This window comes from Haemaphysalis longicornis, unplaced genomic scaffold (genome assembly GCF_048455015.1).
Source record: "Haemaphysalis longicornis isolate Haplotype H1 unplaced genomic scaffold, Haemaphysalis longicornis Haplotype H1 scaffold_4, whole genome shotgun sequence".
Lineage (NCBI taxonomy): Eukaryota > Metazoa > Arthropoda > Arachnida > Ixodida > Ixodidae > Haemaphysalis > Haemaphysalis longicornis.
The window spans coordinates 15,323,997-15,396,085 of record NW_027526361.1 but is presented as its reverse complement, the minus strand read 5'-3'; positions in this window follow the sequence as shown (position 1 = coordinate 15,396,085).

The following is a 72,089-nucleotide window of genomic DNA, read 5'->3' as shown; positions in this document are numbered from 1 at the left end:
CATTTGTGTTTAGAATTGACTTCAGGACTTGAGTTTTTTAACATTGCATTTGGTGCCGAAGCAAGTACACCCGTTCTTTCTGGTAGTGATTTTCTTGCGCCATTCCGTCGCACCGTCCCGTCACTTTGTGCAACATATTCGAACGTGCGTTTAACGGAGTGATAACACCTTACGTAACTCTCAAAGAATGTATCTCAAAACAGTGTCCGTGTGGGTGCCGATTTTGGACGCGGTGGCAAAGCTATGCTCACTGCAGCACATAGCTCTCACTGCCGACATGATTCTACAAGTGCAAGCGTACCTGGTTAAAAGGCATCGGCATCCCCCGTTATGTCGTCGTGGGTGTAGACACCGGCGAGAATCCGAACTGCATTCGTGACAACATCAAATGTGACACACATTAAGTGCTTCTTGTACGGTATATGGGATCCGGACGCACTTGCCTCGTTACGGTATACGGGGCCCGCTTGATCCCCCAAACCGCCTTTTCTACAATAGCTGCGAACTTCAACCTCGTCCATATAAAGCAGGGGTAGTGCATTGCTACAGTGGTTTTAGACGAGGTCACATGAGCAAGTCTTGCCCATTCCCAGCCCCGGATGCCCGTGAGGACGCAACGGCATCGCCTCAACAGCCAAAATTCAAGTGCCGTCTCTGCCGCTCTGATGATCATGAGATCGCCGATACAGGCTGCCCCAAAGTAAGGCAACGCGTGCTAAGCGTCGTGCATGGCGTGCTCGTTCTCAGCCAGACCCAACCTCGACATTCAACCGATTTGATTGCTTGGTGGAGGAGGATGAGGATGAAATGGAGGAGGAAGCCGCAGAGCGTCCCTCGCAGCCCACAGATCGAGACGTTGTTCGCCGTCCGCGTCATCATCGGCCACCTGTATCTGAGGTTCCTCCGTCCCCTACGGAAGACGAGCTTGTTGCCCTGGACCGAAAGCTGGCCTTGCTGCATGGTAAAATTACCAAACTCACCAAGCCCAAGGCTCAATTAACTCGCCGCCAGCAACGCTTACCTCAATCGTCCCAAGACCCTTCAAGTCCGCCTCGTTTTTTCTCCAAGCATCATCAATGCACCCCGTCCACGAATTCCATTCCCTCACCGCCAGCCTCCTCTGCATTAACCCACCAAGAACTTCTCCAGTTTGTGGTGCACCAGCTACAGTCATTGGTATCTGTACTTGCTGCACAACTTCGCTAAACAACCGGTCAATATGTCCGAACCGCATCAGTATATTGTACAGTGTAACTGTCGGGGTTTCTCTACGACAATTGGAGAGCTCCGTCAAAGTCTCCGTCTGGGCAAGCTCCATGCTTGGGCCTTCTTATTTCAGGAGACGAACTCTCTCCCACGCCTGCCGCAATTTACGGCGTACGCGGAGCCATCAATTCCTGATCGCCGGTGCAGCTCCAGTTCTACTACTCCGGGCAATGCGGCCATTTATGTCCAACCTCGGTTTCCTCAGAACCCCATCCCTCTGGACACATGGTGTACAGCCTGGCAGGAGGTGGTAGCGGTAAAGGTGCCACTTCCTCGTTGTGTGGTAATCCTGGTTTCTTGTTATGTGCGCCCTTACAGTGGTCGTGCGCCCCGCCTACGGCTGGGCTGGCTTACCGCACTTCGGCGAACCAACCCTGGGTGCCCCATACTTGTGGCGGGGGACTTTGATGCTCCGAACTGCGATTGGGAATATTCGTCCTCAAGTGAGCGTGGTCGTTTGGTACTGGAGCACTTCAGTGATGCCCGCTTCACGCTTCTGAACGACATCTCTTGCCAGACACGCAAGCATGGATGCCACCGTATCACCTAACTTGTCGTGGTGGCTGGGTGCACAACCCGTATCCTGGCAACGTGAAGCTGACTGCTGGGGCAGCGACCATCACCCCATTCGCCTGGCCCTCATTTCATAGTCGACGGGTCGCCTACGTCGCCGTTGCACGGTGGTGAACTGGGACACCTTCCGTTCCACACTGAATGCATCCTTCTCGGCGCCCATCCCGGACCCAACCTCTCTTTTTCGGCGTGTCCTCATGAAGACCTCTCAACATACGTGGGTAGAGGAGTCCCGCCCAAAGCCCGATCTTCGGCTCCTGCAGCTTTGGGCTCAGCGCAACCAAGCTGAAGTAGTTGCCGCACGGGATCCTTCATCCATACCGGTCAGGCTTCTGGATCAGCGCCCTACCGCTGCTGCCAGACGGCACGAAAAAAGACTGTCGAGGCAGCGCTGGCTTGACTGGTGCGCCTCTATAGGCCCATCTTCCTCAACGGCGTCTGTCTGGCGCACGTTTCGGGCCATGGAATCGGGCAGTCGCCCTCCGGATGCAGCTGCCAGCGCTTGTATTGCGTCAACAGGAACCGGCACAATTCGCCCCCGACGTCGCTCGGGCCTTGCTTCCTGATGATGATGATTGTAGGGTTTAACGCGCCGACGCAACGCAGGCGATGAGGCGCACCGTAGTGGAGGGCTCCGGATTAATTTCGACCACCTGGGGATCTTTAACGTGCGCCTAAATCTCGTACACACGGGCATTTTTGCTTTTCGCCTCCATCAGAAAAGCGGCCGCCGCGACCGGGAGTCGAACCCGCGACCTCGTGCTCAGCAGCGCAACGCCTTAGCCACTGTACCGTCGCGACGGGTGGCCTTGCTTCCTGCATTTGATGTTGTGCCAGTGGCCATGCCGTATCCGTTCCCCCTACCGAACAATGTTGGATTACGGCCTACTCATGAAGCAGTTTTGGGAATTAGGGCTCCGTTCACAGTGGGTGAATTCCTGGACGCGATCGATCACGCTAAACAGCGGACTGCTCCGGGTCCCGACGGCATAACGTACGAGGTGTACAAGAACATCGACGACCCAGCCGCCGTGACTCGGTTAATCAGGTGTGGCTCTCCGGTCGACTACCTGACTCTTGGCTTCGGGCGGATATTGTTCCCATTCTAAAGCCGGAAAACCACCACATGAACTTCAGAACTTGCGCCCCATCGTCCTGACATCGACGTTGTACAAGTTGTTAGAGCGAATGCTTGCAACACGGTTTCAGTGGTGGCTCGATACCTTCCAGTGGTATCACCCGGCGCAAATTTGATTCAGGCCCTATCTCGGTACTGAGGATGGGTTGGAATACCTCTCATCTATGGTTTTAGTTGGAGGCCGATCCCGCCGTATGAGATCTGTGCTCGCCATGGACATATGCAAGGCGTATGACAACGTTAGTCACGCTGCCATCTTACAAGTTCTAGATGGCCTCCACCTTCCAGACAAAGTCTGCGATTTCCTCCGATACTTCCTCCAACACCGTTCTTTTTCCATCCGCATCAACGGAGCAAGTTTCGGTCACTTTACACCAGCCCGAGGCGTACCCCAAAGGTCTGTTCTGTCTCCACTTCTTTTCTACATCGTCTTGTTGCCGCTAGCTTGACACCTTGCTTCAATCCGAGATCTATACTTCCTCATGTACGCGGATGACATTACGGTGTGGTCAGTGCATCCAGACCTGTCACGACAAGCCGAGTGCCACCAGCAAGCACTAACAGACTGACAGAGATGGTGCGAGTATGCGCTCCTCACCCTCTCGCAAGAGAAGACTGCTTTACTTCCCGTGGCCAACGCTTGGGGCCGCCGCCTCCTTTCAGTGTCTCCCATTTCACTGCAACTGAATGAGAATGACATACCCACTGTTGACCGTCTTCGGGTCCTTTGGCCTGCCCGCTATGACGCACCGTTTGCGGACACCTGTCCCTTTTGTACGGTCCCTGAGTCCGAAGCCGACACGAGCCACCTTCTATGGACCTGCCCTGCCCTTCAAACCTCTCGCCTGCAACACCTCCGGGGCACAGGGCTCCATCCTGGGAGACCCCCTGATCTACACCGGTGGATATGGGGCCCTCAGTACCGGTTTCTACTGATGTTTCTGCGTGAAACAAATGTGACGTTGTACATATAACTGTTATGCCGTAAGGCAAACTCTCGCAAAAAAATTCCAATTTCGGTCAATTGCTCAGATCGCCCTTTGGTCAGTTTCAGAAGCTATTCGCCCCCGCCTTCCTCAACGCTACCCATGGTAAACAGACAAACAGCATATGACAGTGAGCAGAAAAAAAAGAAGTTATAGGTATAGGCATAAGCGTTGAGTATCCCAAACGCTTTTGCTCAACCTAAGTAACACGCCGCCGAGATGTTTGCATTTGCGCCGCAAAGCGTCATCTGTGAGTAGAGTCCCACCATTCTAATGCGTTCTTCATCAAATTCGCCCCTCTGCGGCTTGCTGTGCAACAACGGAGCTGTTCAACTAGGCCGTAAGTTGTCCAACGCAAACAGAAAACCTTTAATTGGAAAGAATAAAACGGTTCCCGTCGTGGGAATCGAACCTGGGTTCCTCGTGTTATGAAACCATGCATCTATCCCATCGAGCTATTATCGCATTCCGGTCGCCCAACATTATTTACTTTGGGTTATTTGTAGCGTTGGCTTTGAACATCTCAGTCTCCAACAAAGAGAGAGGGGTCGCCAGCTCTGCCGTTTCTCCAGCCTTACACCACTAGTGCAAGCCGCGCCATGCTGCATAAGACTACTCGGAACATCTGGTTTATATGATTGGAGTTGTCGAAGAATAGGCTTCGATCTCTTACCCATTTGTACCTTGTTGATTAGAAAGGCTAATAAACTCAAGCATCTTTGAGCGCACAAGGCAGATTGCAAATTGGAAATTAAGAATGGTGGTGGGAACGGGTTCGTTACCAAGCTCTTATGAGGTCCCTTTTTTTCGTTGGTGGCTGCTAACTCAAGTGTGGTGCCCAAATAAATAGGCAGATGTGCTCTAACTTTGGGCCGCTGTACTGAAATGCAGCCCCAGGTTTTCGAGGAGATGTTGCCGAAGGTATACAGAGAATTCACTGGAAAGTTTACCTGTATATTTGCTCGTGTGGTAACGCTCTAAACGGCCATGTCCGTGCCTCTTCGGCACTGTCATGGCGCGGCTTGGGCAACTGCGCCCGCACCTCGCAGAAAAAAAAACACTGGAGTGCGTCGTCTGCCCCGTTTAAACATGATTCTCAGCGGTGGTGTCAAAAGATGTGTTATTAATCGCGCTCACATTGGAGTCGAGGAATTACTTTGCATTCGGTGGGGGACAGTTTGGAACATCAAAGACACGTCGTGTGCTTATCACCTACATGTACCGCCATCTCGCGGAGCCCGACGTAACCAGTAACGGCACGCACACAAATGGTCGCCGGCATGCGTGCCACGCCGGTGAGTAGAACTGGTAGAACCTATAAGGACTTAGACTAGTTTCCAACCCTGTTACTTACATAAGCTGCGACATTAGAGTAGTGTCTGTTACAGTTAAAGGCCCATTGAACCCTGCTGCTACTTCGGGGAAGTTATTGGGTAATAATTCTTTTATCACTGCATATAAAACAATTTTGTCATTTCTTAAGTCTCCATCGCGTCTGTCGGTGGATTGTGATTCTATGGGCATGGATGAATGTGAGCATTGCTTGCACGAGTCGCTACTCGTTGTTCTCAAGGTAGATTAAAAAAAGACGAAAAGTAAAGGTTGCAAAGGTTGCAACTTCGTTGCAATATGTAGGAAAGTTTGACATCCACCTAAATGCAGCCATACGGCTACAAAGGAAAGCTATACAGCTTTCTCAGAAACTTCGCAGTTGAAGAAAAAAAATTTCCGCGCCTTCCCGCGAGGGGAACACGAGTAAATGCAGAGCATTGGGGGTCGTTAACGCCGCGTAAAGTCGCGTTAGGGTGGATAGTTGGGTCGTATTTGCGTTGGTGTTGATTTGGGCTTGAGAGAGGGGAATCAAGTCGTGTTAGGATGGAGCGAGCGTCAACCAAGGAAGGAAGGAGCAAGGCAGTGACTGAAGCACGAGCGACCGCTAGCCGCTTTATATTTGCAGCGCGCGCAGTAGAGGGAGAGCAGTACGGCGGGGAGAGCGCGCATGCGCAAGCAACGCGCGCCCTTCCACGCCCCACCGCGCTGCTATCACGCACCTGTTACGCCGAGACCGCGACGGAGCGAACGGGCTGACTACGACGCATGCGCGCGCCAGCTGCTGTTGAGAGAGAGGAGAGAAGCAGGAGAGGCGCACCTGCTGCGGACGCGGAGCTGTGGACGCCGTCCGACGCAGGAAGAGGCGAGGCTAAGAAATGCTCTGCATTTAAAATTTGTCCTGGTCCAGGATACTCAGAAACTTACACAGAAACTTACTCCACCTTGGGGATTTCCCCTAAATCTGGTCGATTAACTTGGTTGCAAATGGCGACGAAAGACGATAGCCGTCTGGCGCCCTTGAATTAAATGCCTCCCTTGTGTTTCCCGCTCACCTCTCATGCTGGTCCTCTCCCGTCTCGCTCCTCCCAATTTAAACACGCTAGAGGTTTTCTCAAGTCACTTTAAATTTACCGTGTTCCACTGCTCCACGCTGGGTGCCTAGATGCCAGCGCTGCCGTACGGCGGAGGCAGCCCGTGAATCGAGGCACCTTACTCCACGTGCGTTCTAAGGCGGACCGTTGAACCTATCTAGTGAAACCTTTCTTTATGTTGTCATTTCATTTTTTTAAAATGCCCCTAGGGAAACCACGTGCGACCACTTTTTTTATTTTTCTGAACGTGGTTTTCATTAAATCCACAATCGGTGTGTTTTTAATAATGAGAGAGAGAGAGAGAGAGAGAGAGATAGAGAGAGAGAGAGAGAGAGAGAGAGAGAGAGAGAGAGAGAGAGAGCTCTTTATTAGATGAAAGCAGAGAGGTTTGCCGGCATGTTCCCGCCTGCATGCTACTCTGCGGGGATGGGGAGAAGGGAGTAAAGGCCCTAAAAGAAGTAGGGCAGAAGAAAGAGGGGAAAAGAAGAGATTAAAAGAAAAAGTGAACACGAGGCTTTGCGTGGTGACTTAAAAGTCCACACGATCTCACACGTAAAGTTCTAAATTGTCTCTGCGAGGCCGATTGCGTGTAAATAGTCAAATAAAGCAACCAACACTTTTCTCTGGGACGATGGAGAGGGCCAGGGTCCAAGGCGACCTTTCAAAAATATAGATGCGTTGTTGAGGCACTCAATCTTTTCTGCGAGGTGATTTCTTTCTTGGATGTATGCCGGACACTCTAGAAGGACGTGCTCTACTGTTTCGGGCAATCCACAATTATCACAATAGGGGTTTGCAGTTAGTCCGAGGCGATGGCGGTAAGAGTTCGTGAGCGCTGCGTTGAGACGCAAACGGTGGTAAAGGGTTTCAAGCTTACGCGGAATCCGCTCTGGTAGCCTCATTCTGAGTCCAGGGTCTATATGGTGCAGGAAAGGGTGCCGAGTTTCAGGACCAGACCAGAGGCGGTTGCGCTCCTTCAAGACAAGCTCCTTCGCTAGCGCCGCGGCCTCGTGTTTTGTGAAAAAAATCTTTCTTACATTTCGCAGCTGTAGGCCTCTGCGAGCTGCCTTATCTGCTTTCTCGTTGCCGAGAATGCCGCAATGTGCAGGTATCCATTGTAGGGTCACTCGGTGACCGGCAACGTAGACGAGATGGTGCAGGTACGTGACGTCACGGGATACATGCTCGTGAAGGCAAAAGCAGCTGGCACGCCGTAAGGTTTGCAACGCCGCCTTCGAGTCCGTGAATATAGCCCATTCGGCTGGTGGCTGACGAAGAATGTAGCGCAGGGCTTGTTTAAGTGCATGGAGCTCGGCAGACGTGGATGAGGTTGTTCGTTCCAGGCGGTAGGACAAGGCTTTGCCGGTCGACGAAATGAAGACGCCGGAAGAACTACCGTGAGGCGTAGTTGAGCCGTCAGTAAAAATGTGGGACATATGTGAATATCGGGCATTGATGTGGGCAAGCGGGAGTTGTAGGAGGCAAAATTGTGGCAGAGTTTTCTTGGAGTTGAGACCAGGTATGCTAATGTTTATGCAAAGGGGTGAGAGAGTCCAGGGAGGGAAATCAGACGGCATGGTTTGTCGTGTTTGAGGGGGTACAGAAATGTTTATAGAGTTTATCGCTGCTTCTGCGAAGCTGGAATTTCCGTTGCGCTGTACAGTACGGGCCAGCCTCAAATATATTCGAACTGTTTCCTGCAGCCGGAGAACATCCAAGGGCAAGCAGCCAGCCTCCGCAACTGTACCAGTGCACGAAGTGCCCTTAGGCAGACCAAGACAGGCGCGCAGACAATTATTTCTTGCTCCGTCAAGCTGCTTTTTACTTGAAGTCGAGAGCCGCTGTAAAACTGGTAGGCTGTAACATAGCAAGCCATCGAAATAAGCCTTGCAGAGCTGCACCATCGATCGACAGGCACTGCCCCAGCGACTGCCGGCAAGGTACCCAATATGTTGCGACACTGCAGAAACTCGAGTACGTAGTCTGTGGACCTCAGGGGCCCACGAGAGGTTCCTGTCCAGAGTTATCCCGAGGTATCTTTGGGTGCGCACATAATGCAGTCGATGACCCCCAAGGATTAACGGGAATTGAGTCATCCGCTTGCGGGTGAATGACCCTTGGGCGCAAGGTAGTCAGATATATTTTTAGAGCTTTCTGGAGCCTCTTTTGTGTATGGCGACGAGACCTTGCTGCACTCCAAATGCAAATGTCATCGGCGTAAATTGTTAATTTCACGCCAGGAGGCAGGGCACGCTTAAAGTTGATTATCACAATATTGAACAGCAAAGGGCTCAAAACTGCTCCTTGCGGTACTCCTTTCTCGATAATGTGACACGAAGTAGGGCCTTCCGGTGTACTCATAAAAAGTTGTTGTCGTTCCAGGTGGCTTGATACCCATGCATACAGCCTCCCACCAATACCAATACCAGCAAGGGACTCAAGAATGGCTGTATGAAAAACCGAATCAAATGCCGCCTTTATGTCTAAAAAGACCACAGTTGGTATGTGCCCGCGGTGTAATTCTTGTTCTAGTGACGCCACAAGAGAAAGGATGCTATCGATGGCAGACCGGTTTTGACGGAAGCCATTCATCTCAGGCGGATAAAGCTTCCTGCTTTCGATGTACCAGTTCATTCTTTTAAAGATCATTTTATGGAACACTGCGGATATCACTTATGTAGTGACGTCTTGCCTCAGATATGCGTAATATTTTGTTTTGGCTAAGCAACGTTGAGAAGTATGAACATTTCTACCAGACTTAGACGTTTAGATTTGGATGCGGGTATATAAACCTATTGTTCAGCATCTGCCCTAACGTCGGCCGGGCGGCTGAATCGAGGGTCAGACAGACAGACAGACAGACAGACAGACAGACAGACAGACAGACAGACAGACAGACAGACAGATAGACAGACAGACAGACAGATCACAACTTCTGCGTTCAAGTAAGCCCAAGAAAGACCATCGTCTTTAGAAAGTGCCACTATGACATGAGGAAGGAGTGGTTTCTTGGGCGAGTTGGTCATTCATCGTGTAAGTAAGCGCGAAAGGAACAAAAAAGAACGAAGTGGACGGGACACGACGTGTCCCACCCACTTTGTTCTTCCTTGTTTCTTTCGCGCTTACTTACACGATGAGGAAAGAGCCATGGCAGTTTGGGAAAGAAAACGAAAAAAAAAAAAAAGAAAATGCACGATCTTGAAGGGAAATATATGCGTACATTGAATTGGACAGTTGAAACGAAAAAGAGCGGAGGAGTAAGCTGAGACGTGATGTGACGCCCCTGCCCAATGGGGGAGAGCTTCATAGTATAGTATAGTCCGGGAAGCCCTGGTCCGCGCTGGCTGCTCTGCAGCCCTCTCCACCGGGCTACGCTGGACTGAGAGGTCGGTGCTGGCCAGCTTGGCCGCCCACTGCTCGTACGTTGGGTGAGGACTGGGGGCGAAGGATGGGGTTTTCTGCCCCTCCCATACAATGCGGTACAGGGTGCCGGGTTGGGGACTGAAATTACAGGTAGAGTAGTAGAGGGTGGGGCATGGAGGAGAGTGGCGTGAGGATAAGAACTTGTTTGAAGTCGGCGAAAGGTAGACCCCTCGGCTCAGGATAAACGGGGATGTGCTGGCGGGAACTGTCGTCGTTCGTGGTGGTAATGGGCCAAGATGTCTGTGTATGAAGTGAGAGTAGCGGGCTTGGGAGAGCGAAGAGGCTGCGTGTCTTGGCCTTCTTGAGAAACAGCCCGGTGTCTATTAACGCGGGCAGCGGCGTGTGCCGCCTCATTTCCCTCGAAGGACTCCTGTCCGGGGGTCCAGATAATGTGTATTTCCGGGAGCTGGCGCACACTTCGTAGAATTTTTAAGGCCGTGGGTGTTATGCGACCTTGCGGGAAGTTGTGGTAGGCGGCTTGCGAGTCGGTCATTACAGTGATGTAATCGTCGACCTCCAGTGGTGGAGGCCAAAGCGATGGCAAGTTCGTCTTCTGCCTCAATAGATGTCGTGGGAACCTTTTCACATGGGCAGGTGTTGGGTGTAGGGAGCATAAAATATGAAGTCGGTGTGGCGGAACCATCTCTTTGTGTGAAGCCCCTTATCCGCTCGTTTTTTATTTTAAACAGACACAATTGACAGCCGCAACAGTGTCTGTTTAAAATTTAAAAATAATGTGAGTATAGGGGGCTTCACACAAAGCGATGGTCCTGCCACACTGACTTCATGTTTAATGCTCCTTACGCCCAACCCCTTTCCATGTGAAAAGAAAAACAAAACACATCGCCAACAAGTTGTTCGAGTTGACAAAGCAGAATGTGCGACGCACCTGCCAGTTCTGCCTTCGTATCAGCCAACGAGCATAAATACGCGCGGGCAGGGCTTACGATGCGGGAACCACAGGCTTCCAGAACCCGAACATAAACAAATTCCACTGGGGATACATAAAGCGAAGGGCAGCAAAAGAAGAAAACTTCTCACGGCAAAAGTTTGTCAGCAACCGCAGAGAGAAGCATACATCGTGCCTCCGCGCCGTACCTTCTTATATGGTCTTATATGTCCCAATTGAACTGCTGTTGCTTGATTTCCCGACCACGGGAACAATAAAGGGACATGACCACTCTTGGCCAAGAGGCAGAAGAAAACGCACATAGAGAAGTAGCAGCCGAAAAAAAAAAAAACGAGGCCAACACTGAACGACGTAAAACGTTTGAAGGGGACAACAATCCGACAGGTCGCTCGTTGGCACACCAGCAAGCTTGTTCAATACTACGCGGCTCGGCCCTCGTATAATAGCTTTGCTAGTGTGATACTTTGCCCGGATCAGCATCCTCGGTAAGCGCATAAGCAACCACGGAAAGCAGACGCGGAAAATAACAGAGGCCAACGCACAGCGATGGCTTGCGACAACGGCACATTATGTCCTCCTTTATCCCTTGATGTCTCCGCTAATTGAGTTATGGCATTTGCTGCTATACACAAGCTCTGCGAGCAGAACTACATGACAGATGCTAGCTTGATTTGTGGGTGGTTCTCCGAATCTGTAAATGCAGAGCATGTTAGAGTCCCGCCTTGTCGTAGCTGGTTCGGTGTCACGCTGTCTAGCCACTGCCGCAATCAGTCGGTGTAGCCGACCCAAGCAGAGGCTTCGAAAAACAAGCTGTTTATATAGCCATAACCGCTCAAAACTCCTGGACCGCTGGCGCTTGTCATTCATCTCCCCGTTGTTTAGCGCAAAGAAAACTGCAGGTACATTTGAGGCAAAATCTGTGTAAATACCGGGAAGGCCCCGCGTCCATTTAGTTAGGAACGCCTGTTGGGTTGGTTTTTACGATAGCAAGCGAAAAAAGTGGCCGCCAAAAACGACACGTTCCAAACTGCCAAGTAAGGCTCCAGTACGGGCGAGATGAAAGAAAGCACAAAAAGAACAGACCTCCCGCTTCCGCTGACCCAGGAAGGGGGCGCGCGAGCACTGCGAAGGCGGGAAATTTGAAAGTAAAACAGTAAAACGTGAAAGCAAAACGGCTTTAATTTTTTTTTGGCTAGCTAGCGCTATGCGTATCCTGTGAGCATGTCTTCGTTCTTGTGGGGGCAGAGTGTGTTTGTGTGTTATTTCCAGCAACCTCGCAAGCTTTGTGCACTGCAGACGTAATCGACGTGGCCGCGTTTGTGCCAGCGTGTCCCAATGTGCGCGGCCCAGCGAGTCGGCTCGGTTTTCCCGGCAGTCGCTAGTGGCAGGGCCGCCCGAAGCAGCCGTTGCCGACTGACTGGGCGAGGTCCGATCGTATGGCCGGTGAGTTGGCACAGGGCAGATACGCACACCGGTCGATCCTAGTTGTTGCAAAACAGTGAACGATTCTGTACCAGTGTGGAGTGCGAACCGGGGCCGGCCGAAACAGTAGCTATGACAAGAGAAAAACGAGCAAAAAAGGCCAAGAGAGACGTAAGCACATGCAGCGTTCTAGAACAAGCAGAAGCAGGAGACGTGGCAAGGGCGCGCAATTCTCTTTTTGTCGATAGCACGGTGTTCTCCGTATACATGACGCTCGCTGAGGCAGAAATCAGCCAACGGTGCGGTAAGAAGCCACGCGGATCGCTGTTGGTGGTTTAGGGCCGGCTGGGCGCAACGACTTCGTTTCTTGCGCTCCGGTATCGGGCTGGACTGAATGCGGGGGATATAAGCGGTTGCCTTCCTGGTTGCTTGAGATGCGGCTCGGCTACGTCTGGCAGCCTCAATGGTTATGTGGGCCTTAGCGCTCACATTTTGCTTAGCAGCCGAAGCTTTGCGCCGCTCGGAAGTAAGCCGAACCTGCTATCGTGTTTGGGGCACTAAGTGCGTCACTGCTGCTGGAATGGCCCCGGTTTCTGGGCACCGTAATGTTGGTGAATTGTTGGGCTGAACGATACCATAGCGCGAATATTGTTTCAGCAGTTAAAATTGTTGCACATACGCAAGGATTGTGTTAATACACCAAGCAGTAATACTGAAAAAAGAGGAAGTATGAAGCAGGCTGGTAAGATTTCACTGCCAAGTAATCCTGCAAACAAAAAAAAGCTCGAATATTTTACTAGGTACCTAAACATAGACAGTGTTAAACTTATAAGTACGTAATTGCTATATTTACTAATAAAAATAAAGTCAAGGCAGCCACAAACCCATTGTTGAGACAAGAAAAATAGATCACTGCCATGTTGTACGCACGAATGACGTTCGTTTTGTTTTCTTCCACTCTATAGCTACCTACTCAAGTCTTGCTTGTTGTAGGAGTAGCACAAGACGACCTTCTTTCTTCCCTGTAAAAAAATTAACCCGTCATTGAGCACATTTTTATGAAATGCACATATCTTGTTTTATTTCAAATGTGTGTGCAACTAGATCAACAATGGGCTGTCTCTAGTGTTAAGGTAACTTTCAAGTTAAGTTTTACGACATGTCAAGCAACGTCATATTGATTGGAGGCGAGCTTCGGGCAACAGTTCTCGAAGTTAAACCGCAAAGCGTGACGTTGGACCTAACATCGGGCCGTCGCATACCCCCGTCGCCTCCTCTCCCTACTGTGCATCAACCTTTGCGGATGATAAACAGTAAAATACGGCAGGCTTCATAAGTTTTGTCATGTTTTTCATCCATGGAATCGGCCGAGATAGGCTAAATGGGCTTTCTTACTGACGAAATTTCTAATACTACTCACTATATGACCATTTTCCTCACCGCCAGGCAACTTGCATTCCAGCCTGAAAAAGTTGTGCCGCGAACTACACTTAGAGGCCTGTACAAATAGCAGGTTCTAATTCTTTAGATCCAAACATAATAAAAACATGTCAGAGACGACACCAGCGACGAATTCACGTGAAACTTTGGAAGCCGGGAGACTAAGGATATAATTCCTGCGTGCGAGTCTGTATGCAGCTGCGCAGTCGGCTGGGAACCGAAATCTGCCCCCCGAGGTTGGAGTCACGTTCCAAAGAACTTCCAAGGCAGCCATTTTTTGTTTCTGTTTATCTTCTTGCCACTCTGCGCGGAGAAATATTCGCTGAAATTTTACTGCAACTATAAAGCACCTGAGACTCTCGTGTCGGCGGAGGAACTAATTTTACGCTTCTTGAGCCATTGCAGCGAGTTCACATTGTCCCAGTCTCTCTTAAAACTCCTTTTGTTTCTTGCATGAGGCAAATACTACAAGTACAGCCGGTAAAACGCTTGTCTATAACAGCGATTTCAACTTCAACCAGCTACATCCAGAAACTGCCGAAACATACTCGTTCCAAACATGCCGGAGGCAAAAGCGAAGGGCTAAGACTTCAGAATTCCGCAGTAGTTTTATTGAAATCCTGCTCCGGCGGGGCAGGATAGGGCTGCGAGTACGAACGCTGTGTTATAGACAAGCCTTTTACCGGCTGTACATTCTTGGAGAGGAAAAGAATATCACACCCTTGCTTTAAGATCTGTGTGGAGTTTATTCCAATAAGAAAAAAAAATGCCGGAGAAAAAAAAGTGGCTGAAAAAGGGAGCCAATGAAAAGGGATAGACTGAGAACGAATAAAAAGCCTCCCCCGAGGGTGATGTTCCTGTTTTAATGTTGAACTAAGCACCCGTTTTTCAAATTCGAAGTTGGCTTCCTTCTTAAAGAGCCCAAAGACAGCAGGAACGGGTTATCAACATGCCAGTATATATATAGATGTGTTCACTTAGCAGGAGCCATCGAGTGAAGGTTGCGTGACAGTTTCGAAAAGCCTAGTCACGCTTGTGTTTGTTGCGCCATCTGTCTTGGGCACGCTGTTTTGTGGAGGCCAGTTGTTTGGAAAATGCTGCCAATTCCCTATCAAAATTACCAGCGAATAGTGGGCGTACGTATATTGTCATGCTATGGCTTAAGTTACTATTTATGCAGCACTCGGAGTAATAAGGTTACTCCTATAGACAACACTGGCCCCTAAGTCCTTGATTAGAAATTTCGCCTAGGCAGCCCGGGAGAAGCGCAGTAGCTATAAAAACCGTCAGAAGCAATTACAGTGGGCAGACCACGACCACAATACGACAACTGGGACTAGGACCGCTTGAGAACAAAACCCGATTCTTGTCACAGTGATGATATTCTTGACATAATGCTTACACACAACCTTGTCCAAGTAGTTAAGCAACCAACACGAGTTTGTGGAAATTCATCCTCTATACATGACCTCGTTTTTCTGCCCAGATCTTTCGAAAAGTACGACGTCTCTGTCGAACACGGTTTCTCAGATCACAAAATTGTCTTTGTGTCAATTTTTCTTTTTTATAAAAATGTAACAAGTTCCCCAGTTCTCAGAAATGTGAAAAACTTCGCGAAAGCTAATGACACAGCAGTTATTGAGTATTTCGAAAATAAGTGGTGTAATTTCGCTGATTAAGATGTTGAGGTCCTCTGAAATAAATTTAAACATATGTGTTTATTCTGCTGCCGAAATTTTGTACCCGATAAAGTTAAGGAGACCGCCAAATATACGCCTGGGTATCTAGATCCTTAAACGCAAAGCCAAGCGCTTGCGAAAAAAACGTACAGCACCTCAACAGCTCTCCGAGATTCGTACTGCCCTCTCCAATGCTATTACTCGTGCCAAGAGTTTCTACTTTAACGCTACTTTACCGAACTTCATAAGAGAGGAACCACAAAAATTCTAGAACTTTATAAGACAGCGCAAAGAAAACGTCACTGAAATTTCATTCAACGGCTCTAAATTGACCAATCCTCGAGTCATCGCGAATCACTTTAATTTGTATTTTCATAGCGTATTTTCGCAGTCTCAGTTAAAAGAGAGTAATACGGTAGCTTCCTATCCTGATGTTAATATAGTTTCGCATAATGGTGTCTTAAATATGTTACGCCGATTAAAAAACAAATCGACGCCAGGGCCCGATTGCATACCAAACGCATTTCTGCGGCGTTATGCGGAAACTGTGACGAAATTCTTTGTCCTTATTTTTGAATCTTCTCTTCATTCGGCCACGCTACCTTCTGATTTTAAATTAGCCCGTATCGTACCTATTCCCAAAAAAGGAGACCCACTCCTAATTCCTAGCCCCATATCTATGTTATCATCTGCCTGTAAGCTACTTGAGCACGTCATTGCTACGTTCATAACGGAATTTTTAGATGCCCATCAAATCCTCTCGCCATTTCAACACGGGTTTCGCAAGGGATTCTCGACCATCACTCAATTACTTACAGTTGTTCACCATGCTTCTTCAATTCTAGAAAGAGAGGACAGGTTTACCTCATTCTCTTAGACTTCAGTAAGGCATTTGATCGCGTTCCACACGACAAATTAATCTACAAATTACTTCAAATCGGGCTTCCACCGTTTATAGTTTCTTGGGTAACTGCCTATTTAACTAACCGCAGCCAGTACGTCGACATAAATGGAAGCACCTCTGACGCTCTCCTTGTTGCATCTGGCGTACCGCAAGGAAGTGTGCTAGGGCCTTTACTTTTTCTTATTTTTTGTAACGACATTGTTAATGTTATAAATAATCCGGTCCAAATACGTCTTTTTGCAGACGATTGCATCCTTTTTAACGAAATTAATAGCATCGAGAATCAACTTGCGTTAAACTCAGCGTTAGAAAATGTTGCTTCTTGGAGCAAAACTTCTAACATGCAATTAAACCATGACAAAACAGTATACCTCCGAATGACTAGAAAGAAACACCCGTTGGAATTTACTTATTGTACTTGTGACCACCCGCTAAAGCAAGTATATGAACACAAAATCTCGGCGTAACATTAACCAGTACCTTAAGTTGGAACTCTCACATTACTAACATATGCGCTGCAGCTTTCCGTAAACTTTGTTTATTACGACACAAACTCAAGGATGCTCCATCTCAAGTTAAATACTTAGCGTATACTTCAATAATTAGACCGAAACTCGAATATGCTTGCGTTATTTGGGATCCTCACACGAAAACCAATATTGATTGCCTCGAGAGAATTAAAAAAAGAGCCATCCGCTTTATTTATGGTATGTACGGCCCGTACATACCATAAATAAAGTCATGTAATCGCGCTTAATTGGTTGTTGTATGTATGTGATGTTAGGCTTGATGCCTTTTCATATTCTTTTTTTTTCCTGTTTATTGCCTGTACCACTCCTGCTTGGGCTTCATGCCTGCAGTATCTTGTAAATAAAAATAAAAAAATAAAAAATAGGGAAACATGACAATGGCCTCAACTGTAGTTTCTGGGAGTGAATAATATGCGCATCCATCGGGGACAAGCGGCAGGCGACATCGCTCTTCTCGACACTGTCCGAGTAACATTGTATGTCCACATTAAAAAAATAAAGGAAGCTCACACTAACGTGCAAGACATGAAGGTAGTGAAGCTATACGCAACATTCCCGACCATAACTACGGTTTAAGTCCACGATCGCTGCCGTTCTGGTTCTTGTTGGCGGCCACAACGACCTTTACTCCATCATTGTTGGTATAAGTGTTGGCTTCCTTCATTTTTTTTTTGAAGTGATTATCATTGGACATCACCTTGGAGTGGCGTACGCTATGACGTGTCTCCCTCGTTCCGAGCAAGTGTTGCCACGATTACGGCTCACGCTAGTTTTTTTTTTTTGCCAATGTTGGCCAATATCCCTAAATTGATATCCTTGGCTTGACAAACGTGCGCCGGGGACGCTGGGCGGTTTCTGCGAGACACGCACACACTGCGCGCCCAATTTAAAAAAAAAAATTAACTGCTGGGTGGTCACAAGACGGGCGCTGACTCTAAACTAGTATTTTATTGGAAAGAAGCACAAATATATAGCCGACACGTACAGTCTGCTGTGGTGAAAACAAACAAAAATTTGAAACATCAGATAAAATTGGGCAAAGGCATGTGAACCGTTATCACAGCTAGGTGGCATCCAAAAACGCCTTTCGCTCCTCGTACAGCGTTAGGGAAGGCTGGCTTGCCCAACTAGCCCGACTCTTGTTGATATGATAGGCTTCTACAACGTCTCGTATCAGCTGATACGTGTGGATGAACAAATCATCGCAATCATCAAAACACGGCGTGCAGCCGTGTTGTGATGATTGAAGTGCACTGATAAGTGGGAAAAGGTGTGTTTTGTTATATTATTCCAATGTTCCCGCAGGTCCGCGAAGACACGTCTACCTGATTTTCCAATGTAAACTTTCTCGCATTTGAGGGGCAAGCAGTAGACAATGCCCGCACGACAGGGTACAAATCGGCCTTAACAAAGTCACGTGTGCATTAATTAGGGGTTTGGACGCACGTTAAAAAATCCCGGAGGACATGATTATGTCGCAGCGAATCATTGCGGCGGGTCTAATAGCACACGTGCACCCAGTGGGCGTGTACAGAACCACCATTTGCATTTAAAAAAAGTTATCAATAGTCATCAGTTTGTTATTCATACAACTGTAGTTGCAGGCGGGTTTTTCTGGAATTGTGCTTTTACGCTTTAAACGAATATCACTAGCGAACTTTTCACCGATATCGACACACGCGCGTTACGGGGAGAGGTTCTGAACATTGTCGAGCCGTTTCTAGACTGGTCGAGTAGCATTCTTGGTTTCTTATTTACTCTCGAGGCAAATTCGTTCTCCGATGTAGGCATAAAGAGCTCTGACGTACGGGCACGGTCCCCTGGGAACCGGCCGACGCGCGTCGCACGTCATCGGCATCCTCGGGGAATGCGGCTCTGGGCTCGAGAAACGGGGTCGTCTTCGATCGCGAGGCACAGCGCAAAGAGGCCAATAGCTGCCAGACGGCACTGGCATCCGGGTTACTCGAATCGGCCTATTTTTTTGGCTTCATGCTAGGCGATAAAGGGGTTATCGCTTACTTCTTTAAAAGAATACCCTCGGGGCAGATGCGATATAGATATTAAATTGTAAGAGAATGCAGATCGGCAAGAATGCGTCTTCTCGTTTGCATTATGTTTTCTAAGCACGGGGATCAGAATCTAGAGCCCAAATTTACTAAAAAAAACCAAAGCCTTTCCATTAAGTTAAAACGGTTAAAACGCGCGCGAGAGAGAAAACTTTATTATTTGCAGTAGGTTTAAGGGGTCGGGGTGGCCGCAGGCTCCAGCCTGGCGGCGACTAGCGTAGCCCTGTCCACAAGGGAGAGTTGTGTCCCTAGGTCAGAGCTACCCAGTGCCCCCTCCCACTGCTCGTCGGAGGAAATTAGAGAAGCCTTCTCCCATGCAACCTGAGTCAAAGTCAAGGCCCAAAATCCAAACTGCTTCGGCCATGGGCGCGCGGAACCCCCTAGCCCAACGAAGTCCATTTTTCGGGAGCAAGCTGCGTTGGTGCGGAGCATTTATGCGGCGCAAAGTGACTAACCAGAATGGCTGCATCTGTTGGACGCGTGCGTCTGCTTGCCAGAGTTTTAACGGACAGCTTATTTTAGCTGCAGTGATGTGCATCTTCTTGGATGACTCATAACTTTTGTAGGCTGTATTAAGGGCAGTTTTTAATACAGTGAAGAAAAAAAAAAGTAGAAATGGCGCAATCGGATAGACGTTGGCTTCATAACTCGAGGGGCGCAGGTTCCATTCCGCCCATGGGTAGCATTTTGTTCCTTAAGGCGCTTCATTCTACTTCGCTTACCATCGTCGTCGTTTTGTGAAATCTATCTGTAGAGCTGGCTTTTCTGCGGTGCGCTTTACTCGGACGAACGGCGCCATCACTGAGGCGTAAGAAGCTTCGCTTAAAAAAGTCATCTCCTAAAGAAAACAAAATGCAGGAGGGACACAGATGCAAATAGGAGAAAAAAAAAAAGCACAGAAGATTTTTGCACTCTCTGGCCGCCGCCATTTCTTACTTGTAGATTTTAATTTTAGGCGCTATAGTATTGGAAACGTGATAAAGCAGGCGTTATCACGCCTGCTTTATCATGCCTGACACCTCCGCATTAAATTTAACGGATCGCAGGCATGCGGAACTTGTACGAATTATCCGTGAACAAAGAAAACAGCGATATTGGTCGTGAAATAGGTGAAGATGAAAACTTTGGAGGCCGGGGCAGCCATAAAAAAACACTGGAAGCCAGTAATACGCTATTAGGTAATTGTTGGTGAGGCGGGCGGATAGGCTTCATGGTGGTCTTTCTTGTGCTGCCAAGTACTGTTTGATCTAAGGGTGTAGGCTTAGGCTAAGCACTCAAATAATGAATTGTGCTCAAAAATCTGCACAAGGCAGCTGAAATAAAAAAAATTATAAATCAATTCAGTTTGATTTTGTTTATCATAAAAGCAAACCCTTTCTACTCCCTCAAGAGATGACTAAATTATGGAATGCTCAAAATTAAACAAGTTGCAGCTTCACTTCAGACAATGCACCAAACCGTAGTTTTCCTTATTCTTTATCATTGTCCGTTTTCAAGCTTAATGGTGATTTTGATTGAGTGGACGATCCGTAGTGTGCAGTTTTGTTTTCTGGTTCGTCGTATCTTTCTATCGTCGACAACAGATAACTAATTTTACTTGCTTGACTATTCTTCATTGTTCCGCAACTTGGACAACCTTGTCAAGGTTCTTCCTTTCTCTCCATCAAAGCTTCGGCTTTCCATCTCGGAACCCTCGAGATCTCGTGCCTTTTTATCGGCTTTGTTTTCTACCGGTTTACTCTCACCTGTTTCCGCGTGATAATTGAATTCGGTTTCCGTGCTACTTTGCTTATAACTTGTACAACAGACAAGCAGCTTGCAGTTCCTTCACCCGCTGCACCGGTAATCCCATGCAGTCACTTTTAACGTGGGGCATTCACGTCCGCACGAGTTTAACTGTCTTTTTTGTTTCTGAATGCTATAGCTAGTACGCTTTGAAGGTAGCAGTAAAGTCCCGAAAATTATGCTAGCGAGGTGTGGTGAGACGAACAATACGCACGTAGCATCGAAGGAGAGCGCAAGCAAGACAGTATCAGGGAAGAAAGTTTGAAGTTCAACAGCCGGGAATTAAAAGTGGAGGAAGGGGTAAAGCATCACGCAATAAAAGCTTTGAATTCGCGTCCGGCCAAGCTGTTGTTTAACGTCTGGCTGTGCACAATGGCGCCGTAGGCAAGGGCTCCTCGCTAGTCGCCATTCATCAGCTTGAATTAGGCATAGCCCACGGCCGAGGCTGTAAGTTACGTAAAAAAGTTGCCGCGTATCTGCTCCTTTCGTTGCAAATGTCGACAAAAGACGATAGTCTTTATCGACTTTTGCCAAGTAAATGCCCCCCTTCGCTTTCCCACTCATCTCTGATGTTGTTCCTCTTGCGTCGCGCTCCTCCCAAGGTAAAGACGCCAAAGGTTTGCTTAAATCATTTTAAATTTCCCGCGTTCCACTGCTCCAAACCGGGTGTCTCGATGCCATGCAACGCTGCCGTACGTCGAAGACGCGCGTGAATCGAGGCGCCCTACTTCAACGTTTATAGAACCGCGTTTTCCTACGTGCGTTGCAAGCAGAACGTGGAACCTATCTAGTGGAACATTTCGTAACTCTTGCTGTTGCTTTCTTAAAATGGCGCCAGAAGCTATAGTGGCGCGGGCGACAGCAGGCGATGGCGGAGAGAATTTTTTTTCTGCAGTTGATGAAGAATTTAATTTCGCAAAAGTCGAGCATGTTTGATTCTTTATAAAGGAACACTGCAAATCACTTCTGTATAAATTTGTTGTCTTGTATTTGTGTAATGTCTTGTTCTTCTTCAACAATGTTGACAAGTATGAACATTACACCAGACTTAGACGGGTAGATTTAGCTGTGACTATATAAGACTATTGCGCAGGCATTGTTTTACTTTGGCCGGGTGGCTGAATCGAGTCACAGACAGACAGACAGACAGACAGACAGACAGACAGACAGACAGACAGACCAAAATTTCTGGGTTTAAGTAGCCCAAGAAACACTATCGTCTTTAAAAATCATGCTGCTTCTGTTCACCGGTAGCAGTACGTCTTGTTCACGTCCACCTGCTCTCCCAAACCTCTCCACATCTCATCGTCTTCCATCTCTCGTTGAGCTTCTACTCTGCTTAATAGCTGCGCCGAAATCCCATCCCTAAAACCCAGAACAGCTGATGGGTGGCGATGCCTGGCTGCTCCCGCCACCATGTATCACGGCTAATGAATATGCGATTCCCGGCCGTCCCTCTTCAGGGCACGCCGGTCGGGACAGGCGGGTGACGCCAATGGGAATTCGTATGAGAACGGGAGCCAGGAAGGAGTGCCACTAATTCCAATCTCGGAAGGCGAGGAAAGCTGCTCGCGGTTTTCTCACTTGATGAGCGTCTCCCAATTTGGAACACTTTGTTGGAGAACAGCTAATTCCTGACTTTGTTTCACCCGGATTAACTTCAGGAAGAGGGCAAAACCCGTGAACAGTAAACAGGCAAGAAAAAGAAGTATTTAAAGCTCGGATGCTGGGAAGTTAGAGCTGGCTGCCGAGGAGCACTCGCTGTGCCGAGCTGTGGAAGTTGGTAGCTTGGTATAACGGTTTTTCCCCTAACGGGTATGGACGAGCAAGAAATTGTTCCGCTGCGTGGCTGAAGAACGTAGTTAGCAGAAGGCGCCGAAAGCAAAGGTGCAAGTGCTCCAGAAGGTGGGGAAGAGAGAACAAACGCATTAGACATTGGGCTGAGAAGGTGGTGTTGACAAGTCGCAAGACTCCCCTGCTAAATATATCCAATGGGAGGGCCTCCCAACTTTTCCATCGAAAAATCTATCATTCCCTTTCCTCCACCTTAATATTGTTCCTCCTTTTTGTGTTCAGTTGAAGACCATAGAGCTTGTGACAAACCCTATAAAAGAGGGGACATAAATTAGGCGGTATGGCTCAACTCCCCCAGAGTGTGATTTACAGCAGCGTCCGAGAAAGTATTTTAATGTTGAAATTCATGCCGGAGGTGGGGGGGGGGTTATATTGTCGCGTGGATATATATATTGTCGCGTGTGCTTGTGATGAGGTGTCGCTGCAACAAATCGAGAGGTCAATCCACCTAACTCCACGGGTGTAGCAGACAAAAAGACGCAAGGTACGAGGAAGAAGAAGAAGCTGTTCGTTCTCGGAGGCAGCAAGACGGCCACCCTCGCGGTGTAGGCCCGAGGACCGTCGCCGGCTCTTCCGTCCGAGCCACCACTCAGGCTGTCAACGAGACGACGGCCGACAACGGGGCTGCAAGACGCTGTTTTGCCCGTCGGAGTGAGCGGTGTTCCGGTGGCATGGACCGCGGGCAGCGAGGCCTCGCCGTGGCGCAGGCCTAAGCCCTTCCGTCCCGCCGCTATAGTCATCGGCCACCGTCACGTGGTTGTCCAACGAGTTTACTCCACAACTACTCCAGTAACCGCCCCGTGGCCAGCCAGGGAACTGCGTCTCGCGGGTCGTCACATCCAGACCATGTCGTCTCGGCGATCGCCGTCTGTGAGCATACGACTCCCTTCATGACTTTGTCCGCCGTCATCCGTACCTTCGTGTTTCCGCGTGTAGTCCGTCTGTGTACTGCAGTGTCTATTCCGGCTTTGTGCATTATTAAGTTAATATAGTTGGTGTGTGTGTGTGTGTGTGTGTGTGTGTGTGTGTGTGTGTGTGTGTGTGTGTGTGTGTGTGTGTGTGTGTGTGTGTGTGTGTGTGTGTGTGTGTGTGTGTGTGTGTGTGTGTGTGTGTGTGTGTGTGTGTGTGTGTGTGCGCGTGTGCATTTGCGAAAGCGTAGTCCAGGCTCGTGACTTTCTACGCGGTCCGGCCCAACATTCCTTACAGTGCTATCACCGTGCTGTGTACAATCCCAGAGAAGGATACGTGCCGTGCTGCTTGGCCAGCCAAGTACTTCGAAGACGACGGCGCAAATGTGCGTGCCCCACGCTCTCATGCCAGCGGGAGACAGCCCTCTTCGCTGATACCCGCCGTCCGAATACCCTTGCTGCCTGTAGTTTTTTGGTGAAGCGCTACGCCAAATAAATAGGTGTGTCGCCATTCTGCTGTCTGCACCTGCTGTCTACTAGGGCGCAAGACTATTTTGTGAAAATTGGAACCCACCATACTGTTTCCCAACACCCGTAGCTCAAATGGTAAAAGTACTGAGTCGAAAATAGTCCCCGGAATCCCCCCGAAACCTCTCTGGCTCCACCGGCTTTACTGGCCCCTTGCCTGCGGTATATTTCACAAAGATTTCACACTAACTATAGTGGGCAAGGAACTAATAACTCTAAAATGGATGGGCACTTCTTCTGCAATACGAAGAACACCACCATCTGTGAGCCATTAAACTTTTGCCATTTATTCTACTATTACGTTTACGTTAACAAGATTGATTGTAGGGTTTAACGCGCCGACGCAACGCAGGCGATGAGGCTTTTGAGGTTTTTGCTTTTCGCCTCCATCAGAAAAGCGGCCGCCGCGGCCGGAATCGAACTCGCGCCTTCGTGCTTATAATAGCAGCGCAACGCCTTAGCCACTGAGCCACCACGGCGGGTTTTACGTTAACAAGACGAAATCTTTCAGAGAATCTTTGCCCATCGCCCTCAAGAGCGCAGATTTCCATAATAATGGCACTAGAAAAGAAACTCATAGGGGAGTGTCGACGAAGTTCCCTGTAAGGCAAACATGTAAGACCGAGCAGCCCGACATCATCGCGCCTTGATAGCTCCTGCCGATTCTGTCGCAACAGTTATGAACTGAGACGTAAGGCCGAAAGCTTACACTATCCTTTTTCGGCGCGATAGGCCTATTTGGGCCACTCGCGAAAAACCCGCCCTGAGTGCGAAGATAACCTGGGCGAAATAATGCCAGAGGAAAGAATGCCGAGCCAGCAAGAAAGGAAGAGGTAGCGTCTCCGTTGCTAGGTAACGCGTAAGTACGTCAGCGCCTCTATCGGAATAAGTAAACATGATAGAAGAGTGACAAAAGCGCCGCGTAGATTTGATTGATTGTGGGGGTTTAACGCGCCGACGCAACGCAGGCGATGAGGCGCGCCGTAGTGGAGGGCTCCGGATTAATTTTGACCACCTGGGGATCTTTATCGTGCGCCGAAATCTCGTACACACGGGCGTTTTTGCTTTTCGCCTCCATCAGAAAAGCGGCCGCCGCGGCCGGGAATCGAACCCGCGACCTCGTGCTCAGCAGCGCAACGCCTTAGCCACTGAGCCACCGCGGCGGGTAAGCGCCGCGTAGAGATCGTAAACCTGATTCTTGTATTAGGTAGCTTACTCGAAAGAAGTGGAGTCCGGCTGGACATGACACGAGCAGGACTGACAACCGGCGGACTGCGTGGTAGCGTGAGGGGATTCCGAGAGGAATGACCTGAAGCGGAAGACCGATAACTCGATGGAGGGATTGGGATAAGGAAATGTGGTGGTATGGAAAGCGATCGGGCAGCTCAGCATAGGAACGTTTGGAAGTCAGGGACCTTCAGCCTGCAGTAAACCCAAGTGGTCTGCTGCTGCTGCTGCCGGTGATCGTGATATATTGGGGTCGAGATCTGAGCGCACCTATAGCTCCTGTGACCGGAAGTGCGTGGCTGTAGATGCGACTGCGGGAATTTTTCAGCAAATATTTTGGGCAGGGATGTAACTGACGGAGCGCGAGCAAGGCGATGCGCCCAGGAAAAGATATATGCTGCTACTAAAAGACGAAGAATTACGATCGCGCCAGATCCAACAAAGCCGATGCAGCGGGGGAACATAAGTTGTCGCCGACAAAACAGGCGAAGCGGCAGGCGGTGAAGAAAGGCCGGGATATCGCACACAGCCAGCGACGTTATGTCGAACGCTGAAAGGAAGGCCAGGGCCTCATATTTTGCCAGGCAGGTGAACGGACAACAGCCGATGCGGACGCTCGGTGTACTTAATCTCGTAAGTGCTGTGGACCAAAGTCGATAGTGCTTTCCCCGAGGCTTCTTTCTCAACTTTTCCGCTACATCGTAGGGCAATATTTGATGTTTCGGGGCCACTGATTTCATTCGAAGGGATTTTCGTTTCTTCTCCGATTTTTGTTTTCAAAGCGTTCATTTATCCTGGGCGGCTTAAAATGACGAATGCCATAAAGCCGCCAACCAGTCGTTGGCTTTCATGGATAATTGCTCGTACGTGTGGAGCTGGCCACCTATAACCTTTCCGCGCTGCCTCAGGGCAACGATCATTGAAGCACATAGACGGGTAGGGCATCGATTCTTTGCTTCATTTTGGTACGTCAGCGTTCTATACATTATCCAACTACTTGTGAAACCCAGATCGTCTATTTGTTTGGTGTCTTTTTTTTCGAAGGTACGCTTGTGAGTTTTCCGCAGTCTTTTTTTTTTTTGTTTTGAAAAGCCTAACGCGCTGTACGGTAGTATAAAAATGATGCGGCTTTACACACACTGCTCTTATTGCGTGAGTAATACATGGGGTATATTGGCAAAATTTCCGCGTTGACAGAACACTGTTATTTGGTGAAAAGGAAACCTTGGCCCGATAAGAGATAAAATATGCGTATATAGCATAAATTAACACTGTTCCCTTATGGGATATGAAAGCTGCTGCCTGCCGGTTTGAAGCTCGCTGCTCGAAACTGCTGGAACGGGGAGGCATGTTGACGTGGCCACGTTTAGCTGTAGATATTTTGTCGGCGCCAATTTTGAAACGTCACCTGCCGTCGTCTGGAAAGAGTAGAGGTTACGTAGCCGTTTATTCAGTAAAGACGCTACGATAGTCGGCGTTCTTGCTGCTATAAAATAAACATCCCACCAAAAGTGCAACTACCGTAGAAGATAAAAAACCTGAGACCCTAATCGCGCGTTGGAGCCCATAAACCCCTCGCTGACTCTAGTTCACCCTCGGCGTGTAAGAAAATGATTAATTCCGCACTTGTTGCACGCCTGGATGGACTTTGTGGACGATTTTTAGCAAATGACAACACTTTGGCTCCCTTACTATGGATTCCTCTCACAGCATCGAAAAAAAAAAAGGTTGTGAAACCCGGAGAAATTTGGCAAGGAAAAATATTCACAGTTTTGGTGTTAATGTGACAAAACAAATGGCCCACCTCATTTGTATTTAGCACTAATGATCATGCATCTTTAAACTGTGCATGAAGAGTGTCATGACTTCAGCTCATTCACTGCAAATGTGCATGATTTTCCCTTTATTTCTTGTTCGCGTTTTATTTTTAGCTCACTGTGCTGACCTATATCCTATGGAAAAAGGAAAAAAATCCTTCCGTCAATAAAGGAGCTTTGCGACAATGTTTTCATAAGTTAGCCAAAGTTTCAACCCGTCAACTCAGGACTGCCAAAGGTCGATGACGAACGAAAAAAAGCGTCACAAACTCGGCTGACGCCACCGCTATTCCGGCAGCGGTGAAGAAAGGAAGGATTTATTGCAGCGAGTAAAGGAACGCATTGGAGGAAAACCTGCCCTTGAATCCGCCGAGTAAACTGGAAAAAGAAGCGCTGGCAGCGGAGGAGTCTCGCTGAGACAAATGGCCGGAGAAGACAAGCGGCGAAGCCAACACACTGAGCTGTTGCCGTTTGTCGAAATCAATAGACGAAACATCCCCGGAGAAACGGCAGCAGTCTCAACAGCCCTGCCACTGTTCCGCTCTTTAAATGGCAACGGACAGGCTGAAAGGTGCACTGAGCTCCTAGGCTACGTGACAAGAGGAGCTCAGAAGTTGCTTCGAAGGTTAGAGGAGAAGATTGGGGTTTCATTTTTCCAGGTCTGCGTTTTCTGCAAAAGTGCTTTAAAAGCATAGATACGGGTTTCTTTTTTCAGTAGACATCACTTCCAAGGTATACGTTGTAAGCGCCTTGGGTCCTCCTCTCGTCCGTTGCTTTTAGGCAATCTGTGCGCTTTTTTGACTAAGGTACAGACACCATTAAACAATTTGCTGTAATTGCATTCGGGGTAAGTGTTGAAGATGAATTGCTTTTTATAGTTTTATTTTTGTATTATATTTTTGTGGGATGTGCTTTGAGGAATGCGGGATTTCGTTGAATTGCTTTAGTACATCCACATTTTGGCGGGGAGTACGCTGCGGAATACGCACGTACAGGGCCCTTACCGAGATTTCCCATTGTCAATAAAATGACGTAATGATGTGTTTACTGAAACTCTCTTATATATCAACATTAAGCTTAAAACACCGGGGGGAACTGCATAGAGTTGCATACTAATATAGACTAGAGGGAAATCTGGCGCTGCATTCGCGGGCCGCCACGGGAGGCGCCATTGCAGCTAGCGACGTTCTTCGCCTCCTTGGCTTGGTTAGCCACATGGCTTCTTTTTCGTCTCGAAGCCAAAAGGGGTAACATTGTTTTTTTGTTCATCTTCTATGAAGCTTCTAAATAATCCCTGACAAATAAATCTTTCTGGAGCTTTAATTTTATAATAATAGGACAAATTCGATTTATTTTCTGCAGTAATATTGTTGCATTTTTGCAGCCAAAGCCAACTTTTTAGACTGTTCGTGAGCCATGCCAAGGACAAGTGGATCGTGCCTGCCCGGTACATGAGGCACTCTCGCTGAAGCGCGGCTACCCTAGACAGTAGCGCCAGATTTCCCTCTAGTATAGTAGTATGAAACTCTATGGGCAACTGGTCCTCTCCGCCGGAATCACTACGATTGTGGATGCGCTGGAGTTGGAAGTTTCGTCAGTTGGATTATGGCGTGAGGTGAAATTTTTGTTTTTAGGTTTATTGTTAGGTTGCCTTTGTTTTTCTCTTTTGACTTCGGTTACGACTCGTGCTTGTCATTTGTGAGCATTTTTGTTTCTAGAACAGTGCGTACAGTGGAACAGTGGAGTTTGGCCTACATACCCATAACTTTTGTGTTACATGTAGCTTTATGACCGATCCCGTGCTTGAGAATGTGCATCGATGTGTTCTGCACAGGAACAACACCACCAAGTTTTCTCCTGAAGTCCCGCATAAAGCGGATTTTGTGCTACGATCTTACTGTTCGCAATTTTTGATTTCACTCCTTTCGCCATCGCGGACGCTATACGTTGTTCTCTATCGCCGCTCCGCTGAAGAATACAGGGACATTTATGATCGCGGGTGTGACTTACGGTGTGCACTCTATGGCCACCACCTGAGATACTTTTCTTCTCTTGCAAGATTAATTCGGGTTTCAAGACGGGGTCACCTACGCGACGTCGTAAATGTAATTGTTACTTAACAGTCCGAAAAGGGCATTTATAAAGTTTCTAGAACGTTCTTTTCGACCGTTCGTCTCACTGAAAATTTCAACGTGGTAGAAGCATCAAGCTTGTACTTAACTTCGCATAAAACCGCGAAGTAATTGGTACTATTTGTATCGTTTTTTTTTCCGCAGTTAGCTTGACACACTTTCATTTCTTATTTTTGTAGTATAGAAATCTTGTAACTTAATTTGCAGAGAAACAAGGGCCGAAATCGCGATGTATTTCGTGTGTCTTGCGGTGCTGACTGGAATATGGGCCACGGAACAAGGAGACCACACCTCAGAAATCTCATTCAAGCAAGCTTCTAGGATGGAAACAGAAGAGGGTGTCCTTCCCTCATTACCCTATAAAATTATTACAGATTGCTTCGATGGTTGCTGACGCATTTTCGGACTAAGCGAATCAGGACGCACTGGCAAGTGAGAAGAAAAGCCGACTGGAGCTAGGGCACTGAATTCGCCAAGCAGTGCGGCCGACTCATTGGTGGCGGGGGCGTTCTCCCTGTGTCAGTAGCGCTGCTTATCTCTCTCTTTCACTCCCTTCATTTTTTTTCCCTTCTTGATATGTGGAGTTTGACCCCTGACCAGCAGTCTTTCCCGCTTCTCAGTGGGCAAAAACAATCGCGCGCATTTAACGGAGCCGTTCGTGCGAAAGGAGAGATATTGGTGTTTCTTGATTATTGCGCGTGCAATAAATAAGGCTTTCGGCAATAAATTTCCTCTGCCGATCCGGGGAAAGAGGGCAAGAACAGAGAACGTGTGCTGAAAATAGCTTCGACAGAGTGACGTCAAATAACTCTGGTGAAACTCGCAACGGTGTTCTTGGTGCGCACACAAATTACCGTTTCGATTACAAGCAAGAGGTGTGTGCCACATGCGACGTGGGAAGCGAATGTCAGACATCGATAAAACAAAGTGGAAGGCGGGGGATGCACAAAGGAGAGCAGCGACGCGTTAAGGAACATTATCGAAGAAACCGCGGGGTGTTAATTAATCATCACGCTTCGGAGGATGGCGTTGCACTCCGTACTCGCGATGGCTAGACTCTTAGGCAAAAGGGTCTAAAATAGGGACTACGATACAGCCGTTAGTCTTCGCGTTCATCTTCAAGGGGAGTATATGTGGTAGAGTGTGCGCCGTGTGCTCAAAGGTGGACTATATGTTCGTCCCCTCCGACCTGTAAGGAGTAACAGGAAGCCGAAACGCATGCATTTAGTCTCTTTGCTGCGTTGTTAATCCCCTGTAATGGCGCCGTCGTTGTTTATAGCGCACGTTATAAATACTTTGTTTATAGCGCATGTGACTGACGCTCTGACTGCACCCATGCATGCACCCTAGTTACTGGTAAAGGTTTAGGCTTAGTTTGTAACAAATCATCAACGATGAATAGCGTAGGCATGGAACTACACGTTCCCTCGAACCAGCTTCATCAGGGCATATCGCCACGAACACTCTTTAGGCTGATAATTACTAAACACTTAAATTTATCGATTAAAAGCCCTTTAAACTTGCTTTCCCCGACCCAATTTCTTGCATGGCCTAGTCTCAAGCAGCCGAAGAGCTGAACCGGACGTTTTAATTTGAAGGTTGTTCATGACTACAGACTGGGTTTAAGGAACATGATTAAGAAAAAAAAAACACTTACTGCTCTTTAAAATACGATGCAATTAGAAGCTTTTAGCAGTTATTCAAACACGACGTTTTGCCTCGAGTGTCCTGACATCTTCATTTTTTTATGAACCTTTCACTCTTCCCCCCAAAAATAGAATTGCTTTTTGTGAAAAAGATTGGGCCGTTCTGTTCGGTTAAAATAGTTATTCGCCGGCACCTTTGGTGTAGCCAAAGGTGCCGGCGAACGGAAGAGCTAATGCAATCGCCATCTACAACGTTTGAACGGATTCTCGCCCTTGTTTGGTGGCAATCAGTATTCCTGATTTGCGTTGCATTGCAAGAAAGTTGCATTCAGTCGCTGTAGCATTTGGGGCCGCCTATTATTGTCATACTAAATATTGCGGTTGGGGCTCCAAGAGAAGTGCCTGAAAGCGCAGACACTTACTAATAACTGGCTTCAATGTCGTATTTTTTATGTTACTTGCGGGTCATCGCATGTAAGGACACATGTTTCACCTGCTTGTTTGCAGTGAAATAATATAGAAAGAACAAAGTCAAATAAATTTTTCCTGGCTTGGAAGCACTAACTCATTGCAGGAATTGCTCAAACTCCCTCTGAGACAAAGATCTTCCGTCGGTGCTACTTGATTAGGCGCTATAAATAAAAACATACAAAAAACAAGAATATCCAAACATGTGTGCAAGTTTATTTTGCGAATGGGAACAACTACAGTGTCTTTGTCCTAACTTTTCGGCAGGTTACAAATGAATGCTGCCTATCGCAAGCCCTTACCGATGTTACAATCGAGCTGCGGCGAGTAAATAACGCAGACCGAAGTGAAGGGGACCTCATATCTTTCCGAGCAATGACTGGGAACAAACCGTCCGGCCTCGGAAGAAATTTCACCAAGCCGCCGTGATTCTGTGCAGCACCTTGAAAGAACATAGCACCAGCCCTAGTCCTGATTTATCACACGGGGGTATGGAGTATGCCCAAATATTGAGCATAGCAGTATATTGCACATTATGGTAGGGCAGCAATGTAGCAGCTATAGTGTTCTGGTAAAGGCGATTGATGCTGTTTATCACACACAGTGTTTAGTAAGAAAGGTATGCGCGGGTGCATATATGAACTACACGACAAGTTAGTGCAAACTCACCACTTTGTGCATGGGGAGGTGGCGTAGTCAAGGTCTCCCTTTCTATGCCTCCTCTCTGTCAAAAAACCTCGGGCCATCTACACTAACCTCAAACCTGGGGAGGGGCGAAGCATGCAGTGTATAAGTGCATTCTTGGCGCCCCGGTGTTTTTGACAACGTAGGTGAAAGCGTTGGAGGTAAAGGTACACAGCATTACCGGAAAAATCTCTTGTCTTTGAAGCAGTAAGCGCTCTAGCGCGAAGCGTAAACGAGTGTCCCGGTGTTTTCGTACCGTGACTACACGAGACGGTTACGAGGATTACGACAATTACGACGACGACGATAGGGGACGCCAACAGCCCAGCCCCTAAAAAAACCATTGGATTAGAAAGGCTGGCCAGTGAGGATTCACTGGGACCATCAGCGTAGCAACCGATGAGCAGCAGAGGCTGAAGTGCTTCCCAGTTCCAATCAAGGGTATACAGTTATACGCGGCTTCCTATGCTGAGATGAAAAGTGTCAGTTTTCTTAGCCAATCAAGTCGCAGACTGCACGTCTTCGGACCGGTGGAACTCGAAGCTTTGACTGCAAAATATCCCCCGGTTACGTAGCTGCCACAACGCATAAAAATTACCGAGAAAGATGTCGAAGCTTGCTATTTCGTGCGCTTCGCTCAGATAAGATTTCTTCGAAAAAGAAAACAACAAAAATAAAAAAAAACTGAAGACTAGTAGCTAGTGGTGGGAACTGCGGGCAGAACTCGGGACCACCCACGAATAAGGACGCCGCGTCTTGCCGCAGTGCACAGAGTTTGCTGTACCGTATAGCATGGGGCCCGAGAATGGAGCGCGCGGATTTTCTGGTCTCAAAAGCCTTACTGTCCCCATTGAGAAGAAGAAGAAAAAAGAACGGAAAGGCCGGGAGGTCAACCAGGTGTAGAGCCCGGTTTGCTACCCTGCACTGGGGGAATGGGGTTCAGGTAATAAAAAGGGGGGGGAGAAGAGGAAGAGATAGGAGTGGGAAAGCGCTCACTCTAGTCCCGTTTCGGGCACTATAGTCTTTCAAGCAAGTTCGTTGGACAGACCCATGTGGAAGGCGATTGGAAGGCGTCTCAAGGCGCTGACCAGTGGCGGCCGTCAGAGCGGCTCTGAGTCACGGGATTTCGCTGTCGCCGAGCATCGATTCGCCGCACTGGCTTGATTTACACCCCTCTGGAATTCAGCGTTCATGGTTCAGACCATAAGCGCTTCATTTCCTGGCTGCACCTAGATCAACATTTAAGTACAATAAGCGTTGTTAGTCCCGACGTTTTGTTTTTGCTTTCTTTATCTTAAATGAGAAAACGTTTAAGTTTTTATGGGTCGCACGAGCTTTCGTGTATGTTGAGCGCACGAATGTGTGGTGATTCATCCGCTTTGGCAATTCATCTCAACCAACCGCAAGCAATGAGGAATAAAAGTTGATAACCCCGAATTTGTCGTTTTGTGTGCCAAGTTAGTAAGTGTGTGAGTGGTTAAGTGAGTGAGTGGGTGAGTGAGTGAGTGAGGGAGTAATACATATAACAAGACTGCCGTAACGAACCATGACGAAATGCTGTCTGGGCCGTTGTAACAAAGAACCATGAATGAATACAGACTGACCGCCAAAGGTATAAGACGGAAGCGTCACTATACGCCTGTAGCCCCGCGGCCTCCTTTGCCAACCTCCGCAATTTTACGCGGTGGTCAGGAAAGTGGGGGAGTGAGAAAAAAGTCCAGTTATAGCGGGCGCAAAAGAACAAAACATCCCCTAAGAGTACCGTCCTGTAAGTCTCTAAGTGAAGCGATCGCCTTTTCAAATGCTGCACCGAGGTATTTTGTTACCCTGGGTTCGGCGAAGACTCAGACGTAAATTCAATTGCTACAAGCGCCTGGATCGAGAGTAAGGAGGAGAACGCAGACGAAAAAAAAAGGAGACTGCTTTGCGGCGATGAGTTTCTTTGGCGCCCATACGTGGATTTTTCTTTTATGGCAGCATAAATACGAACGGGAAGAGCTTAATGATTTCCCGTAATAAGCACTCGCCATTGAAATTCAAACTCACGACAGCGCGGGGCACATTTGTATTTGCATGCGGCCATCCGTCCTCATTGTTCACTAGCAGCCATGCCCAGGAATGACTTAAGTGGAGCGCAACCCGCGGCTGCTTGATACAAACCTGAATAACTTAGTAAAGACAAATGAACTCTATATAAAAAACAGAACATCGATTTCAAATAAGAGCTTTTACTATTCAGATTCGGATCGTGTTGCAGCAGGCAATAAAAAAACGTCCCGAACCGAAAATTGTTTCCAGAACGAGGTACCTGGAAAGTTTAACGTTCCAAACGAGCGTGAATGGCAGTGGAACAAAACGGACTGCTTGCATTTGAACAGCAGAGCCGCTTAAGCTTTTTTTCCGCCGTATAGCGTTAACAGAAAAAAAAAACAAAAAAATCACGCCATATCCACGGAGTGAATGATGATAAGTGGGGCGAAGCTCTAGAGGGGGAGATCATCGGTAACCGTAACTCTCCCGTGAAAGTTCGCCCATTACATCATTAAGAAAGACGTAAGGCTGTGTGCGTACATTGTACAAATCAACTTTTATTTTCGGAGTCAATGCTCCCAGGCCCAGACCTGGTGAAAGACCCCGCGCCATCGAGGACTACCCCGCACCTCCACCAGAATTTGTCACGTAGGATGGGACACAACGGTAAAGAACTTTTATTTAGGGCGAACGTGTGCCCGAACAAGACGAGAGGAAACGAGCAAAGGTCCTTGCGTCTCGTTCGATCTCCGAGAACGACTGCCTGCGTTCGTGGCGTGATCTCTTGCGTGATCTCCCCCTCGCAGTGCACGTGCGCTCGCGCCTCCGTTGGCGAACACAAACAAGCTCGCGCTCCCGGTGCCGAGTTTGCGCTTCCGGTTGCAGCCGGTTCTTGCGCGTGCAACGCGGCCCACTTTGCGACATCTCCGAAAGCATGCGGCGGTCACGTACCACGAGACACAATGGATGGACAGACCCATGACTTAAGGAGCTTCGCCCCTAAAAGCAAGACTTAGGGCATGTGAGCATGCTCCTCGAGGGGAGCGGCCGGCGTCGGTCAGCTCCACCTTCGAGAACTCTCTGCCCAGCGTTCGTGCAGGGCCGTACCCAGAAATATTTTTCGGGGGGGGGGGGTTATGAATTTTGGGAAGGGGGTAGGTTTGCTGAAAGCAACAGTAAGTATTGTTTACGTGCTGCCTGAAAAGATTTCGGGAGGGGTTCGAACCCCCAAACCCCCCCTCTGGGTACGGCCCTGGTTCGTGGCGTGATATCTCGCGTGCTCTTCTTCTCGCCAGTTCACGTGCGTTCGTGCCTGAAGTGAAGAGCATAGACGCCCCGTTCGCGATACGTTCGCGAAGCCCGTTGCCGCGGGTTCTAGCGCGGTCCAGTTTGGGAGAGAGGTGAAAGCCTGCGAACCAAACGATCCGGGCATGCCATTCTTGGAGAACTTTCAGCGGCAAGTTCGAAAATCCACTTGAGGTGCAACAGCCGGGTCTCCGACGAAGGGAGAAGGGCCGCCAGTTCGGCTGTTTCTATAGCCTTGCACCACTAGTGCGAGCTGCGCCAATTTAGTTTATTAAATTGAATTTCGCGAAATGCAATTGAAGAAACTAGAAAGTCCACCGGCAGGATGCATAGTAAAAGTTATCCCTGAATGCAGCTTATTACTATTTCTTTGAGATTTTTCGCGGTAACGCTCTTGTTCATAATCTTTGCGGACCTTTTCCTTCCCTTTTTTATGCACCATCAACACTTCCGCAGAAAATAGCTGATGGGGCCTGAACGTTTTGCTTCGGAAACGCTGCTGCACAGTTTGATATTCGCGGAATTCATTAAACGACATGCCCGAAAATCTTCGGTTATGTCGAGGAAGGCCACAAAATGTATGCGGAATTCCGCCAGTGCTGTTTTGTACATTTTTCGCCCAACTGTTGTACTAAGACTAGCCTAGGAGACATTTCTTCCGCTTTTTTTGAATTAATGCGCCCATCGAAGATGTGGGGCGTTACTGTTTCCCCGAGTTACTCGATATATACCAGTGGCGAAACTCCCCATAGGCCCCATGTAAAAAAGGCCGCTGCGCCGTTGGCCCTCATGCCCTCGAGCAAACATGTAGGGCAAGCGCGGGCAAGTTGACGACCCTTTCGTCGATAGGCAAAAGGTTGAAGTAGTACTTAAGTGCTTGCGGCTGCTGCCGTAATTCATAAAAGGAAAACCGAGAAAATAAATAAATTTTACGTACCTGGTGAAACGAAGCGCGAAAAAACGTCGACAGCGAGGAGGAAGAAATACAAAGGGACGGACGCTACTATCAAGTAAATTTTTATCGGAAAACACGAGAATATATACATGAAGAAAAGAGAAAACACAGAAAATAAGATACTGCATAACGTAACCCAGACACGAGCGAACCTTCTTTTAAGTAACGTCCAGATCGTCAACTTCAAGGTTAGACACGGATGCCGAGGGCGTACTGACACACTTGTCACCAATTTCGCGATATGAGCTGCCTCTACCATTTTTCGCGTCTTTTGGTCACGGTGTCGAAACAAAAGTGAGGTAGGTTTTATTGAACAGGTGATGACACCCACAGGACGAGCAATGCGCAGATAGGTTTGTAAAGTTATCAGCGTTCAGGGCCCTTAAGTTTGGATGCTCGCGCAAACGAATATTCAAACAGTGTCCTGTTTGACCGATATAAACACGTTTGCATTTCAACGCAATAAAAAAAAACAAAAAAAAAACAAAACACAAATAAACAAACCCAATGTATGGTTCGCGGCAATATTACAGACCACCGCCACGCAGCAGGCCACATAATTATGAGTGGGTTTGATAGAACAAAGGCCGATCCCTGAGAATGACATAGCCTTTCTTTCGACAGTCGCGAAAACACAAGAAATCTTACAGGGGAACTAAACAATACATCAACATCAAAGCGCTTCGCCACTTCTTTGAGACAGTGTGAAATTCTATGCACGTGTACCACCGCAATCTCGTTTTCTAATTTCCGCCCTGTCTCGGTTGGGATGGTAATCGACTCTGCCAAGGAAGATTTCAGGAAGGGTGGGGGCAACCCTCGAGCCTATGGAGACTCCCGACTTTTGCTCAAAAAGTTCATTCTGCCACTCTGCAAAGGTAGACCCAAGGTAGAGGACAGCAGTTCCAAAAAGCTGTCCTCAGATACGCGTCATTTTGTTGTGAAGACGATTTCGTCATTTTCTTCTGTGATGCACAGTTCCACATTCTCCATAAGTTTGTCATGCGGAAGCTAGTAAAAGACGTCTTCAATATCTACACTGAAGCCGTAACAAGTGTTGGGATTATAATTTTTTAAGAATTCAAGAACAGTCTCAGAATTATGTACGCCAAACGGGTCCCGAATGAGTAAAGAGGAAAGATGGCGCCGTAGAAAACCAGAAACCGCATGCTGCCAGGTGCCCCTTTCGGACACGATAGCAGGAAAAGGCATATCAGGCTTGTGCATTTTTACAGAAAAGAAAATTTGGAGGCGAATCTCTTTAGAACTCTGTACTACAGAGGAGAGGCCTTGGAGGTTCAACTCCTCCAACAAAGAACGCGCCCATTCTTTGACCTTCTCTTCTTTCATAAACACACGCTGAAATTTCTTTTCCAGCGCATCCTAAACTTTTATTAAAAAAAGATTCACAGGCAAAGCAACAAGAAATCCTTCTTTGTCGGAGATTTTGATTGATTGATTGATTGATTGTAGGGTTTCACGCGCCGACGCAACGCAGGCGATGAGGCGCGCCGTAGTGGAGGGCTCCGGATTAATTTTGACCACCTGGGGATCTTTAACGTGCGGCGAAATCTCGTACACACGGGCGTTTTTGCTTTTCGCCTCCATCAGAAAAGCGGCCGCCGCGGCCGGGAATCGAACCCGCGACCTCGTGCTCAGCAGAGCAACTCCTCCCCTTTGTTTTCCGAGGTTTTCTTGACTGCCAATTCTTATTTCTGTCTTATTTCAACGAGCCCCTCATTTACTATTCTGATTTGGTAAATGCATAGCGAGGGCCTCGGTTCTGGCAGTCTTGGTGCCATGGGGAGCTTAAGAGTGTTCAACGCTGGTCGACCACTGTCGACATGTCGTAGACACTCGAGTCACGGCCCGGGTGTTAAAAAAAGAAGGTCCCCTTCACCCCGAGTAGTCCGAGCGGTGCTGGCTACCACCCCCAAGCGCAGGAAAACAAAAACACCTGAACATAAATACCCCAGAAAGTGGAGGCTAAATTAGCCCCGCCGGTAGCGTAGTGGTTATCGCACCAGACCGGTATTCTGGAGGTCGTGGGTTCGGATCCCACCTGGCGGGCATTTTTTCTCCACTTTCTTATTTTCGAAATTCTTTATCTTGACCAGGGTGTCGAACCGAAAAAAATACCGGTTCGGTTACGGTTCGGGTTCGGGTGAAATAATTTCGTTCCGGTTCGGTTCCGGTTCGACAAAATCACGTCCCGAACCGGTTCGCGAACCGGTTCGGGAGCTTGAACCGGTTCGCGAACCGGTTCGATGAGTTGAATTGTCACTGAAATTAGAAAAAAAACATTTAGTAGTTTAAAGCGACAGTAAAATCAAAACACAAACAAAAATTCAGAATGCTGCTGTTCCCCAAGGACAGTGGCGCAATTGCAAAGCAAACTTTAAATAATCACGAGATATTAGAAAAACAGATGAAGTGGTGACGATTTACCACCTACTTTCTCGTCCAGACTTTATGTTGTCCTAGCGACTATTCATAAAGCCACCGCCAAGAGATATGACGGGGGGATATATTTCCTGCCCTTTCATTTTTTGTTGAAATCGCAATCGTCGCTTAATACCAATGGCGCACATTTTTTTTAATATTTGTAACAAAACAGAAAAATCCTACTAGAGGCACATAAATACTACCAATGAATTAGATAATTTTGCAACCTGAATAATTTGTTAGCTGTCACCCTACCGAATGTGTTAGCCACACTTTTGTTAAAAGTAAGCTTTAGTTAACGCTCAGTCACTGCATTATTGCTCTGACCACTGCAATTCCTTTTGCGAAAGCTCTACTGGATGTGCGCATTACAATCAGTATGTCATCGTACCGCCTGACCCCCGGCCATCGTTCCGTGTGCTACATTGCGTAATCTTACAACAGATTATGCTGTTACAAAATAAAAGGGAAATTTGACGCGCGGAGCATGAGAAGAACTTTTTTGGGTAGACGCTCTTTAATTCGTTCACAGCAGTACTCCCCTCTGACCCGCCGCGGTGGATCAGTGGCTAAGGCACTGCTGAGCACGAGGTCGCGGGTTCGATTCCCGGCCGAGGCGGCCGCTTTTCTGATGGAGGCGAAAAGCAAAAAAAAAAAAAAAAACGCCCGTGTGTACGAAATTTCGGCGCACGTTAAAGATCCCCAGGTGGTCAAAATTAATACGAAGCCCTTCACTACGGCGCGCCTCATCGCCTGTGCTGGGTCGGCGCGTTAAACCCCACAATTAAATCAAATCAGTACTCCCCTCCGGAACGAGTAGCAGTAGAAGTAATGTAGCGAGTTGGGCAGTCAGTACAAGTGCACCTTCAAAAAAAAAAAAGCAGATCTGAAAGAGACAAAACTGCAGAACAAGCAGAAAAAATGATCGCTCGGCAAATGGGACAGTGGGAGGTACCGGCCTTCCTTTCTGCACGTGTCATCTGCTTTATTACTGTTTTTGCTTCCAAGACAAGGTCGAGGACTGCAGTTTCTTGCCAACAGATCCGCACCTTACAAGTCCGAACAAGTCCGCACCTTAACAGTTTTCCCTGGCATATCTGTTGTTATTTGTACGTGTAAAAAACGGAGCTTGTCCACTGTATTGTCCTCAAAAACGGTCGAGGGTAAGGGAGATCGAAGCCACTTGTGGTCAGCAGCAAGCGGTTTAGCCACTGAGCAGCTCCTGCGGTCACACTTGTCAAATATTACAATTTGCAGGTGTCGGACCTTTTGAACAAATTATGAAATGGAAAAAGTTTGCACACATCGGGCTTTCGCTGCTGCGCACTGGAGCACTCCTGCAGCCTGATTGCTCCACTAAAGTTGCAGCTAGGGAAGGGCAAAGTCGTTTTATATCCCCTGCAAGCTGCGGAGAATGACATTTCTTTGGTCAGCTCCCACTACGCTCGCGCTTCCAGCAACAACAGACCATTGCTACATTGGTGCTCATTCATTTCCCTTGTTACATAGAGCGTGATAGTGTTCAATTGTCTGGAGGGGAAAGTGCGCGAGCAGGTACGAAGTTGATGGTACGTGAAAGAAAAAAAGGCCTGAATTGCATTGACTGTGCAATGTCAACAACAGAGGGTCGAACCGTTTCGGCATGAACCGGTAACCGTTATTTCTTTTTTCGGTTCAGTTCCGGTTCGGGTTCAGCGTGCTCAAAAAATAACGGTTCGGGTTCGGGTTCAGTTCCGGCAAAAATACCGGTTCAGTTCCGGTTTTCGGTTCGGTTCGGTTCCGGTTCGACACCCTGATCTTGACCTACTAAATCCTCCCCTTTGCTTTCCGAGGTTTTCTTGACTGCCAATTCTTATTTCTGTTTTATTTCAACGAGCCCCTCATTTCCTATTCTGATTCGCTACATGCATAGCGAGGGCCTCGGTTCTGGCAGTCTTGGTGCCATAGGGAGCTTAAGGGGGTTCAACGCTGGTCGACCACTCTCGACATGTCGTAGACGCTCGAGTCATGGCCCGGGGGTTAAAAAAAGAAGGTCCCCTTCACCCCGAGTAGTCCGAGTGGTGCTGGCTACCACCCCCAAGCGCAGGAAAACAAAAACACCTGAACATAAATACCCCAGAAAGTGGAGGCTAAAGTAGCCCCGCCGGTAGCGTAGTGGTTATCGCACCAGACCGGTATTCTGGAGGTCGTGGGTTCGGATCCCACCTGAAGGGCATTTTTTCTCCACTTTCTTAGTTTCGAAATTCTTTATCTTGACCTACTAAATCCTCCCCTCTCTTTCCGAGGTTTTCTTGACTGCCAATTCTTATTTCTGTCTTATTTCAACGAGCCCCTCATTTCCTATTCTGATATATATATATATATATATATATAATATAGGGAGCTCAAGATTACTCAAGATGAAGACTGGTCCTCCAGTCGAAACGTCAGTAAACCACTGTTTTTGTTTTTAATCGTGCGTCTACCATTTTCTCAACTATATATATATATATATATATATATATATATATATATATATATATATATATATATAAGAAAAGGTTGCAGATTTTTAGGGAGAACGAGAAGACGCGCAGTCACATAAAAAAGGAGCGGCCAGTGCGTAAGGAACCGAAAAAGTTTGACCCCCACTGTTAAGGAGACTTGAAGACAGTATAAGCGCCCAGAAATCCCGTCGATAATCCAAAAGATGAGTACAAAAAATTACTTCACTCAACAACTGAAATTATGATCTCCAAAATAGGGAAAGCGAACGTAAGCCGCGTGGGGCCTCCTTAAAACTGTACAAAGAAAGAAGTTACGAATAGCAAAAATAAAAGTGGGAGGGCTTGGAATTTTTTAAGGATAAAGGGAGCAGAGCAAACGTGTTCGACTGCCCGGCTGGGCACGCACGCAATCGAGAAACTAGAAAATCCGAGAATCGAAGTCCGGAAACTCATTTATCTCCCCGCTGCCGCCGTTTTTCCCTCCGTGCGAAGGGGACGCAGGAGAAGGAGGTGGGAAGCACCAAACCGATGGAAGATTAAAACATAGCAGCAGAGGGCGGCAAGAGTGATACACCGGATGAAATACGTCTAGACATACTAGCGTCTTTCTATTTCGTTGGTTTATATTTGACATACACTACTGTGCAGATTGACACACCCGTGAGCGCAGCTTTGGCCAAGTATTTGAAATGCATGCGAAATAGAACACATATTAAAAAAAGAAGACGTTGCCCATAAAAACGTATTTTTCTGCGTCGGTTCTCTCTCACAACGCCCATGAAAAAAAAAATATATTCCGGGTCATCTCCGCTAACATGATACCTGGGGAGGGGCGAACCATGTAGTGTATAAGCGTATTCTTGGCGCCTTGGCGTTTTTGCCCGCGGAAATGAAGCCCTTGGAAGGTAGAGGTATGAAGATTTTCTTGAAGCATGAAGCGTTCTAGCGCGAGGTGTTGGAAAACAAGTGTCCCGGTGTGTTCTTTTAGTACGCGTTATGTTCTAGCGCGAGGTGTTGAAAAACGAGTGTCCTGGTGTTTTAGCACCGTGACTGAATGAAACGACGACAGGAGACACCGACAGCCCAAGCCCCTAAGGGGTCTCGCCTCTATTAATTGCTTAAACATGTATGCAAGAGAACACAACCTTTGTTTTATGTAACGACTGCGTAGTTTACCGCCAGAGTATTTGACGCCAGTTATGTTAGTAAGAAAAACAAGTGGCGCACATTGATCGTTTATCGAGTGATGGTACAACTACGCTACACGAGCAAATCTGAGCGACGGCCTTCCGCCCCTTGACAACGTAATTGTTCATCTCCTCTTAAATGATAATACACTAGATCTCCTCCCGTCTAGCAAAACTATGCCGTGCTAGTCCACTCCTAGCTTACGTGATGTGCAATGACAGATCACTTTTTGTGTAAAAGACCTGTTGGCGGCGACAACGATGATGTCGCTAGTGAAACACTGCGGCAAAGCGACGCTAACAGCTTCGCTGGAAGAGTGAGATATTCCTGGTGTGACTTCTAACTTTGCGTGCAAGTTAGGCCTCTTGGTTTTCGTCGCCGTTGAAAAAAGTGAGCCATACGAACGATCGATTAGACGCTTTGAGTGCGAAATCGCTCGAGGCGCTCACTTGGCCTTGACTGACCTTGAAGGTTAGACTGACGCCACAAGGAACGCGCCGTTTTCTGGGTTTGACCCGGAATAATAAGCATATCTTTCCCCAGTCTTCCTCAGATACCTACCCGTCGTGTTTAACCTCTTCTTCCTGCTGCTTCCTCTCAATCTCCTCCCGTTTGTCTCGCCCTCTCAACTGTCCATTCCCTTTTCTGAACCTTCCCTGAACCTGTCTCCTATACCACCTCCACCCCCATTCTTCCTCGCCTTTAATTTCCTTCAAATTCTTCTACCCTCCAGCGGCCCCTCTCGCGTTCTCTTCGTTTCCCCTCCTCCTATTTTATAACTGTTTTATCTACCGTTCGATGAACGTCGTTTCTAAACCTGTTTTTTGATTCCTTGTGGTTAAAACCAATCGGGGGTGAACGTTTATTTAAATCTACACCATACGTTTTGTGCATGTGTTAGTGTTTTGCCTTAAATCTTCCCATTGCTGCCCGTGCGTTGTGCAATGCTGACAGGTGTGAATAATGCCACTAGTCAGGTGTTACATGCCTCCAAGCTCGCTATTGTAGACGGTACATAATGGCAGTCGTAATCTTTCGCGTAACGAAAAAGGGGCTATGAAATTTTTTCCCGAAGCCTCCAAAAGGACATTTTACTAACCAAAGAATGTTGCGCATTGAAATATTGCGGCGGCCACAGTGAGTTGCGTCTAGCTTCGCCTACTCTGACATGGGACTTTGTAATTTTATTGTGACGTTTCCCTCAGAGGCACTACGAAATTTTCATTCAAGGGCAAAGCTATAAAGAAACAGGGTATGGAGCACTCTAGCAGCTAAATTCATGTTAGCTACGACGGTCAGCCTTGATTAACGCCAATTACGATGCCCAATGCGCCGCTGTCTGGTATTCACGAGTTCTGTCGCCGTTATCAGGTTTTTTTTTTCGATATATAAAGGTGCAGATGGGACGGAGTTGGGGAGAGGGCGGTCTGTTTCGAACTTTTCAGCAGCGTGGCCTCTATGTAAAAGGGTTGATGGCGGTGGAGGAAAAAAAAATTATCCCCACTCTGCTTCAACAGCGCCGACTCCGGAGGTCGTTCTCCGGTGCGCGTGATACATGAATGTTGACGAACTAATTCTTCTCACCAAAGACGGCAAAAAGACACGGAAGAAAGGGGACCAGCAAACCAAAGGAATAACCATGGAACATAAAAAAAAGGACTTCCGCGGCGAGAGATATCAGCAGCAGAGTCACGGGAGAGTGTCCGGCGAATGTTGCACCACCCTCGTATCCAGATCGAGAAAATGGAAGGCAAAAGGAAAATACACTACAAAAAATTGGCCGCGTATCTGCTCCTTTTGTTGCAAATGTCGACAAAAGACGATAGTCTGTGTCGCCATTTGCCAAGTAAATACTTCCCTTCGCTTTCCCGCTCACCAGGCGCCGCGAACATCTCGGCAACCTCCGCAAAGCAAGAATGGTACTTCCCTCCCCATCTCAATTTATGTCACGGAGACACGCTACATATATTAGACAGGCGCAGACATTGTCCCTCCCCTGTGATCTGTTCCTCCACTACATACAAAAGTCACGAGGCCGTCCGCACTGTCAGGTATGCGGTGGCTATCCGGACAACGAACATACATATTGGCGCTGTGTACGGGCGACCTCGTCTTCCACATTTCTTTCGACCAACCCCTTCCCCCCTGATACTCCCTACTCGTGGTCTAGCTGGGCCGCTCCCCCTGAAAACCTACGGGCAGCCCTGTGGTCCCTCTTGGCTACCCACATTGAAACTCTTTGTGCACCTCCGCCAAGCCCACCACCGTCGGAGGACCGTGGAACACCCCCTTCCTCCGTGGACTGATAACTCCGCGGCTCGGACTTGAGCTGCCTAATAAAGTTTCATCTCTCTCTCTCTCTCATGCTGTTCCTCATCCGTCGCGCTCCTCCGAAGGTAAACACGCTAAGTTTGCTCAAGTCAGTTTAAATTTACCGCGTTTCACTGCTCCAGGCCAGGTGCCTCGATGCCAGCGCTGGCACCGTACGGCGGAGATCTGCGTAAATCGAAGCGCCCTACTTCAACATTGAAAGAACCACGTTGCCCTACTCCACGCGCGTTCCGTGGAACCTACCTAGTGGAACCTTTAGTAACTGTTGCCGCTTGTTTTCTTAAAATGCCGCCTGAAGCTATAGTGGCGCGGCCGACAGCAGGCGACGGAGGTAATTTTTTTTATGTAGTGGATGTAGTATTTCATTTCGCAAAAATCAAGCATCTGTGATTTTTTTATAAAGGAACACTGTAAATATCACTTATCTATTAATTTTCAGTCTTAAATTTGCGTAATGTCTTGTTCTTGTTCAACAATTTTGACAAGTATGAGCATTAAAACCAGACTTGGACGTTTAGGTTTGGCTGTGAGTGTATAAGACTATTGTGCATATTTTGTTTCACTTTGGTCAGTTGGCTGAATCGAGTCACAGACAGACAGACAAACAGACATACAGACAGACCAAAATTTCTGGGTTTAAGCAGCCAAAGAAAGACTATCGTCTTTAAAAAATACAAAGTGGGCTCAGAGGTTTGGCTCGTATGATGTATACAGGATACGAATTGTAGGAAATGTATGGCGGAGGCTGGAATCATTCAGTAAACATCAACAGGCTGGGGTTGCCAGTGATGCTAACAAGAAGACCTCTTCCTGCGGGCACTCAAACTTTTTACTTTTCAACACTAGAAGAACTGATGGGGAAAAAGAACCTCCATGGCGTCATGCGAGCTCAACTTACACCAAGTAATACTGACTGCGCTAGTTGCCCGCGCGATGATAAAAGGTTTTGCTGATAAGAAGTCAAGTTGGATTCGCCTTGTACCCAGCACTGACCCACGCTTGGCTTTCCCAATCTCATGCTCTGTTTGATGAAACGTGTCCCATTTGCACGCTTCCTGTTCCAGAATCCGATACGGAGCATCCATTATGGATATGCCCAGCACTTCGCACCGCACACGAGAAACACGTACGAGGAACAGGGCTCAATGCCGGAAGAACCGCGCCTCTCTAGCGGTGGACGGAGGGGGGGTGGGGGTGGAAGGGGGGGGGGGGTCCTAACTCCGGTATATTCCCGCTTTGCTGCGCGCAACTGGTGCAATGAGGTGTCTGTGGCGACTTTTATGCCGGAAGAGAATTTCTCGATCAAAAAAAAAAAAGATCTTAATCAAGCTTTCAAAATCGCCGCTCAAAGGATACGCGCAGTATCTTTCTTAATCTTAAGTACGACAATCGCCAAGTGTGCTTACCACATGTTTAACTTTTTGAGAAGGCTCCAAAACCAAACCGCTCTGTTTTTTTTTGTTCATTGCTGATGGATTCATAGAGAGAAAGTCTCGTAGTACAACAAATGCGCCTGACATGCACGACTGGGAAGACTGAGACGGCACGATGCAGGGACCGAGAAAGCAGGGCATGCTTTTGATGAAGAACGCATCTAAGGAGCGGGGACAAAAAAGTTTTTAAGAAAATCAAGTAGAGAAGCCAGTGCACGCGATAAATAGGACGAGGACGAAATGGCTGTCTTCTTCCAGTATATGTTCCTTTTCCCCTTTTTCTTGTGGGACAACGGTTACTCGCGTGAGAGAAAAGATTGGGAGCAGACGGCACGCATGACAACGTCGGATATGGCGTAAAGACGAGGCTATGGGCGGATGCACGACTGAAAGCGCAGCACAGTGCAAAACAAACAAAACGAAACAAAACAAAGAGAAAACATTTCGAAGTACCACCACAATGAGCGGCTTGTAAACACGGGCCATGGTGGAGCTATACACGCTGATATTTGTGCTCGGATGAACAAGCACCGATTTTTTACGTTTGTTCGTCGTTCAGTGAGACCATACATTTCTGTCAGTTGTATATATAGACTGCTCCGGTGGGCTGCACGGAGAACGATGTTGTCCCCCCTACCTAAACCCAGTGGTAAGAATGAAACTGCGGGAGCGAAATTTGCAGTTTTTTGGAAGCTGCGTTAGAACCAGCTTCAGAAAACTTTCTGTGGCCGTGTACTTCCTGCGTTTATCTTTGTTTATTTTGGTGTGCATGTGTTTGTGTGAGTGTATGTGTGTATATGAATGAAGTTATTTCTGAGTGTGTACGTGCGCGCGTGCGCGTGTGTGTCTAAGTTTTTTTGTGTCACTTTAATGTAATGCGCTTGGTGGGTAGGGATGGCCTGTACTCCACATTTCCATAAGGAAATAACAGTGTACTAAATTCGCCACACTATTACCAGAAATGACTGATCTTATAACTATAATAAACAAAGTTTCCGCTGCCTCACATAGAAGATTGGAAGGCGACGCGATGAGGTCGTAATCTGTATAATGAATAGACCTCTGCCGAGTTGCTGCCTGAAAGAAGGGGCTGTTTGTAACGAACGACACCGTGTACACAAAATTGGATCACGCGTAAAGCCCGTCTGGAGCTGTGTGTGCATAGAGTGTGCGCCGAGAATTTGGCTATAAACAACCTAAATACGCATTTAAAAGTATGCTCTGGGCGAAATAGCTGTACCCTGCACGTTCCTGAAAGAGCTAAGCTTCGGGTCGGAAGCTAACACGAGAACAAAGGCGCACAGGATTGACGTTGACGCCTCTGTGCATACGACTGGCAGCGCTATCTCTTGTCGTGGTATAAGCAGAGCAGTGCTGGGCATACAAATCTTTGTACAGTACCTACAGAGCCCACTTCCACAGTCACGAGCAGTTACAAAGCCTTTTATATTCCGATTACTTCTAGATCTTGTGTTCAAAGCACAATGGCGGCTAAATGCTTACAAAAAAAAAAACAAAAAAAACCCAGTTCTAGCGACTACCTTCCCGCGCACACAATAGACTTTTCTAACCTCCAGGTTATTTATATATGTTTTCGAATCGATAAAAAACAATTGTAGACAATGAGCTACGAGGAAATGCTGCGTTCAAAAATGAAAAATGGCAAGAGCGAATATACCAAAACTTCGAAGTATACCAACGTATGATGAAACAAACACGAGGAATATTGCTCGTGCGTCACAATTTTCGAGAGTTTGTTAGTTTTCCTGCGACTAGGAGTAGACTGAATCAGTAACAAAAGCAAAAAAAAAAAAGCTAAAAAAAATTTGGCACAGAAATAAATAAACACAAATTTAAAATTAACTTAAAGTACGGCTCCTCAAGCGACAAAAAATAGTTCAGGAACGCGAGGTGGTTTGATCCCCCCGAACACGGCTCAATGTGCACTTCCAAAGTACATATACAAGAATTGGAACGATACAAAGGTAAGGCATTGTGCTGATGAGCCCAAGAACGTGGGTTCGATTCCCGGCCGCGGCGGCCGCTTTTCTGATGGATGCGAAAAGCGAAAAACGCCCGTGTGTTCGAGATTTCGGGGCACGTTAAGGATCCCGAAGGGCTCAAAATGAATGCGGAGCCCTCCACTGCGGCGCACCTCATCGCCTGCGTTGTGTCGGCGCGTTAAACCTCACAATCAATCAATCAATCAATCAATCAATCAATCAATCAATCAATCAATCAATCAATCAATCAATCAATCAATCAATCAATCAATCGATCAATCAATCAATCGATCAATCAATCAATAATACAGAGAAGATTAGCATGGCCCCGCCGCCGTGCTTATTTCCACAGATATGTGCCGACGGATTTGTGTGGGCCTAAACGGCTCTGCTGTTCAAAATTGCTGCAGCATGCACTAGGCGCGCAAGGCTGGAGAACCAACAGAGCTGGGGGTCGACCTAGCTGCTCCCCACACTGAAAGCGCATACCAGCAGTGCACCGTAGCAGCGCAAAGTCATTTTGGACGGCACTGCAAAGCAAATACATTAAAGTATGTAGAGGTTTTTATCGTCATCCCTTTTGTCGTCGTTTCCCGACGGCACAGCCTCGTAGGGCAAATACTCTTGTAGCGCGTCCTCGCATCGGTGTACCTTCAATTCTTCGTCAGCTAGTCTGGTGGCCGTCTCCCCGTGTGGATTGTGAAGGGATGCCTGGATGCCTTGAGAGATTCATTCACAAAAAGAAGCACTAAGTATGTACGGCCTGCGGCAAGGTCGAACACCGGGCGGACGTCTGCCCACATCCCTCCAGTGAGCACTCTAAAACGTGCAGTACAGGTAACCCGCCGCAATATCTTGCCTGGTCACCGTGATGTTCCCTGTGTGGCAGAGACCACTTAACAGGGGACCGATGGAGCCGCCAACGCTACAAGACGCCCTTCATGCAACGCCAGAGCCAGTGGGCTAACCGCCGCCACGGGTCCGTGGACCCCAATTAGCAAGTCCCGACTCTTCCAAGACGGACCGTACTACGTCACCACCAGACTCCGGATTGCCAGCGAGGGACGACCAATGACCCTTGTTGCGACCGGGCGGGGGCACCCGATCCGAGCTCCGTGGCCTCCGACATACGAGTGGTAGCGTGTATGATGCGAGCGGCCAGCCGTTGTTGCAGCCGTGAAGAAGTCCAGAAGCCGTAGGCTAACGTAACTGTTTACTTCATAGCGAGAGGTGAGCCGAAGCCAAAGAACAATGCCCCGACGGGCAAGGTTACAATACAGGACTCGAACAGAGCGACAACATCGATTCGCTGCTCTAACAGGAATGGTTTACAACGCTTGGGAGCTCTATTTATACCCGAAAGCGGTAACGGGCAAACGCCAACAGGCTGGAACACGCACTACACTCTTTCCAGAGTTCGTAAGCTGTTCATAGCCTCGGGCACGTTGAGTCCGAGAGAGGGGAGAGAGGAGGACTCCGTTGCGATCACCGGGGCCTGCCTCTGTGTCCTTGAAGAGCGTGGAGACGAGCCACGCAGGCAGCCGCCGAAGTTCAGCCGCCGCAGGCAGCCGCCGAATGCGCAGAGAGCGAAGCGTCTGACGAGGCTTTGTCGCAACTTGTTGCCGACATGATTGCGCCTGTTTTCGAAGGCGCACGAGTGGCTTCGCCGCACAGCCGAGGAGTGATGCGGGGAAGTACTGCGGCGCTGGCCCATTCGTAACAGCTTCTCCGCCGGGGGTCCGAGATCCCGATGGATAAGGGTCTGCAACCGTTGTCCGGAGGGATGCTGTCGAAGTGAAGTGTTCGGCAGACGCTCGACTCCAGGCCTTGGCTGTACGACACCGTGCTGGAGCTTCACCGGGCGGGTACTGGACGAGTAGTGGCTCCCCAAGAACGTCTCTGGCTTGGTCAGGCAAGCAACAGAACAACACAGGAAGACACAACCGCATCGCCGGGAAGTGCGAAGACAAATCCACACTGAAGATCTACCAGGCTTTTAGTTGCGAAAAAGTACGCTAATAACTAACTACTCTAGTTATATTTTAGCCCAGCAGTACTTTAGACAAGTGACAAACCTGAAAGGTGACATTTCGCGTGATTGGAAATGCCCCACACAAAAAGAAATGTAATCGTAAAGGGCGAAACCTGCTCCAGGAAAAACAATGAAATTGAGAAAGTCAGGCGTCTACAGGCCGCTTCTCGCGCTGAGAGCTGCGATTCGAGCTCTCATCATTGCTCCGAGTTTTCCCCTTCTTGTATCGCACTTTAGGTGCACCCGTTCTCTGAACGCTGCTGCGACCGCGTGAGAGGACACCGGCCGTTCGCTTCGACAACAGTCGAGCGCGCGGAGGAGCGAACGAGATTTTCCAACGTTCAAACGAGAGGCGCGCACTCCTTTTTGGAGGCGGCGTTCCCTTGGCGCGAAGCGAGCTCACTGCTTTGCCTCTTGGCGTGCCCGCCCTGAAACGCGCGCCACAAGTACCCGCGGAAGTTTTCGCTATCTCCTCGTTGCTCGCCTTCTTACGAACGCGTTCGGCAAGCAAACGCCGAAACGCGTTTACGTTCTCTGCTCTAGGCTGGTTGGTTCCCGACTTCGGCTCAGCCACAGGCGCCACCGAAATCTCAACTAGCTTAGCCCATATTGGCCTAGCGTCGGGAGAATCAGCTGGGAGTGACAAGGGCACGACGAGCTCTTTAGTCACCTTGTAGTTCCCTACAGTCACTACCTTGTCGTCCCTCGCGCTTTCAGCGACAGCCTCGGCACGCGAAGACCGAAGTGCGTTCCAGTTCTCTTTTCTCACTGCCAGAACTACACTACAACTGAGCTGCCCTGTCTGATTCTCAAAAGATGGCTCAGCCGCCCGCGACACCTGAATCTCTACGAGCTCGGCTGGCCGTCGCTCGAGGTTAGCTACCTGAGCTGGTGGCAGAACGGAATCGGCTTGCTCAGTGGCGAGATCGTCATGACTCCCAACTGAGCTGTGCAAACCGCTCGCTGCCTCGGCAGCAGGCTTTGCCACCACGTCGCTCGTTTCTGCACTACCGTACGAAAGAACAACCTCCGTTTCAGCGGAGTCGTGTTGCCTTTCGGTAGCCTCATGGTTTCCGCACTCCCGCGAAACCTCGCTATCTCGCGAATTGTTCATGTTCAGACCGGTAGCCGTTCCCAAGGCCTCCCGCGAATTTGAACCGTCCAAACACTCCGCCGAGATCTCCAAAACAAACGCCGACACATTACCGCACTCAGTGGAAACGCACTGCCCTCTGCCGCCTCTGCCGACAGGCTGAGCTAATGCGCCGTCGTTATCTCTCTCAGCAACCTTGACGCGCTGCGGGGCAGCAACCGTCGTTTCCGACTCGCGCTCCCGAGCGTCTGCTACTTTCTTTTCGTTACCGTGGCCAGTTTCTCTATCCACGACAACGAGGTCTTTCTCGAGCAACAATTCTAACTCGGGCTTCACTTCTTCCTGCTCGAGTTGAATTTCGTGCTTGTTCTCCCGTTGGAGTCTCTCTCTTTCGAGCTTCTTTCTTTCCCTTCGGATTCGCTCGATATCGAGGTCGTACCATCGCATCAATTCCTGGTGCTGTCGTTCTTTTTCCTCGCGTTCCTGCTGTCGTTTCTGCCTCTCAGCCTGACGTTTAGCCTCTGCCTCGGTGGCCTGACGTTTCGCGGTCTCCCTGCCATTGAACAGCTCAATGCATTCCGACAGCTCCTTATCGTCAGCCCCGACAGCGAGTATAGCCTGTACCAGCTCTGGCTTTCTCAGCGCGTCCGTAACATCCAAGCGCAACTCTTTTGCAAGCTCCAACAACTGCGGTTTTTTCAACGCCTTCAAATTCATGGCCGGTCTAGAGTACTGCCTTCCCACTGCTCCAAAAATGTTTTGCGCGAATAACCCACGCGACAAAAACACACGTCCTACCAGCTATCCTCAGAAGCCTGGTAAAACTCAGTGAAGACAAGTCCCGCACTCACCATTGACCGCCGTGAATTCTGCGAAGTCCGAAGCCGCCTTGACGTCCGTGGTGTTGGGTCTCGCACCGCTTGGCTTCTGGTGTTACGAAGTTGCCATCCGACCGCTGCCAACCAGTTGTTGCGACCGCGAAGGCCGACTGCAGCCGGGAAGACGTCCAGAGCTGATAGCTAACGTAACTGTTTACTTCATAGCGAGAGGTGAGCCGAAGCCAAAGAACAATGCCCCGACGGGCGAGGTTACAATACAGGACTCGAACAGAGCGACAACATCGATTCGCTGCTCTAACAGGAATGGTTTACAACGCTTGGGAGCTCTATTTATACCCGAAAGCGGTAACGGGCAAACGCCAACAGGCTGGAACACGCACTACACTCTTTCCAGAGTTCGTAAGCTGTTCATAGCCTCGGGCACGTTGAGTCCGAGAGAGGGGAGAGAGGAGGACTCCGTTGCGATCACCGGGGCCTGCCTCTGTGTCCTTGAAGAGCGTGGAGACGAGCCACGCAGGCAGCCGCCGAAGTTCAGCCGCCGCAGGCAGCCGCCGAATGCGCAGAGAGCGAAGCGTCTGACGAGGCTTTGTCGCAACTTGTTGCCGACATGATTGCGCCTGTTTTCGAAGGCGCACGAGTGGCTTCGCCGCACAGCCGAGGAGTGATGCGGGGAAGTACTGCGGCGCTGGCCCATTCGTAACACCCTGCCTACCAGTTCGGGAAGATGCAACGATGGCCTCGTCAAATGTGGCCTCGTCGAACGGACGACGCTCCCTCTTTAAGACCAGCGCTACGAGCACAAAGGAAATTGCCTCAAGGTCCCCTTCGGCGAGCTGAAGCAAGGAAAATGCCAAGGTAAGCTGGGCAAATAAGGTCTTCCACTCTCCCACCTAGCAGCCCCCGTCTAGCCACACAGTACAATACCCACTCGCTACGATTAAAGCGGAATTCACGCAACTAAAGCAGATGCTAGAGATTATGCTTGAGATTATGGATATTGACGGGACGCAAGTGCAAGCTATAAAACATGTTTTTATCTTCATAAAAATTTATTCTGTCTCTCTCACTCTCTCGCTCTCCTTCTACCTTATATAACGCGTATATTTAATTTGTGCCTTGGCCAGGCCATTTTGCCCTTTAAAGTGGAAGTTGCACGCGTTACCGTCCCCTTCAAAAAAGGCGATAGGAATGACTTGTCGAATTAATGACTTGTGTTCATTCTGCCAGTCTTATCGAAGACACTCGAAAAGCTGAGCTTGGAAGGCCTGAATAAGTTTCAAAAGAAGTTTGAGTTGCTTCGCGATTTGCAGTATGGATTTCGCAAGAGCCTTGGTACAGATGATGCTCTCATGGCACAGAAAAAGCACATTTGTCAGCAGTTCGAACAGGGAAATGTTGTGTTAGGCTTGTTCGTAGATTTTACGACCACATTAACCATAAATTACGTATAGAAAAACTGGAATGGTACGGTATTCGGGGAGCGGTACAATCTCATTACTACAATATCATTAATACAATAATTATGAAATTAATAAATTATTAATAATTAATAAATTATAAAATAAATGAATGAGATTTATAAAATCTCTTTTGCAACACCGTAATCAGATTGTTAGCCTGGGCAGCTACAATTCCGATTCTTCGTCAATCGTTTCAAGAGTTGCACATGCGTTCGCGCCTCAAATGGAAAGCACAGAAAAGCTCGCGCTACAGACTCAGAGTTCGCGAAGCCGGTTTCCACCGGTTGTAGCGCGTGCTAACGTGATCCACTTTGGGAGAGATGTAAAAGCCTGCCGACAAAACAATCCAGACTTGGCAGTTTCTATCTAGCATAACCTCGAAAAATCTAAAAACAACTTAGACAAGCCATGTAAGAGCTAGGTGATCAGTGATCACAAGTTCCTCTCTTGGCTCCAGCCTTGCACCACTATTGCAAGCTGCGAAATTTTTTTTCACCAGCGACATTTTATACGCCTCATTTTGTCAACACCCAAGGGTTACTTGAAGAGAATAAATCTAGAGGAGACGGGAGAAGCCATCTTGCTTAGCTAAGCAGGCGCGAGCTTTCCTTCGAGGAACGCGCGTCAGCGCATCCTTCTAACGATATACGGGCGGTTAACGAAAACTGGCCTCTGTGGTCGGCTGTACATAGGGTACCCCACTAATTTTTTTTTAAGTGCGATGCACTTTATAAGCGACCCTGAATCCGCCGTCCGCATTGCTCCTCCTCCTCTCACCTAGCAACGGCGCGAGGAGCGGAGAGGAGCGTCTGTAGCAACGGCGCAGCGACGTCACACCCCACGTGACCCGCGCGCGCTCCGCCTCCCGCGCCGTGGCTGCGCGCGCCCGCGCCGGCTCCCGCACCGCTCCTCGCGCCGTGACGTCACACTCCCACGTGACCGCGCGCTGGCGCCTTTGCGTCTGCTCCCCCTCTCCTCGCGCCGTGACGTCACATGCTCTGCAGCTGGCGCGCCTCTCCCCCCGTTAGGTTTGCACTCACCCCCGGCGCGCGCCTCTCCCCTCGCCTGACAGCTCCCCCTCGCCGGTATTGCGCCTCTCAAGGCGATGGCAGAATTACTACGCCGTGTACTCTCGGCGCAAGAAATGCATTCGCACTTCCTCACGATTCCCTTCGGGGAGGTGGGGGCAATTTTTTTGCCTTGTGACGAACAGTGCTTAGCTGAAATGCATGTGCAAGAGACTCTTGACATAAAAAGATGCCGAAAAAAAAACCGGTGGCCGTATCAGGAGCAGAGAAATGGAGGTTAAAACAAACCGGTCTCTAACGCAGCGCTTGCTAGCCTCCCAGCAAACCCTTAATCAATATTTTGCCGGAGGCTAGCAGGATAAATGCTGGCTTCAGTAGAGGTTTTCCCGCGTTTTTTAACCCCTTCGAAAAGGATGAAGGGTGATGTTTTACTTCCTTGGCAATTATGCTGGGAACTGCTTCTTGTAGCATGGCCTCTGCCGCAGACCCGTTACTGGCAACGCAACGTCGCTCTCCAATTAATCATTTTTTTTCTAGTTTCTCAAGGGCTGAAACCAGTGTTGTTTGCTTGCTGACCCTTGGAAAACTGTGGTTTTTGAGAGCTGCGAGCAGCAGGTTTCTGACTCACGACTCTTACACAAAAAGAACTGAGAAAAAAGTGGGAACATTAAAAAAAAAGAAGAGGGAGATCAGGGATGTTAAAGGACCCGAGGGGTTTGCACGCTACCATTGTTACTGTGGGTACCGGAATGCGGCCTCATTTTAAACGAATAAAATGGAATGTACCTAAGCGTTAGTACTGTTGTCTGAATTCACACGGAATCAAATTCGGTTTATTGGGGCGGCTTCGATACCAAAACTTGCCACTCAACACTGCCCGCGGGATTTTCCTGGAAAGAAAACACACACCATGTACCTCGAGGGCAGCGTGTGTGTTCAGGAATTTTTAATTGAAAGAATTGCGTAAATATATATAAAAAACAGCTGTCCAACTTGGCTCCCATATTCCTCAAGCGTGCTTGCCAGTTGCGCACAAAATAGTAATCGCTGTCCTTGTCATATTCATGTTAAAAGTTTTGCAAGTGCGTTTAAACACACCAATGGCTTGAGCAGAGCCGCGTGATTTAAAGAAAAAAAGCACAAAAAATACCGCTAAACTGCACTTCACAAGGCGAAAATTCCTAGAAATGCTTATGTTTGCCCAGGTATGAAAATTGGCCGCGTATCTTCTCCTTTCGTTGCAAATGTCGTCAAAAGACGATAGTCTTTGCAGACATTTGCCAAGGAAATGCCACCCTTTGCTTTTCCGCTCACCTTTCATGCTGCTCCTTTTCTGTCGCGCTCATCCCCAGGTAAACACACTAAAGGTTTGCTCAAGGCGATTTGAATTTACCGAGTTCCACTGCTACAGGCCGGGTTCCTCGATGCCAGAGCTGCAGTACGGCGGAGACGCGAGTGAATCGAAGCGGCCGACTACAATGTTTATAGAACCGCGTGGCCGTGCTCCACGTGCGTTCCAAGCAGAACGTGGAACCTAGCTAGTGGAAACTTTCGTTGCTGTTGCCGCGTGATTTTTCATATGCCGCCAGGAGGTGGCGCGGGCAACTGCAGGCGGCGGTTTTCTGCAGTAGACGTAGAATATCATTTGCTATCAAAAACCAAGCATTCATAATTTTTTTTAATAAAGGAACACTGTAAATATCCCTTGTGTGCTAATTTACTGTCTTATATTTGCGTAATCTCTTGTTCTTGTTCAACAAAGTTGACAAGTATGAACATATAAACCGGGATTAGACGTTTACCTTTGGCTGTGAGTATATAAGACTATTGCGCAATATCTATTTTACTTTGGCTGGGTGGCTGAATCGAGTCACAGACAGACAGACAGACCAAAATTTCTGGGTTTAAGAAGCCCAGGAAATACTATCGTCTTTAAAAGCGTGAAACTGTGGACCTACACGTGTGTACGGACCTACATGAGCATAGAGCCAACGCGTGTAGACGTGATTGTGGGTGGGTTCACACTGAATTTGCTCTCTTAGACAACGCCTACAACGGTTGCAATCGGTGCTTAATTATCCTCTCCGGTACACGTTACTCTGACATCGCTTTTAAATCAACTTATCCAAACAAATTAAGGGGTTTTCATTTAAAGTGAGCGCACCCACACCGAAAAAGAAAACAAGGTTTCAGCCGATGTTCCATATTTTTTCTAGGGACCACTGGATTTTGCGAAGAGAGGTGTCTCGTCTCCAGCTGGGATACTTGCAGTCCACAGGACTAAGTGAGGTGTGGTGACATTGTGTCTGTTATTTTAGGAATAAGTAAGGTATGGTGACTTTGAGTGTCTCTGGTATCGCATTGGGGACGATTAGGTGGAGCAGTTGCCGGCAGCTATGCAAGGCTAAGTCCGCCTCATTCAACAATACATACTACTACTACTACTACTGCCCCCAAGAGACTATCACTTCGGAAGAGTACAAAAAATTAGAGAACCGTTCCACGAAGTCAATCCGTATGTCTTTCAGTTCTACCGTCACTCTTGATCGGTTTATGCTGTTAAAGGAACCATGCAGGAAAAATACAAGTTTGTTTTTTTCGAAAGATATCGTCTTTTATAGTGCCCTCAGCGCTTGTCCGCCAGCAAACTATGTCGTATTCACTGAGAAATTAATCAACATAGGCTGAAATTTTTATTCACCCGCCACATTGTGGGTTTTCGTGAGGTCTGCCATGAAGACACAAGGGCGGCTTTTCAAACGAACTTCCAGCGTCATTAGGCTCTGCAGCTTAGCTTACCGTCAGTCCTCCCAGATGGCACTACCATACCCAGCCGCGGGTCGTTGTCCGCCGTTGCTGTGTTTTTGACCGTGTTTGCACGTGGCTTGTTTTTGTTTCGGTGAAAGAGATTGTTTCGCGAAACATGGGGCATGCTCGACAAACAGGGTCGCGTAAGACCACGTCGCTTACGACAATCGGCCAGTGTCGTGCTAGACAACTCCAAAGCGGCGGTCTTCTGTGCAGCTAAAACAATCATAGTGCCCCCTGTACCAACAGCAGTGTTCATCGGCGCTTCTATGTTTACGTGTATTTTCGTAACTCACTATTCTTACTGCTGTAAAATGAATAGGCATAACATTCAAGCGCAAATCACCCGTTCCGCAAGCTTATAAGCCCTGCCTAATTTGCATTTGCTTTCGCCGGGCTCAGTCAGTCGCACAGCTGAGCATTTGACATCATAGGTTCCGTTGCGGAAAATGAGCTAGTGGGTCGAATGGCCATTCCCCCTTTCCCTAATTATATAGCTTGTTTGAGCAAAGTGTGAGTCAAAAGGGGTGTAAGTATGATTCTATCGAGGCAATCTTTCGAATGGACCAAACTTATGCTTTGTCTGCATGGCCCCCTTCAAGTCCCGTGACGCGTGTCTTCAAGGTTAGAGAGTGTAAAGCTCACAAGTAAAATTGAAAGTCGTTTAACTAAGCTGATTGCGAGTGCTAGTGCTAGAGGTGGGGGAGAACAACCGGGCTATGCACGGTAGCAGAGGCGCGCTCCGAACGCTCCCGCCTGCAACTCGACGCCCCGACTATCATGGTCATCGCCCAGTAAAGCGTTTTCTTTATCGCGCGGGATTATTATTTTTTTGATGACGTTGATTTACAGGCTCCGGTCTTTGAGCTGGCTGGCAACGCTCTTTCTCGGCTTGTATCGTCAAGCTTCGTAAACCCGCGACGCTAATCTTCACAGTGATAGCATATATGCATATGCTTACTCGTAAAAAGCGATAGAACAGCCCTGCAGACAAACGCTATACTTACAATGGCTATGCCGAAGACGTTATCCGCCCCACATCCTAATATTAATCCCCGTTTCTTCTTTCCGCCCTTAACGAATTCCTTTGTGCACATAGAGGTTTACCTGAACACAGACATTACCACTCACGGATTATTGTTCCCCTTGAAACTGTTAGTACGTTCAGGATGGCTGAATGGAGCTGAAGAACGCCGTGAAGCGAGGAACCCAGATGACCTGCGACAATTCATTGTTTCAGGCAAAGCAAAAACGAGAACAAACAATAACGGAGTACAAATGTCTGCAACAGTTTCAATTAGTTATGGTGTAATGAGCAACCTAGTGAGGAAAGCGTATTGGTTCTCTTATTTCTCTGGTAGTTAATCAAGTTTGGGCACAGCAGAAAGTACACAATTAAATGGTACGCAGACTGGCATCGTTGGAAAAACTTTCTCCTCGCCTCGAACCTTTCAACGCACGAGAAAAAAATGCAATGCCTGCGCTAAAACAGCAAATGAAGCCTGGTATATCTGAAAGTGTGCGGGCCTTCGTTCGGACGTTCGGTGCGCTTTTTTTGCGATTAAGAAAGGTGATCACTGCATGAAACAACTTTTCCGGAAGTGTTCTGTCCGAAAGTAATTATTTGTTGTTGCGGCATTTAAAGTTTCTCGGCGGTGTGGAATTCGCATGAATAATGCATAAGCGGTGGTGCAAAAAGTATGGCGCATTCTGTAACGAAATTGTCTCTTGTTAATGTTTTATAGTTTTGTCCGGACTTTCACAAATACTGAGAGTTGTCACCTGCGCTGTTTCGTCATGGAATTCACTGACGATGCTTTCTGCTTCCTTTTTGTTCAATTTCTACTTCATTTTTTTTATTACTAGAAATAAAGGGATTGTTTACATTTGCATTTCTGTCCTAACATGTGCAAAAGAGGAGAAATTTTAAGCACGCCGCGTATTTGTCAGCTCATACAAGAGTCCAGTTACCTGTAAGGTTTTTGCCCCAACGCGCCACAAAAAATACCCGAAGGGCTAAGGCAATGTCGCCTGTATGACATTGCCTGTCGCGTTACCCGGTTTCGCGCCCGCCGCGGTGGCTCAGTGGCTAAGGCGTTGCGCTGCTGAGCACGAGGTCGCGGGTTCGATTCCCGGCCGCGGCGGCCGCTTTTCTGATGGAGTCGAAAAGCAAAAACGCCCGTGTGTACGAGATTTCGGCGCACGTTAAAGATCCCCAGGTGGTCAAAATTAATCCGGAGCCCTCCACTACGGCGCGCCTCATCGCCTGCGTTGCGTCGGCGCGTTAAACCCTAGAATCATCATCATACCGGTTTCGCGTGGTAACACTAAGGGCAGTGTGGTTGCAACATGCGATGTTAGCGGGCGAGGACATATACGTCGCGCAAAACGGAGGCTTGCCAGCCTGCCTCACGTCAGCCGACCCTAATATACGATCACAGACCAGGCGCAGCTTAAATTTGTCGACGTGCAAAGAAAGTTAACGCTGTCACTGCGCGTTCCTGGGTGGGAGCATACGGGAGTGAGAGCAGGCTGGCACTCGTTCTAGGTTACGTTTGCATCGCGTCAGATTGCCTGCTTTCTTATCCCCTCCGTCTTCCTCTCTCGCGTTGGAAGCGCAGCGAAAAGCCCGTCGGCATCGCACTTCTAATCAAAATGTTTTGCATCTATTGTGACGGAAACCGAGATAAGAACGGGAAAAGCGTGATATAAAACTTCAGAGCAACCATGTCGAAGAAACCTTTCAAATTTAACCGCCCCTTCAGCTTCTCTTCAAGAGGGAAGCAACATACGGGAGCCAAGCCTGCTTGTGCTGCGGTGACATTTCGGCTGTTGATTTAAAAACGGGGACGCTTCAGATGGTTGACTCCGGCAGTTCTCTTCGCAGCCATTTGTGTCTGGGAACTTCCACCCCTCCTTTCTTTTGCAGCTCCCTTCGAGACGAAGTCTGACTGATCTTTTTTGTTGTTGTTCTTTTTTTCTTCGCGTTTATGAACGTGGCTTTCCTTCGAGTTGGTTGCTTTCGAGCCGTTGAAAGTCCGCTGCCGGTTCGGTTTTTCTATGGGCCTAATACCATAGCTTTTTGCGCAAAATGTTTTGAAATTGGGGTGATTAATACACCCTAAGCAATATTATTTGATTTTGTCCTTACTAGCGGCTGGTTTTCGCATTTTTGAAATTGGATACCCCTGAAAATTCACGCCAGTATGTGAGAACTGATATCCTGGGCCGTATCATTATCTATCATCCTTCCAGCCCCACCGGGACGCGTTTCCTCCCTTTCCGCACACGAAATATTAGTAAGATTGTGCTGGCCCCGTGAGACGGCACAGACGCAAATTCAGCGCTTCCGAGGACCTGTAGCTAGTTGCGTTTTCCATCTTCGAACGGCAACCTATATCAACCCCGGACTTGGTGGCTCATGGTGGTATTTCTCTTAATAACAAGAACAAACACCTTTAAAGTAACCCTGCAAAACTTTTTCCAGCTTTTTAAAAATCTAATTGCTTGCAGAACGTAGTCACCCAACATACCCAGTACTTACATTAAGGGGTCGCAAAGTACGTCAGCCAAAAATGACTGCTCTATGTTCATCAGATAACTTGGAAACTCGCTCACAAGATTTTCTCTCTTTCCCGGTCTTGGCGCTCTTCGACCGCTAGAATTACGTCATTAAGGCCACGTAGCTGCTGTTGGCCGGTTTTTCTTCAGGTGGAGCAATGAACGCATTCAACAGCAACTTTAAAAATAAATACACAAAAACAAAGCAGAAACGGAAGGCTTATCTGGTGCGACGAAGAAATCATGCAGTGCCGCTGGCAAACCTCGGAATGCAGGCGATAACCATAGCTTTCGCAGTGATTCCAGAAGCAAAGGAAAGAGTGAAAGCGTTTATCGAAAGTGTTGCAGGGTCTCTTTAAGTAGTCAACTTGGCTGACTCATCACTTTTGCACATCCGCATTTCCACTTACATGTCAGTCAAAACTGTCAACTTTATGATTTTGTTGCTTCGATATCTCTAAAATTAAAATATCTTAACGGCCATGTTTCAGCACAAAATAAATTGACGCAGGAACCACCTATTTTGATTTTAGAACGAGGCGAAATTCGAAAATAATAAGGCGTTTAAGCTGTCACCTTAAGCGAGGCTGTAATGACTGAATTAGGGATTGTTTCACCGAATGAGATAAAAACGACCGTTGCGAACACGCTTGCCCGAAAGAGACAAAGTTCCATTACGATTCTTTTTGTTTTTCACGGACAACATCGTGTGGTGTTTTGTACTCACTCGATGAAGTTTTAGTAGCTTTATAGAGTATTTCAAATTTATTTGACCGCTTGTAAGGGAGTGCTAGCCCTGAGTATTTCGACGTCAAATGTTTTGTTCATTGCATTCGGCAGAGGCCCAGGTATAAGAACTGTATTTTCTCTTCTTTCGCGACCTGCTTCAAGATGGCGTTCGTTATTTAGGCTGTTTACAGCGTAAATCTACTTTGTGAGGTTTACGTATTTTGTGACTAAGATCGGCGTAGGCTTGGGCTGGTCAGTTCTTCGTCCGTAATGCAGGCGTTTGTGTAACACGTCACTGCCAATCGAAGTTACAATTGAAACTTTTGTCGCATCTATTACCCCATGTGATGTGGCGTCGCAGGAGAGCACAAGCTAGCACGTGGTACATGTAATACTCGCGAAATCGGGATGTTTCGGCAGCTGGTATGGGGTCATAATTACCGTCTGTTTTGTTATGACCCTGAATATGATTTCGCCGACCAAGCACCAAAAAGATGTTGCATTACGACCTGCATCTCCGCAACGCCAACTGTCGTGAGGTGGTGCATTCTTTACAGGGATCTCATCATATGGTCACGTGTAGTGCGCGTTGCGTTCGCGGTAACGGGCGCTTCGCAAGGTTGGCGGAAGTGCGCAGCCCCCTGGCGTCCGCAAAGAATTCCATGCAAAAAAAAAATGGCGCAGCTTGCACTACTCGTGCAAGGCTGGAGAAACAGCAGAGCTGGCGGCCCCTCTTCCTTCGTCGGAGACCCGGCTCTTGCCCCTCACGTGGATTTCCGAACGTGCCGTTAGAAGCTCCCCATGACTGGCAGGTCCGGATCGTCTAGTCCGCAGCCTTTCACATCTCTACCAAAGTGGTGGACCGCGTTAGCACGCGCTATAACCCGCGGCAACCGGCTTCGCGAACTCGGCGTCTGTAGCAGGAACTGGTCGTCTGAGCTCCTTACTTCAGGCGTGAACGCGCTTGAACTCGCGAGTCGTAGAGCACGTTAGAAATCGCACCACGAACGCTGGACAGCGCGTCGCGACGAGGACATCATCCAAGTCGACAGCAAATTAGCCCACATGATCGAAGCTCGCAAATCGCTACAACGCCGATGGAAACGACAGAGACAACCGCAAGCTCCGAAAGAAAGTGGCTGAGATAGGACGAGCCATCGAAAAGTACAGCCAAAAACTGTGTACCCAACAGTGGTACGCCATGTGCAGCGCTGCCGACGGTCAACTACACAAGGGCCAGACATGGAAGCTCCTTCGCCACCTCCTGGACGAGACATCGACGAGGGGTTGCCAACAACACAGGCTCTCCCAAACCATGCACGCAGCACTAAAGGAGTTGGGAGAAGAAGAGACAGGCAAGCGCATCAATGCAAAATATCTGCCCACTACCCCTGCAGAACAGCACGAAGATTACCAAGGAACCGACAATCCAAACCTGGATAAAGACATCGAGGAGTGGGAAGTCCGGGCCGTGCTACAGGAACTCAACTGTAAGTCCGCAGCCGGTCCCGACCAGATCTCCAACAAAGCCTTACGAAATCTGAACGATGGGGCCATCACGGCCCTAACGAAATACTACAACCGCTGCTGGCAAACTGGCAAGCTACCGTCGCAGTGGAAAACGGCCCGGACGGTGCTCATACCCAAACCCGGCAAACCCCCCAGCATAGACCACCTCCGCCCAATATCACTAACGTCATGCGTGGGAAAGGTGCTCGAGCACGTACTACGAAACAGGTGGCAACGTTACCTCGAGCAAGAAGGCCTCTATCCGGACACCATGCTAGGGTTCCGGGAGGAGCTCAGTACCCAAGATGCTATGCTGTTACTACAACACGAAGTCCTCGACACGACAGTCCCCACCAGAGACAACAGAGCAGTGCTCGGCCTCGACCTCCAGAGCGCCTTCGACAAGGTGAACCACTCGGCCATCTTGAAGCAGGTCTCTCGGTTAGGAATGGGCCAACGCACCTACAACTACATCCGGGACTTCCTGTCCAGTCGAACCGTCAAGATCCAGGCGGGAAACCTGCAACTCCAAGAACGAGCACTGGGCAGCATAGGAACTCCACAAGGCTCAGTAATATCGCCATTACTCTTCAATTTGGTCATGATTGGAGTGGCCAACCGCCTGCTCTCGGAGGTCCCGCAAGTCCGCTACACTATATATGCGGACGACATCACGCTGTGGGTCTCCGGGGGCAGCGACGGCCACATAGAAGAAACGCTACAAGCCGCCATCAACACCATTGAAAGCCACCTTGCAGACACGGGCCTTAAATGTTCACCACAGAAGTCGGAACTCCTCATCATCCCACCACCGGGAAAATACCGGAAACAAGCCGCCCAAGGCGCAGAAAAGATCACATTACACACAAGCGATGGCACCGTCATCCCAAGAGTCACGATGCTCCGAGTGCTCGGAATGTTCCTCGAAGCAAGCAGAGGTAACGGAACCACAGTCGACAGACTGGTGACCAAACTGGGGGCGGCTACACGCCTCATCAAGCGCGTGGCCAACCGGCATCGAGGCATGAAAGAGGCAAGTCTCCTCCGGCTGGTCCAATCATTTGCAACAAGCCACGTGTCTTACATCGGGGCCTTTCACGGCTGGAAGGCCCACGAACGAGACAAAATCAACGCTGCAATACGCAAGACCTACAAGGCTGCCCTGGGACTCCTCAATTGCGCCAGCACGTCCAAACTACTTGAGCTGGGCGTCCACAACACCCTAGAAGAAATTGCGGAGGCCCAGCGGACAGCCCAAATAGAACGCCTCAGGAGGACTAAGACGGGGAGGAACATACTCACCCGACTGGGCTTCTCAGAGGCAGAAACACCGCAAACACAGGCAGCCCCCTCCCTGCCGGAAGGCGCCAGGCGACGACTCCAAGTCTCACCAATGCCCAGGAACGTCAACCCAACCAACAACCCGGGAAGACGCGCAGCACGAGCAAAGACCCTTACAGACACATACGCTGCCGACACCGGGGCCCTCTTCGTCGACGCAGCAAAATACCCACATAGACAAGACACCTACGTGGCCGTGGTGGTCAAGGCCACCACCGGTGAAATCTGCAACGCCTGCAGCGTCCGAGCATCGTCGGCAAGCCAGGCGGAAGAGATGGCCATAGCGTTGGCACTCACGGATCCCCTATGCTCCACAATCCTGAGTGACTCGCGCTCAGCCATCAAGAACTACGCAACAAACACGGTGTGCAGCGAAGCAGTGAAAGTGATACGGTGCAGGGAAGTGCGTAAACCAGTGCGTGACTCAGTGCCCACCACCCATCTAAGGTGGTTCCCGGCACACACTACCACAGACAGCAACGGGTGCAGCAGCAGCAACCCCAACCGTAACGAGACGGCGGACGCCGCCGCGCGAACTCTCACCAGATGCGCGACGACCACCACCTCCCTCGTCTCAACGGCTGGGGCGGACTGCGAAGACTGTGAAAGGTGTGGTGCAGTGAACGCCGACCCAGGCGACCGAGACGACGAAGAAAACGATCCCATACAAGAGTATGCAGAAGTGCTGGGGTGGTACAGGTACGGTCGTCGGACCATGCCCCCACCCCACCCTAAACTCACGCGAGAACAAGCAGTGCTTTATAGGCAGATACAGACGCGATCAGTGCTGACTCCGGCGCTCGCGCGCCACGTGTGCCCGGAAGTGTTCCGCAGCGACGTGTGCAGTGTGTGCAACAACTCTAAGGCGACCCTGACCCACATCTTGTGGAACTGTGAACTACACCCCACAGAAGCGGCAGCATTCCCTGGACGGCTGCCAGAAGACATACAAAGAGCAGTGCATTCACACGAACTAGCAAGTCAGCTACTGGCAGTCCAGCGGCTCGAGGTGGCTCTCTCCCGGCAAGCGCGAGAGACTGAGCCTGCGGGTGGTCGAGGACACGTCCCCAACGGCCATCTGCGGGCTGGTCCAGCGTAGGCTGGGGAGGCAACATCACGAAGACGCCATAAACAAAGTCGGGTGGCGGGCGACCCTGCGTGGTCCCCCAACCACCTCCGCAGGAAATTTTCAATAAAGTTCATTTCTCTCTCTCTCTCTCTCTCTCTCTCGAAGGTCGAGCGTGCCGGCGCCATGCGCTTGGTATTTATTGTGTTTTTTGCGAGCTCCTCATGTGGCGCAAGCGCACGCGCAAGCCTGGCCGACGCCGAGTGGCCCTCACTAGGCGCACGCTCACGTTCGCTCGGTTTGTTTTCTCGGTAGTTTGTTCTGGAAACTCTACATGTCCTACCGCTAGGCTCACCACACTACGCTAGGTCCGTCCCTTTCCCCTTCTTTTTCCATTTTCCTCTTTTCCCCACTGTTCCCCTTTCCCCCGTGCAGGATAGCATACTCCCTCATAAAAATGGTTACCAGGATTTAATAAACTTGTTATAGAGATTGCTCAAAAGCGTTCTATAAACTTTTTGTCAACATTCTATAGAATATTTCTATTGAGTTTCCATTACAAATTGGCCACCGCGTTTTAATTAAAAGTCTATAGAGCCAAGTCAGTAGACCTTATCGGTTTTGAATCGAGTTCCTTATGAGTTTCTTATGGGGTTTTTTTAAAATAAATTCAATAAATTTTCTATGCAATTCTTACCAGTGGCGGTCCCAAGGGGGGGGCGAAGGGGGCGATCGCCCCCCCCAAAAAGGTCCTCAGCTTCTTATTTTTTTTTCTTCGAATCATTCCACTTGCGCGAGGTTAAATCCCACTTGTGTGAGGTCGCAAACGTGTTGCGACCGTCAGAAAAGCGGGGTCGAGTCAGCCGTAGCACCGCCTACGGGGAGTCAAAAACCACTGTGTCGCTAAGTGATTTGTGCGCAAGCGGGTTACACAACATACACGCACACGCCGGCATGGTTATCACCTCCTCCGCAGAACTGGCGCAAGGAGAGGAGCGGTTCTTATTCGCCCCACAAAAAAAAAAAAAAATCACCCCCCCCCCCTCAAAAAAAAAATTCGCCCCCCCTAAAACCAATCTCTGGGACCGCTACTGATTCTTACTGAGTACAGTCGCAACAGCCTGTTGCATGGGAGTCCGGTTTGAATATAGTTTCTGGCGAATTTTTATTAAATTTCTTACAATTAATTTTTATAAAATTCTTGTTGAGTATAGTTGTAACATCCTGTTGCGTGTGAATAAAGTTTGAATAGACTTTTTTATGAGTTTTTTTTTTAATTTGCCTGCATTAGCTTTCTTAAAATTATGTTTGAGTATGGTCGTAACAACCTGTTGCGTCTGAGTCAGCTTTGAATAGAGTTTCTGACGGGTCCCTATTAAATTTATCTCAATTAGGTTTTTATAAAATTCTTATAGTGCCCAGTCATCACAACCTGTCGCATATAAGTCTGAACCGAATGTGCGATGAGTTTTTGATAAATATATCTCTATTAGCTTTCTATAAAATCCTTATTGAGTATAGTCGTAATATCTCGTTGCCTGTGAGTCAGGTTTTCTGGCAAGTTTTAACAGAGGAGCTTTGTAGGGGTTCGAACTGTCCGGCGGTGATGTCCGCCATCCCAGGCGCCACCGCTACCAAGTGCTCCCAAGACGTAGTGATGGGACGTCCATCGCGCGATCTTGGCTGATGGGGCGGGGCAGGCGGCGCAATAGCAGCCCACATATATGCACCGATAAGCTACCAGACCTCCGTGGGTGGGCTATAGAAACCCAATACAGAGTCTATTGAAACTCAATATAATGAAGGCAATAAGATGCTTGCTGCGTCTTCAAGAAGTTTATTGCCTGTCTAATGACCACAGTCCACACATTACGAGTTCGATCGGCCCTATAGAAAGGCAATACAGAGTTTGTTAAAACTCAATATAGGGAAGGCAATAAAATTCATGTTGCATTTTTGCAATAAACAGGCAATTGAATTTACATTGGCCGCAGTATTTATGATTAAGATTTGGTGTACTCTATAGAAACGCAATATGAAGTGTATTAAAACTCATTGTCTTGAAGGCAATAAAATGTTGGTTGAGTTTGTGCAATACAAAGTTTGTTGACTTTTTAACGAGCACAGTCTATAAGCTATGAGTTTTAATTGACTTTTTATTGACTCTATAGGAACTCAATAAGGGTTCTATTAAAACTCAACGTCCACTTTCATGAGGGCTAGGCCGTAGCCTGGTTAACAGTCCTGCCTTTCCTTTACTTTTGCTCTCTCTGTCTGTCTCTACATGACAGAACTAAAAGCCTAAACAGATCTGCTGTTAAAAAAAAAAAAAAACTCCCACCTCCCCTCACGGGAACCCCTGTGTAGATGCGACGCATAGGCGGAGCGGCGAAGGGACCGCGTTTTATAGCGCGCATAACGTTGAGGGGACTGCGTAAGCCGGTCCCAGTCGATGACGACGTTGGCGTACTTGTAAAGCGGCGTGGACTCTAGGTGTTTGAGCCAAGCGTGGATGTTGCTTCGCCGGAGAAGGGCACACCGGTTTGTATGCGCAGCGCGCCCGAAGGAGAGGAAACCGCGGAAGAGAGAGTACTGCACATGCGCCGGCCCCAGCGCGTCTGCCGCTGCTATGACGCAACGTACCGCGGCTATGACGCAACAAAATCCAACACAATCCACTTTAATCCAATCCAATCCAAATCCAATCCAATCCAGTCCAAGCCAAGCCAAGCCAATCCAATGCCCCTCGCGCGAGAGTGTTCGCTATCGGAGAGGAGAGGGAGTGAGCGGCGGAGAGCGCAGCTGGGGCGGCGAGGAGAATGGGGGAGGGATGGACAACGCGGACGACGACGACGACGACGACAACGACGATGACGCCGGAGGGACAAGGCGAGTGAATCAGATGCTCTGCATCTAAAAAACGTGACCTCTGCTACCGAAACAGACGCCGATGCCAATACCTGCCGCCTCAGCAACTCGCACGCGTTAATTCGGGTTGGGCTGCGACACACTCTGAGCGTGTGCATCAGAAACAAAGCGAAACAAGCAGTCATAGTCGAAGAGCCCACAAGGGGAGCGTTCTCTCACCCTCAGTCTCGGTGGAAACGGCGTCGCAGAAGTAGGGACAGTGATCTTGAAACAGGTAGCTGCAGTAAGTGTGATCCAGAGGTTGTAGAATTAGCGTCCATGTCTGCAGAAGACTCGTTCAGGAACCTAGCCAAAAAAAAAAAAAAAACGCTTTACGTTCTTATATCCTAAGGACATGTTCAGCGATCGATCTATTGATTAATTGTATACGGTTTAACGCACAGACGCGACGCAAGGTATCCTCGGTATTTTCTGTTGACAACAAACTGCTCTCATAAATTGACTAAGAAGGGCGTAAAGCCCCCACCTCAATAGAAGAAAACTTTAAATTCGCAATAAAAAAATTACCAGTGCTGCCCAAGATATCCCAGCAAGCGTTATTTTCCACTATGCCAGAAATTTATAGGTTTTAAATAACCTGTAGTTTCTTCATGGTATACACCATCGGAAATGCTTAAATTGAACACTACGGAATGAATACGTCATCAGTTATCTGGTGACATGCCCTCATGTATGGGTGCCTTAATTTTTAAACGGCAAGTCATGTTGTGAACGTTATATTCGGCAGTGGAAAACCATGCGCCGTATGACCGTTCTTACTGGGGCTGTTGCGTAATAAATGGATAATAGTATCTACCTCTTCTTCAAGCGAGCTGCAAATGACTTTTCTCTGCGCCCATTAGGTTAGACTGTGCCCTGTATTGCTTCTTTCACAAATCCTTTTTAAAATTTTGGTCCTTGTTGTGACGTAAAATACTTCCATTGAAAGGTTGGTTGGTTTCCTCCTGGTTACAGGTTCTTTTTATGCATTCCTTTCTATGAAAACTTCCTTAATTTAATTTTTATGCCTAATCTTTGGCGTGTTTTTGTAATGACTGCCTAGTATATACAGTGTAGCCCGGTTATAACGAAGTTGGCGGGAATCTGAAATTACTTCGCTATAACCGCTTTTTCGCTATATCTGGACTCTAAAAAAAAAAAAACATGTGCGAACGGCTGCTTCTGCTGCTAAGACTGAACTGACTGAACACCACGAAAGAAAGAACGGCTTTGTGTGCGACAGGTTTGCGCGGAACCGCTGGCGGAGCGCCGCAGCCAGGCTTAGGCAGGCCTAGAGTTACTGTTATAGTAACTCTAGGCAGGCCTAGCTGGTGGCGCCATGCCGTGGAAGAAAAGCAATTTAGGAGCGCACCAACTTGTTCGCTTTTTGACCAAAATGAGGCGCCACAAGCGGAACCGGTCTAAAGCGGCCACAAAGTTTCTGAAGCAGCCCCCACGACCTCCTCTCTGAAGAGAGGACGCGTATAGTGCCTAGAATATACTGTAGTGCCAGTATATTCTAGGCACTATAGTACGCGTGAAACGGAATAAGATCGCGGCGGTCGGCCCGCCTGGCACTGGAAAAAAGAATGGGAAGCGTTCGCGAGACGGCTACCGGGCGACCGTGTGGTGCGGGGAAGCAAGCTTTCGCAGGGAGCCGAGTGGGGCGAAGCGGCTGCCGGGAGCCAAGAATTGGCGGTTTTTCGGCCTAGTTGATTCAGGCGAAAGCTCGAAATGTGGTTTGATGGATATTTTTTTGTTGTTCTCGACAAAAAAACTTCGCTATATCCGCTGAGTCGCATTTTTTTACTTCGTTGAAAGTGGACTTAAAAGGCATTGAAAATGCGGAAGTTGGGACGGGAAATCAAGATCACTTCGTTATAACCGCTATTTCACTGTAAGTGGGTTCGTTATAAATGGGCTACACGGTATGTGGGAATTCTTTTTTAAATTGCGACGGCGGGGCGCATAAATTTGTCTAAAGCTTCGGAGTAGCTTAGGAATAAATTTGGGACTTAACTCCGAAATGAATGAAACTTTTTACCTGGTGCTTTAGTGCACAGTATCTTGAGTACTCACGTCTACATTGATGGTATAAAAACCTTTTTATTGCCAATTTAAAAAATAATTTAAACACTAGGGACCTTCACATGGGCACCTCACATTACTTGTTTCACGGTATGAGCGCAGAAAAACAAATTAACAAAAAAAAGTTTTCGCCTTGTTTTTTGTTTGTTCAAATATTCGCTTCTTTTTTTACGACACTCAACACAAGTACTATAGTCTTATTGACGGTCTGAAACTCCTTATTTTGTAAACTGCTCCCTTTGACTACGTACTATCGCACTCAATCATTTGCTAATAACATATAATTGATAAACTGCGCGGTAGTTACCTACACTCTCATTCAGGGCATACGCGATCACCCAAAAAACATGTTTCACGACGTCCGAGCCCCTTCAAAATCAGTTATTCACTTTCCTTGCATCGTATGGTTCCTAAATAATCAATCTGTGCATTTTAATACGCGGAATTTCCCATCGCGGAAAAGACGACATTCTGTAAATAGGATCCTAGGTTTTAAAACACCCAACAATTTGAGGGAGGAGTTGGCTGAAGAAGTCTCCTGTAATTTGATCTGTGAGTGCTCTTTATAAACCCAGTATAAGTCTCTTTATGGCCGCTGCGTTCGCTCCAACTAATTTCGGTGTTTAACGTCAAATATGTTATATCATGTGCCTGGTTGGGCAATCACGACCTGAATACTCATCAGCAGTCATACACGATGATTACTCCGGCTCCAAATTGCCGTTCGTCAGTTCCACGCTTGGGCGGTTTAGACTTATGAGCAGCTGTTTCAAAGTTCAGGACGGGGGCAAGTAAGGAGGTTGGATGGAAAGAGGGAACCATCCGATGAAGTCCGACCCGACCGCATCTCTCGCGAAGTGACAGCGGCTTATTGCATTCATGGCTGCGTAAACTGGTAACTGCTCACATCGTACTGAAGAGTTGTCGGCGTCGTGGCGGTGATTGCATGCAATAGCGTTGGCACACGCGCCGAAATTATGGACGTTGTCTGGGCTAAATGTCTCGTATCCAACAAGACAAAGTTTGTCTCTACCTTCTGGCGCACTTGCAGACCATTTTGTGTCAGGCACGTCAGTGAGTGCGTGCAAATATCCGCCTATATTGTGTCCAGATTATAAAATAAAATGGGGTTTTCAAGTTATTTTGTCCGGACGGCATGAAATGCTACCCTCTCAGAACGTATGCCGGGAGGTGTCTCGAAACGGGTTCGAGTATACGTCCTGAGAGAAGATAAATTAAGTACCACAATTCAAAGAGTCTACTGTGCACCATAAAACACGAACTATTTTAATTGATAAAGAATAAATCCAGTATACCTCTAGAAGTTGATCGAGCATCTTACGGCAAATATTTAGGTCTACCCGCCAATATTTGGCCCACTCACAGCCCCTAAGATTACGCAGTTTAAAAACCGATGCATTAAAAATTAAATAGAACAATTCCGTATCCTTCCACTCCCTGAAGGCTCGGCTATCCTCGGCTATCCTCACGAACCTGAGCAAACTCGGTGTCGGGACAAGAGTCTACGAGTACATCAGCAACTTTCTTTCAGACCGCACAGCTACCCTCGCTGTAGGGAGAATGGAATCCGATGCGATAAAGCTAGGGAGCAGGGGGACGCCCCAAGGCTCTGTCCTGTCCC